This window comes from Phragmites australis, chromosome 7 (assembly GCF_958298935.1).
Source record: "Phragmites australis chromosome 7, lpPhrAust1.1, whole genome shotgun sequence".
Taxonomy (NCBI): domain Eukaryota; kingdom Viridiplantae; phylum Streptophyta; class Magnoliopsida; order Poales; family Poaceae; genus Phragmites; species Phragmites australis.
In genome coordinates, this window is record NC_084927.1 from 9,441,078 (window position 1) to 9,513,166 (window position 72,089).

Sequence of the window (72,089 nt, forward strand, 5' to 3'; positions counted from 1 at the left end):
CAAATCGCGACTAAACTACTGACCTGCAGGGCCACCACTATCAGACGCGCCTCCACTTCCTCCAAAAGACGTTGGACCAACAATCGCTCGATCTCTCCACTCTGGAGGAGAGGATGCTGCGACGAAGGCCATTGACGCCTCCGGGCGCAGCGCGAAGTCATCCAGAGACAAGACCCCAAGGCCAGGGCCCCCCTCAGCAGACGCGAAGGGAGCTTCGGCGGAGGGCACAGTGCCCCCAGCAGCAGCCGCCAGGGCCAAGTAACTAGCCGGCTCGAGGCTCTGAGGAGGCAAGGCCGCGTCCCCTGACGCAGCCTTTAGGGACACCTCGGGAGGAATCCCCGACCCCTGCGGGGCTCCGAAGCCTCTGGGGGAGGAGTCGAAGACGCATCCACCTCGATGGTCGCTGCAAAATACCAAGAAACACGAATCAAGATCCCGATGCACGACCAAAACAGGGTATAGCTGACGAAGCAACAACGCCTCACCAAGTCCCTCAAACCCTCTCATGGAAGGGCCCGTAACGTCGACGTCCGAACCGACGAACCCAAAATCATATTCCACGGAGGCCATGCCTCCTCTCCGGCTCTGGTCGTGGCCGGCAATATCCGGAGAGGCCAGGCCCTTCCCCCGATCACCACTACCGAGCTGACCCTCACCTCCGGACGGGTTGCCCGCACTCCCGACCCACCTTTGACGCTTCCTACGGACCAGCAGCTCCTCGGACGACTCGGCCGTTAAGCCGGTATGCGAACCTTCGGAGACAGGAGGCTGCCAAACTCGAAGTGGCTTCGCGCGGATCGCAGGAGCGGCACGCGCTCGTTTCCCAATGGACTTAGGCTCCGGCGGATTCCACCACACCGGAGCCCCCACTCCGAGGTGAAAGAAGATGCGGTTGTACCGCTCCCAGCTCTGTGTCAGAGCCGCCTGCAGCTCCCGCTCCGCGTGAGTAGGTGGGCCCAGGATCACCTCCGCGATCTCCGCCGCACGTTCTAGCGAAAGGCAGCTCTTTAAAAGAAAAAAGGCAGCTCACATCTACGGATCAAAAAACAGATAACAAAGAGGGCTCACCAGAGCTGATGGGAGGACCGGAGTACACCTTCGGCCACTCTTCTGCACCTTGCTCGAAGGCGCAGTCCAATCCCATCTGAAGGGGCCGAATGCGCAACATGGTGAACTCCTCCACGTGGTCACACATGCTCATCTTTTCAGCCATCCTCCGGAGAAGGGCCAGCCGCGAAGCAAACTGGTCGTTTGTGATCCCCATCTCCGGCTCCAAGATATACGAAATATCCCGGTTTGTGGAGCGAAGGGGGGATGCGAGGCCGACGTTGTAGTAAAACCATTGCTGCAACCAACCGGTATACCACCGGCCGTTAATAGCCTTCGCCGAGAAGGCATCACGGTACTACGGCCATATCTGAAAGTTAACACTGCCGAAGCTGAGGGGCCTCTTCGTCCCATCGCCCTTGATCATCTTCGGTTGACAGCTGGCAAAGTGGAGGGCCGCGAAGAAATTCGCCCTCCCTTCACAACCCTCCGCCCGCATGGCCCACTCAAAGGTGGCCAGGCGGGCGATGGCGTTGGCATGGAGCTGCGGAAGCTCCACATAGTAGTGGCGGAGCACCTCAAGCGGCGGCACCGATGGAAAGCCCAAGCCTGCTTCGAAGAAAGCCTCGAACACCATGACCTCGTGGGCTAGAGGCTCCGGGACCTCCTCGTCCAGCGGAGATCGAGCGACGGCTCTAGAGGGAATCTTCCCCTTCCTAACCATCCGGTCAAGCTCAGCGTCATCGATGGCAGACACCCCCAGCACGATAGTCTGCTGGGGATGGCTTCTGCTGGCACGACGAAGCTCCACCACTGGCGACGGCCCCATCAACAACGGAGGAACCGGTACCATCGGAGGGCCCCCGCCACGGCCGCACCGAGCGACGCTGCCTGAGTTCCAACTCCACCTAGGGCACTCGAGCTGGCTATACGGATCGCAAGAGGATGGCGAAAGGCGCTGGACGACAAGAAAGAAAGAAGAGCAGCAATCGATGGACGCACGCACAAAGTAAGAACAACTAAAGGCAAAGGGCAGAGGAGAACGAGGCGCAAGCGAGAAGGCTGCTCAGGGTAATCCCTCTCCTCGTAAAGATAAGGGAGAGATTACCTCCCCTAGAAAAACGGGCGCATGCCCTATCCCTTCGTCTGCCAGGCCACAATCATGGGGGAGCAGAACCGCCCCCTACGACCCCCCAACTACAAGACGCCACATGTCCCACGTCCACCTGACAAGGCGTGATCATGCCTTTTTCACAGGGCGCATTCAATGCCCCTTGTTACCAACATCATCGAACGAACAGTTCAGATCAAGTGGATCAAATCTTCCAAGGCAAGCCAAGCGATACTAGGGACCATGAGCCATCAAACAGCAAAGCTAGGGACCGCCGGAGACCTTGCTCCGAAAGAACCGCGGGCCCGACCGCTCCGCTCGCCGCCCTCGCGAGGGGCTACTGTTGGGGGTCATTGTTAAGGACCCCCGACGGGCCCTTGGCTCAGCTAGCCCATGCCCATGGACTCATGCCTCCCGAAGGCTGCTTTCGAACTTCCGAGCTTCGAAGTAACCATCTCCCGAAGCCTCCATCTCCCGGAGCCATACCTCCCGAAGCCTCCATCTCCCGGAGCCATACCTCCCGAAGCCTCCATCTCCCGGAGCCATACCTCCCGAAGCCTCCACCTCCACCTCCCGGAGCCATGCCCCCCGGAGCCCCCGTCTCCGGGGCTCAGGCAGACTTCCCAAAAGCTACGAGGTGAGTCATCAAGCCTCAAGAAAGATCTGCCAGAAGGGGAACGCCAGCCATCATTTGCCTGCAAGGAAGTGACCGGCATTAAGTACCTAGACTAGTGGACGCCGTCCTGACACCCCAGTACAATAGAGGTTATCCTGACACCCCTGGCAGCATGGCGTCGGACCGCAATTAGCGACCGGCTTACCCCTCAGAGTACAGGCACCACAATAGTTATCATGAGATATTTATCTTCTATGTAGGGTAAATAGTAGTTGACCATGATAAGGCTAGGTAACTCGACCGGATCCTGGATATTTTGCACATAGCGATAACTTGTACGCTAAGCTACGTACAACCCTATAAATAGGAGGTCATAGTCATCTGGGAGAGGGAGAGGGCAAGACACAGGATACAGAGGTGCACAAACAAAAAGTCATGCTGTGATACTCCTCCTAGACCGATCCATTTTTTCTACTATCAATACATTTGTGATGTTCCTTCCTCTAAAATTTCGTCTCTAAGCTTGAATCTCCTCCTTAAAAGAAACTCTCGTCGTACTTACTGGGCCAAAACGATCGCTTGCTCCAACACATGCATATCACAAAATGGCAAAAATAACAAGTGTGACAATGGGGACTATAGAGTTTGAAGCCCTCTAGATGATCAGAGTGACAGCCTTATGTCTTGCCTTCTCACTACTGGGGCTTACAGAGTGGGAGATTACAGGGACCCTAAATCTCCAAGAAAGATAGGCATAATGTAGCAATGCTTGTCAATTGTCCCTTGCTAAACTGCCAACCAGTTCTTATGAAGTGTCGAACGGGTGGCAGTTGCTGCTTTATAGAGGCATCTGGGAGTCGCTGATGTCTGGAGCACTTGGGGGCAATTACTGTCAGTGAGACACCCTTTTCTCCATGTGCCCAGACTCTGCAGGAAGTTTCTTGTCATAGACACTAAAGAATGCCAGAATATTCCCTAGCAGTTTTTCATTGGCACATATTGACATGTGCCAAATTAGTCGGCACCATAATGGGAATGTAGACCAGTACATCAGCAAGGATGTGAATCAATCATAGGCTGATGCAGCCCTCTGTTGGTCTTTCTGGTGAATATACTTGGGAACATTTAGAATGTCCTGAATCTTTGCCAGTTAAGGGCCGCAGAGCCCAAACCAATATCTGTAGCATTTAGCTGAGCTGATCACAATACTCTAGCCAAGCTTCAGAACGTATACTATACATGCAGAGTATAATCCTTGTCATTGTACTTCTAAGAGTTTATTTATGAAATACAAGTTTTGCTCTTTCAAAAACCAATTTAGAATCGACTTAGGTAACTAAATGGCAATTTTTTTCAGCCTGTATCATAATTCCAGACGCAATACAGCATTCTCAAAGTGTATTTACTATTTAGTGAAGTAGAAGCAAAGCATTGCATGACTTCAAAGTGTTGCTATGTTCCAAATCATTTACAGACTCAACGAGAAAATTCATCATTGATTCACTAGCAAAAATTATCTTGTGGATACATATAATTTGGAAGAACCGAAGAATAGGTGAGTGATTCATACACAGCATCCCTTTCTTTTATCGAGTGTTCTAGCAATTGATACCCTTACGCAAATAATTGAAATGCAATTATCTGGATCTTTAATTGTTGGAAACTTCTCAAGTTCTGCCCAGCCTTGATTAATGAACCAACAACTCAAAGTAAACAAAATTCCCTGCCCAAATAAAGGCATGACTTACCACACCTCATTTTCCCTGCTGCTGCCGATATATAGGCCCATGTTGTCAGCCCAACCCTATCATTATCTCTCTTGGATGCATCACCCCAAGCCATTCCAACTACCTTCCCCACATGGCCATGGCTCCTCTCTATCCTACCTAAATCCAACTACCTTCTCTGAGCCCTCTTTCACTGATCTGCTCACACCACGTCCCCTAGATCGAGCCCTGTTGTTGTCCCAACAGTGAACTACGATCCACAGCAGTCATAAATTTTTCTGTTGCAGATATTAATTTTTTTACGCTGAATGTTGTTTGAAATGATGCAATCATATGTTGATGCTTCGGTCCAAGTCAGAGGAGTAGGCTTGTAATGGATAGTCATTCGCACAGTTATGGAATTTTAAAGCCCCATTTTGCTGATCATGAGCACCAGTTACTAGTCTCTAGAAGCAAGTTTTGGAAGACAGATCTTGATCCCAAAACTGACAATGTTTGGCATAATCTTGGACCCAAGTATCAACATTTCCAATTTCTAGGCTTTAGAACCACCAGGCCTGCTAGCTAGCCAATAATGCACACTCCAGCACGTCATAAAGTAGAAACAGCACAGCTGTGCTATTGCACCCAAATAAATAAATTTACCAATCATAAAAGAATAGGCGATGTGTTCAATAATATACAATATGCATACATGAGATACTAACCTCTACCCCGATGAATCCTGAGTGCACTTCTTGTTCTGCCACAGATGATGTAGTTCTAACTCCAGAGGCCTCCAACTTCAAGGAGTCCTTTTGCTCATCCTTGTTCAGCATCCCAGGAATTTCCTTGGGGCACTTCTTATCCCCACTCTGTTCCAAGGATTCCGCCATTTTCTTCTTGGTATAAACAGCTTGTAAATCAGAACTGGCCATATTTGTTTTGGTGTAATGATCCTCATGCACAGCATCTGGCACGGCACGACCCTCTCTCTGCTGACACCCATCCTCCCAAGTATCAGGCTCTGCAGCACGTAGGGAACAGACCAACAGCTTGTATCTAAAAACAAGAATATTTTTTGCGCAGCAATTAAACAAGAAATTGTGCCCAAACTATTCACCTCTCTTCTTAGCCTCGGTCAGAGGAGGCAATGCGTGCTGACCACTGTCAACTTTCTTGCCACAGCCGCTTAGGCTCCGGACGTAATGCTTCTCCTTCGGTTCGGCACATACCAGGAGGGACCTGGTGTCCGCCGTCTCCCTGCACTTCTCTCTGGCCATCGCAAACAGAGCATCCGCGCCGTCCTTGTCGTCATCCCAGGAGGGGAACTCACAGTAGCGAAAGCCGAACCTCTTGGGAACATAGCCGGTGCAGCGCCACAGAGCGGCGGAGAAGGAAGGGGCGCTGCGGAACAGGGCGGAGTCGCCCCCGCCAGGGAGCCCGTGTACGTGGACACGGGCGAGGAGCGGGACCTCAGCCCAGCGGCAGTATAGAGGGGGTGGTGGGTGGGTGGGCAGCTCGGCGAGGAGCTCGGCGACCTCGGCCTCGTCGGCAGAAGAGGAGGGCGCGCGCTTGGACCTGCAGTTGTGGCACGAGAAGGAGGTGTGCACACCGCGGACGTAGCGCGCGCACCGCGTGTGCACCCACACGTTGCACTCGTCGCAGCTGACCATTTCCTCGCCGTCGTCGAACGTGACGCCGCAGGAGCAGTCCACCGTCCACGAGCCGTCCACCCAATCGTCGGTCGGCGCAGGGGCGGGGGCGGCCGCCGCGACGAGGTGGGCCTGCGGCTGCAGACGGTGCAGGCGGCCGCCCTTCATCGGCGGCGAGCGGGGGAAACCCTAGTCTAGGATCGATGCGGGATTGGGCGCTTTCGTGCTTTGGGCGGAATGGGGAGGCGACGCGGGCCCGTGGACGCGCAGATGATTAGGCGGAACAGGAGAAACGGATTTGGAGTCCGAGGGACGGAACAATTACTGTTGCGCCACGTTTGCATGTTGTAATTTGGGATTCAAGAAGCTGGAATTATATATTTATGTGTATATATATTAATATTAACAAGACTACTTTCAGAAAATGGCAGAAATGGAAAGTCGTCCGTTTAACGGGCAAGATCAAGCCTTATGAAGCGTGATGGTCAGAGCATATTAAATAGTTTTTCCTAAGGTTTCGTCAATATCTCGCTCGCTAAATGGGTGAGTTTTTCGTTGCTATGACGTCCGTGTGTCCACTAAAGGTCTCGTTTGAATAGCGGACGAAATCTTTTTGGTATATAATTCGATTGATGTGACCTTGCTGATGCCAGTGCCCCCATTTACTTTGAACTCGGCCGAGAGAGGGAGGAGATGAGAGGGGAGGGTAGGAGAAAATCTATGGTGAAACCATGTCGAAGTAAGGAGGTATGTTTGTTTTCTCTAGTTTTTTTATAAACCCAGTAGGATAGTTATTAATGTTAGATTTTGATATTGGTTAGAGGTTAGATATATGTGACTTTTTTATAAACCCAGTAGGATAGTCACTGGATATAGTTTAAAATTAGGGTTTGATATAGTTTAGCAATTAGATCCTATTTATACGCATATTTTAGTAATTAGATATATTATTTAGACATATGTTAGGTATTAGATGTAGAATTTAGATATAGTATAAGTATAATCGAGATAGTAGATGTATGATTTAGATGTGTTTGATGCAGTGACCCGGGAATATTTTGTTGCAATATAGATTACATGTTGGGCTATATATGTAATGAATTTTGTATTATTGTATATGTTGTTTTAAAAAAATTATGTTCTATCACAATAATATTAGGATTTTAATCGATGGGCCAGGTATGTCTGACCAGTGGCTGTTTAGAATTTTTTATAGAGACAGTAAAATATTATATGGTTTAGAATGGGTAGTATTGTCCATATTTCAATTAATGAACAAGGATATCTCTAGACCTGTGCATAAAAATATCGGATACTTGTACGTCTGGTTGATGCTGGGGTTTTGAAATAGACCATGAGGTTCAAGATATGACTATTAGTATTATGGGCAACTGTTTTAGATATGGTGTATATTGGTAGGTGTATCCCCTCAGGGAGGATGAATTGTGAAAGATGTACCTGCATGATGTTGTGCATAGTTGTTGGTCTCCTATGCTGCTTGTGCAATGAAAGAATAAGTAGGCAATTGGAGATATACATGATAGGGGTACGCAGAGGAGGACAGTGATAAGGATGTCGACCAGGATGGCATACATTTATCGGATTATCCGACTGAACTAATCGGTGAGGCAAACAAGGGGGAATGAATCCCTTCTCTAATTGAACAGATGGAGCGGGATGATCTTGAGACTAACGAATCTCCCAAGTATGACATCTCGAATGATGATGACGATGCTCATATTCCCGCGGACTAGAACAATTCCAATTTTAACAACTTTGTGGTCAATGAGGGCAATCAGTACCCTGGGAGTATACACAGAATAAGGTCACCGATGGTGTTAGATATCCTACCAGTCAGGTTATGAAGGATGTTGTGACTCAATAGACGATATTGCTTTGACGACAGTTTTATATTATGAAGTAAAAAAAAAGAAATATGATGTCAAATATGTGAAAGAGGGTTGCCCGTAGCAGGTGCACGACTTCAAGGGGAAGTGGGTTGAGTATCGGGATGTGTCAATTGTGGTCGATCACACTTGCACGATAGATGAACTTGAGCCCAGCCACAGGAATACGACATTAGCCTTTTGTCGCCAATACGATATATGCCTAGATTGTGAACAACCTGAACTACAAATCAGGGTCTATAATAAAGCAAATTGAGGAGGAGTACAAGTACAATAACAGCTATAACAATGCATTAAGGGTGAAAAGGAAGTTAATTGAAATGAGGTTCAGGACCTACGAAGCGTCATATGATAATCTACCATATTTGTTGCAAACCATTGCTCGAAGGAAACCTGGGGACGTATTACGACATTGACAAGTACACATTGTAGTCCAAACTTGGAAAGTATGTCCTAAAGCAATGTTTCTTCATATTATGAGCATGTATCAAAGCTTTCAATCATTATCGTCATATCGTGTGCATCAATGGTACTTTTCTTACCGGCATGTATAAGTGACAGATCCTGGCTACTGTAACACCCAAAAATTCAATATTTGTAATAATTTAAAATTTTGCTAGAAATTAATCAGGTGTTGCAACTTAGCTCAATAGGAAATTAATTTCTAAATTTAACTTGGCCTAGGATAATTGTTTGTGTGCATTCATGCCGTTGTAGATGCAATAAGGTTTTATTGGGTGGAAATTTTTTTTGCAAAATTTCGCTAGGATTCGCCGCTTTAATACCTCATTTGGAAATATGTTGAAATTCATTTGGAAAAGGTTTTGGAAATAAAGAAATTGCGCTTGGGCCGAATTCCTTTTTCCGGCCCAATTTCCCTTCCTCCCCTTCCCTTCTTTCCCCTCCCGCGTGGGCCGGCCTTTCTCTCAGCGTCATCCCAAGTCGGCCTGCCCCACCCGAGTCGACCTCTCCAGCCAGCTACCGCCCCCACTCTCGCCGCCCGATGGGCCCAGCTCTGAGCCAAGCCGAGCGCCCACCCGAGCTGCCCCTTCCTTTCCTCTCTCGCTGCCGCGTGGGTCCCGCCGAGCCGCCGCCCGATCGGCTCCTCTTCTCCCTCCTCCCGCCGCTGGACTCCCGAGCTCCCAAATCCTGTCGCCGCTTCAAATCACCACCTCCCTGCCCATTGATTCGGCAATCAAAGTACATGGCTGCGTTCCCCTCTTTCCTTTACCCCCAGTCCGACTGTTTCCCACTTGTTTCCCCTCTCACTTGCATGGAAATCGAAGCTTTGATTGCATTTGGAGCCGCCAGTCAATCTTCTCAAATCCGGCCGTTTTCCTCCCCCTCTCGGCTATTTAAGCCCTCCTTCGGCATCCTTGCTTCATTCCCCACCCGAACCACCCCTTTCCCCCTTGATTTACGCACGGATTTGAGCTCTCCGCCGAGACCGCCATTGTTGACGGTAAGAAGCTCGGCCGCCGCCCATTTTCTCCAAAGCCGAGCCTCAATTGACCATTTTCTTCGCTCAATCGGTGTCGCAGGGTTTCGGTCAACGTCCCTCGGTGCTTTTTGGAGTGTCTCTCGCAGCCGAACGTCGTTTCTGCCGTGACCGAAGCACCGCCGGCCTTCTTCACCGTTGTTGACCATCTCCGGAGCTCCTCTGCCGCCGTCGAGCCCGCGGTGAGGCCCCCCTTCCCCCCCCCCCCTTCTCTCTTGCACCGCTCTCCGTTGAGCTCCGTGGCCTGATGCGCCGTTTGGCACATCGCCGACGAGCTCGCCCCGCCCCTGCCACTGCCGACCGCCGCCCCCTCCGGTGAAGCCACCGACACCGCCCCTTTTAAAATCTCGACCGTCGAAACTCCGACCAATGGCCGGATTAGACCGGCCGATACTTTATCCCTTCGGTCCACCATGGACCGGTGGACCGATGCTTCTTCTGTGGTTCACAAGCCCCGTAGACCTTTTCCATGTCCTTTTCTTTTGAGAAATATATCCGGTTTCATTTTATGACATCATAAATCCAATTTTCAGTATAAAAACAATTCGGATTTTCTCTCATAATAAGTAAAATTTGCAGAAACACCCCTGGAACTTCAAACGCTCATAACTTTTTGCTCGTAGCTCCTATTTAGGCGATATTTGCGCTCATATTCTCGTAGCGACGTGTAGATTCTGTTTATAGGGTTTCCCCTAGTTTTAGGACTGTTTGGTGTACTGTTCTTATGTATGATTGTGTGCTCGTGTAGACGATTCAGTCCAGGAGTTCAGGAACTTTCAGGAAGAAGATTTTGAAGGACCTGTGCATCACTTCGACGAAGGCAAGTGTCTTGACCATGTTGTGAACCCAGTTTTTACATAAAGATAGTCTTTATCAAATATGCATGTTGTTTTACAAAATGGGTAGTATAGCAAACACTAGTGTTAGTTGTAGATGTTTTATCCTTAAAATAACATCATGTTTATGCTTAGCCATACTTTTAGATGAACATGTAGTATGTAGGTGATGAATCATGAGTTATGAACTAAAAGTTAATATAAGAAGTATGACATGAAAACTAATGTTGTTAAGGGAGTTAACAACAAGGATATTTGGGGTTTTGGGTAAGAAAGGGTTACTCTCGGCACGGTTGGTTGATTGAAAATGTTTGGTAATCTACCCTTATGGGATTATTGGCGGTCTTGCCCAGACCATTTTAAGGATCGGTTCGTGGAGCGACCATCCATGGCAAACAGAACAACCACGAGACCAATATGGTATGACTTGGCCTAGTAATTAGATATTCTCTCAGTGTTGTATGAGCCAATTGGATGTGTAGATAAGGAAGGGTTAGTTCCCGATTCTACCCCGCACAAGAGGGGCTTCTGGGGTAGAGGGTAACTCCACTTATGTACGGCGGTGAACCCTCAGTGGGCAAGTGCGTACTGGAAGACTCTTTGGAAAAGCCTCGTAGTGATCTCTTGGCGCACACCCCGGAAGTGTGTAAGTACCGGCAGGTACAGGCAACAGAGAAGATCATGACTCGTGGGTAAAGTGTACAAACTCTGCAGAGTGTCAAACTGAATATTTAGCCATGCTCACGGTTATGAGCAGCATGGACCCTCACATGATTAGTCGGGTGGATGTCTTTCATGGTTGAGAATTGGTTGAATTCTCGGAGGTTAAAGAAAATCTTTTGTGCATCTTTCCTTTTTAAAATAAAATTTTGCTTTTCCATAGTTCAGGGATAAAATCGGCTTTTAAGCAAATGAAACCCTAGAGAATAGGAAACTTTGGTTCAAGCCACCATATCAAATTTAATTTTCCCCCACTTGTTGAGTATTGAAAATACTCACGCTTGCTGTTTCAGAAGCTGAAACTTTTGAAGAATTCCCTGAGGATGATTTCCCTGAAAATGATGCCGAGTTCTAGGTCTGTGGAACTCCCGGTCGGCTGCTTGTTGGTGTGGAGCTGTGCTATTCTGTTCTGTTGTGGTGTATTTTTTTTAGACCCGTGTGTGGTCATTTTATAATAAATAGTGTTGTAATAAGAAGCACTGTGTCTGTTATACACTGATGAAGTCGCTATATGTATGAATAAATTGATCCTGACATACATATAGTTTACATCTGGTTTTGGTCTTAAAACCGGGTGTGACAGAAGTGGTATCAGAGCTATGTTGACCGTAGGTCGTAAGCCTAGCAAGAAATGGTCGCGTATTAAGGATTAATTTATAAAAACTATATTTGCAAAATTTTCGTTTACCCTTGAGCTTCATTTTATTGCTTTATTGAAAATGTTTTACTGATACTCTCTTGTTTCCAAACTGTAGATGACCCGCATCAAGAAGACTGCCCACAAGATCACCGGCGGCTATGTTCCTCCCCGTGCCCCTGCCACCTTTGCACCTAACGCCTCTGCTGGACCTAGCCATGGAGTCACTATTCCTAATAATAGAAGCAAAAGGTTGTACCATTCCAAGGGATTCGAAGCAAGGAAGGCACCAATGATACTGGTGGAAATGCTGCAGCGTCTGGGGTACACCAAGACGCCTGTCTACCACTGTCTTTGTCAGACTCATCCAGGACGTGAGGAGTGGACGGTAGAAATGTGCATCTACGGTTCTCCAAAAGGCAACGACAACTATGAGATCGTGGGCATCCACAAAGCAATGGCCGTCCATGCAAGCTTCGAAGCAGGGATCCGAGACACAGCAAGGCAGGCACTAGCTCGTGTCTGTGAGCGCCACAGGAGCACTCTGAGGGGGACTTCCTACGACTACTTTCCTCGTCAGGAGCGTGGAAGCTGGGACATCAAGGTGAAGGCAACCACGCACGAGCATAGTGGTGTGGCTCGAGAGCAGGTGCTGCTGGCTACAACACTGCATGAGGACCTGGATGAAGCTTTGGACGAGCTTCAGGACACCAGCAAGCGCCTTCATGATGTGGAAGCATAGATCAGGGAGCTGCAGAAGAGCCTCAATAGAATGTCCAGCTCTTCTGACTCAGAGGACAAGTCCGTTCACTCACCCTCTCCTAAGAGGCCGCGCCACAGTGATCCTTCTAGCGAGGAGTCTTCGGAGGACGATGACCAGTCAACTGCTAAACCATCTGCCGGATCGCATGCTTAGGAGACCACCTGGAGCCAGTTTAATAAGTCGTCTAGATCGTTTGTGTCGTCTGTTCTAGTTTTTGTGTGGTCGTGTCTGTTTTGTGATCAATGTTATGAGTTGGATATTTGCGTGACTGTTCATGTAAGGTGGATGCTCTTTCTCCACGTTGCATCAGTTATCTTATAATATAATAATTAGTTGGGAGTCTTTTGCTCTTGTTCTATCTGTTTCGGTCATATCTTGTCATCTTTGTTTTTTCCCTCTGTTCTCCACTCATACCTTAACAACCAGCAGATGGTGAACACTAGGAGAAACCCCCGCGCCGACAACAGCAATGTCAACAATAACCAGCAACTTCCGCATCCTCCTCCGCCACCTCAGTTCAACATGGAGCAAATGATGGCCATGCAAACGCAAATTCTTCAGGGACTAGCTCAGACTATGGCAAATATGCAGCAGGCCCCCGTGCACATTCAAGCTCCTCCTCCTCCTCCACTGCAGAATAGGTTGGGAGAGTTCATGAGAACCAAACCTCAAGTGTTCTCACAGGCTGTGGAACCAATGGATGCTGAAGACTGGTTGAAAGCCACGGAGAAGAAACTCCGGATAGCTCAGTGCAACGACAGGGAAAAGTCTTGTTTGCTTCACATCAACTTTTCGGACCAGCGGCAGATTGGTGGGACGCATATGTCAACGCGCATGAAGACGCACAAGCCATTATGTGGGCGGAGTTTAGGACCAGCTTTCTCATTCACCATATACCAGCTAGGGCAATGAAACTCAAAAAGAAGGAATTTCATGAGCTTAAACAAGTAACTATGTCTGTAAGTGAATATGCGGCCAAGTTCACGCAACTATCAAGGTATGCCCCCGAGGATGTCGATACGGATGAGAAAAAACAGGAGCACTTCCTAGAGGGCCTGAATGATGATATCCAATATGCATTGCTTCCCCAAGACTTTGCAAGCTTCCAGGCTATGGTGAATAAAGCCCTGGTGGTGGAACACAAACGCCGCCAGATGGATCATAAGAGGAAAATATCTTCTCAAGGCCAAGGCTCAAGCAGTCACTCTCGACCCCGCTATAACCCACCTCAACAAGGACTAATGTTCCGCCAACAGAAGCAGCATCAAAATCAGAACCAGCATCAGAACCAGAACAAGCTACAGATGCAAGCTCAGCGCTCAAACTTCCAAGCCCCTCGTCAGACCCAACCACTGGCACCTCAACAGAAGTTTGGCGATCAGGCACCTTCCACCGGAAAAGCATGTTTTGTCTATGGTGAAGTAGGGCATTATACCAATAAATGCCCGAGGAAGAAACCCAACAACCCTCCCATACAGTGTGGCAATGGGAATGCTCCAAAGCAAGGTCAACATCAAGCTCCAGGCCACAATGGAAACCCGGCACCAGCTCCAACCAACCGGGCTCAACAGAACTACGCACATGGGCGAGTCAACCATGTCACTGCTGAAGAAGTCCAAGAAGCGCAAGATGTGGTGCTTGGTATGTTCCTTGTCAACTCAAATCTAGCATCAGTTTTATTTGATTTAGGAGCATCGCATTCATTCATCACTACAAGATATGTTGCAAAGTATAATCTGCCAATTGTGCTTATAAAGCAGCAAATGATTATTAGCTCTCCTGGAGGAGAGATGAAGTATATATGCTCAAAGCTAAGCCTTTATATAAGGGGGTAGACTTCTTAGCCAACCTTGTAGTTCTGGATTCTAGTGGAATTGATGTTATTTTGGGTATGGACTGGCTGGCGAAATATAAGGGAATCATAGACTGCGCTAGAAGAGCAGTTCAACTGACCAACAGAGAAGGCACGCAGGTCGAGTTTGTTGCAACTATACCCTCGGCAGAGGAATGATCACTAAATCAAATGAAGGGTATTCCTATAGAAGAGATCAATGTGGTGAACGAGTTCCCGGACGTTTTTCCCGATGATCTTCCAGGTATGCCGCCAGATTGTGAAATAGAATTTGTTATTGAGTTAGTGCCAGGAACTGCACCTATATATAAGAGACCTTATAGAATGGATGGCAATCAGCTGGCAGAGCTCAAGGAGCAAATCCAAGAGCTGTTAGACAAAAGGTTTATCCGCCCTAGTTCTTCGCCCTGGGGAGCTCCAGTCATCTTTGTACCAAAGAAAGATGGAACGCAAAGGTTGTGCATAGACTATCGGGCTCTCAATGAAGTAACTATCAAGAACAAATACCCACTGCCTCACATTGATGGTCTGTTTGATCAGTTGAAAGGAGCGTGTATTTTCTCCAAGATTGATCTTCGGTCCGGATACCACCAGTTGAAGATTCGCGCTTCGGATATTCCAAAGACCGCGTTCATTACCCGATATGGCCTTTATGAGTTCACGGTAATGTCTTTTGGCTTGACAAATGCACCAGCATACTTCATGTACCTAATGAATAAAGTCTTCATGGAGTTTCTGGACAAGTTCGTCGTGATGTTTATTGATGATATCCTAGTCTTCTCCAAGGACGAGGAAGAACACGAGGAACACTTAAGGATGGTATTACAGAAACTCAGAGAGAACCAGCTATATGCCAAATTGAGTAAGTGTGAGTTCTGGTTGACAGAAGTACCTTTCCTTGGTCATATTATTTCATCAAGAGGTGTATCCGTGGATCCATCCAAAGTGAGGGATGTTCTAAACTGGAAAACCCCGCAGAACGTTTCGGAGATTCGTAGTTTCTTGGGTTTAGCAGGGTATTACCGTCGATTTATAGAAGGTTTTTCCAAGATAGCGAAATCAATGACAGAACTACTAAGAAAAGGAGCAGAATTCAAATGGATAGCCGATCGAGAAGCCAGTTTCAACGAGTTGAAGAAAAAGTTAACCACCGCACCGGTTCTTATTATGCCAGATACCCAGAAGCCGTTCTCTGTGTATTGTGATGCATCTCGACAAGGGTTGGGATGTGTGCTTATGCAAGAAGGTCATGTGGTAGCATATGCATCCAGACAGTTGAGGAAACATGAGGAAAATTATCCGACCCATGATTTGGAGTTAGCTGCAGTGGTTCATGCCCTAAAGATTTGGAGGCACTACCTCATTGGCAACCGTTGTGAAATATATACGGATCATAAAAGCCTAAAGTATATTTTCACCCAACCGGATCTTAATCTTTAGCAACGTAGATGGTTGGAATTAATCAAAGATTATGATGTGGGAATACATTACCACCCTGGGAAAGCGAATGTTATGGCAGATGCTCTGAGTACGAAGGGTTATTGCAATATGACTATGTTGCAAGGAAGTCAGCCGGAATTATGCAAGGAGTTTGAGAGGTTAAATTTACGTTTTGTTGCTGACATGGATGCAACGGTAATAGAAATGAAGTCACAATTGGAACAAGACATCCGAAAAGGACAATGGGAAGATGAGAAAATAAAGGAGATCAAAGAACTCATAAAAATCAATAAAGCACTGGGATTCTCGGAAGATAATCAAGGAACAGTGTGGTTTGGGAAAAGGATTTGTGTGCCCAACCAGGAAGTTTTGAAGGATTTGATTTTGCGAGAAGCACATGATTCTGCATATTCCATTCACCCCGGAAGCACTAAGATATATCAGGATCTGAAAGAGTATTATTGGTGGTATGGTATGAAGAGAGATGTTGCAGAATATGTAGCTTTGTGCGACATCTGTCAAAGAGTAAAGGCAGAACATCAAATGCCAGCAGGATTATTGCAACCCTTGAAAGTTCCAGAGTGGAAGTGGGAAGAAATCGGTATGGATTTCATCGTTGGGTTACCCCGTACTCAAGCAGGCTACGATTCTATCTGGGTAGTGGTGGATCGCTTAACGAAAGTTGCGTATTTTATCCCTGTCAAGACAACATATTCAAGTGCAAAACTTGCCGAGCTGTATATGTCAAGAATTGTGTGTCTACATGGTGTACCCAAAAAGATCGTTTCAGACAGAGGTACCAAATTTACCTCTCGCTTCTGGCAGAAGCTACATGAATCCTTGGACACTAAACTGAACTTCAGTTCTGCCCCCAAACCGATGGACAGACAGAGAGGACCAACCAAGTGTTGGAAGATATGTTAAGAGCCTGCACCTTGAAGTACAAGGAGAGTTGGGATAGAAGCTTACCATATGCAGAGTTTTCTTACAATAACAGCTACCAAGCCAGTCTCAAAATGTCTCCATTTGAAGCTTTGTACAGTAGAAAGTGCAGGACTCCACTGTATTGGAACGAAGCTGGAGAAAACCAAGTGTTTGGACCTGAAGTTCTTAGAAGAACAGAAGAGCAGGTTCAGACCATACGGGAAAACTTGAGGACTGCACAGTCCCGACAAAAGAGTTATGCGGATAATCGATGGAAAGAATTGACCTTTGAAGTGGGAGATATGGTGTATTTGAAAGTCTCACCTATCAGAGGTCTCCGCAGGTTTAAGGTTAAAGGGAAATTGGCACCCAGGTATATTGGACCATTCAAGATAGTCGCTAGACGTGGAGAGGTAGCATATCATCTGGAACTACCATCTGTACTGGCTGATGTGCATGATGTATTTCATATATCTCAACTAAAAAAATGTTTAAGAGTGCCAGAGGAACAGTTGCCCCTGGAAGAAGTGAACCCAATAGAAGACCTGACATATGCAGAATATCCTATCAAGATTCTGGACACTGCAGAGCAAACGACAAGAAGAAAGGCTATTAGAATGTGCAAGGTTCAATGGAGTCATCACTCAGAAGAAGAGGCAACCTAGGAGCGAGAAGATGATCTGAAGGCAGAATTTCCGCAACTGTTCGAAGATCAACTCGAATCTCGAGGGCGAGATTCATCCTAAGGGGGTAGGTTTGTAACACCCAAAAATTCAATATTTGCAATAATTTAAAATTTTGCTAGAAATTAATCAGGTGTTGCAACTTAGCTCAATAGGAAATTAATTTCTAAATTTAACTTGGCCTAGGATAATTGTTTGTATGCATTCATGCCGTTGTAAATGCAATAAGGTTTTATTGGGTGAAAATTTTTTTTGCAAAATTTCTCTAGGATTCGCTGCTTTAATACCTCATTTGGAAATATGTTGAAATTCATTTGGAAAAGGTTTTGGAAATAAAGAAATTGCGCTTGGGCCAAATTCCTTTTTCCGGCCCAGTTTCCCTTCCTCCCCCTCCCTTCTTTCCCCTCCCACGTGGGCCGGCCTTTCTCTCAGCGTCAGCCCAAGTCGGCCTGCCCCACTCGAGCCGACCTCTCCAGCCGGCTACCGCCCCCGCTCTCGCCGCCCGGTGGGCCCAGCTCCGAGCCGAGCCGAGCGCCCCTTCCTTTCCTCTCTCGCTACCGCGTGGGTCCCGCCGAGCCGCGAGCCGAGCAGCCGCCCGACCGGCTCCTCTTCTCCCTCCTCCCACCACCGGACTCCCGAGCTCCCAAATCCCGCCGCCGCTTCAAATCACCGCCTCCCCGTGCATTGATTCGGCAATCAAAGTACATGGTTGTGTTCCCCTCTTTCCTTTACCCACAGTCCGACTGTTTTCCCCTTGATTCCCCTCTCACTTGCATGGAAACCAAAGCTTTGATTGCATTTGGAGCCGCCACACAATCTTCTCAAATCCAGCCATCTTCCTCCCCCTCTCGGCTATTTAAGCCCTCCTTCGGCATCCTTGCTTCATTCCCCACCCGAACCACCCCTTTCCCCCTTGATTTGCGCACGGATTTGAGCTCTCCGCCAAGACCGCCATTGTTGACGGTAAGAAGCTCGGCCGCCGCCCATTTTCTCCAATGCCGAGCCTCAATTGACCATGTTCTTCGCTCAATCAGTGTCGCAGGGTCTCGGTCAACATCCATCGGTGCTTTTTGGAGTGTCTCTCGCAGCCGAACGCTATTTCCGCCGTGACCGAAGCACCGTCGGCCTTCTTCACCATTGTCGGCCGTCTCTGGAGCTCCTCTGCCGCTGTCGAGCCCGCGGTGAGACTCCCTTTTCCCCCCTTTCTCTCTTGCGCCGCTCTCTGTTGAGCTCCGTGCCCTGATGCGCCATTTGGCGCATCGTCGGCGAACTCGCCGCCGCCCCTGCCATTGCCGGCCGCCGCCCCCTCTGTTGAAGCCACTGGCACCGCCCCTTTTTAAATCTCGACCGTCGGATCTCCGACCAACGGCCGGATTAGACCGGTCGATACTTTATCCCTTCGATCCATGATGGACCGGTGGACCGATGCTTCTTCCGTGGTCCACAAGCCCCGTAGACCTTTTCCATATCTTTTTCTTTTTAGAAATAAATCTGGTTTCATTTTATGACATCATAAATCCAATTTCCAGTATAAAAACAATTTGGATTTTCTCTGATAATAAGTAAAATTTGCAGAAACACCCCTGGAACTTCAAACGCTCATAACTTTTTGCTCGTAGCTCCGATTTAGGCGATCTTTGCGCTCATATTCTCGTAGCGACGTGTAGATTCTGTTTATAGGATTTTCCCTAGTTCTAGGACTATTTGGTGCATTATTCTTATGTATGATTGTGTGCTCATGTAGATGATTCAGTCCAAGAGTTCGGGAACTTTGAGGAAGAAGATTTTGAAGGACCTGTGCATCACTTCGACGAAGGCAAGTGTCTTGACCATATTGTGAACCCAGTTTTTACATAAAGATAGTCTTTATCAAATATGCATGTTGTTTCACAAAATGGGTAGTATAGCAAACACTAGTGTTAGTTGTAGATGTTTTATCCTTAAAATAACATCATGTTTATGCTTAGCCATACTTTTAGATGAACATGTAGCATGTAGGTGATGAATCATGAGTTATGAACTAAAAGTTGATATAAGAAGTATGACATGAAAACTGATGTTGTTAAGGGAGTTAACAACAAGGATATTTGGGGTTTTGGGCAAAAAAGGGTTATTCTCGGCACTGTTGGTTGATTGAAAATGTTTGGTAATCTACCCTTATGGGATTATTGGCGATCTTGCCTAGACCATTTTAAGGACTGATTCGTGGAGCGACCATCCATGGCAAACAGAACAACCACGAGACCAATATGGTATGGCTTGGCCTAGTAATTAGATGTTCTCCCAGTGTTGTATGAGCCAATTGGATGTGTAGATAAGGAAGGGTTAGTTCCCGATTCTACCCGGCACAAGAGGGGGCTTCTGGGGTAGAGGGTTACTCCACTTATGTACGACGGTGAATCCTCAGTGGGTAAGTGCATACTGGGAGACTCTTAGCGCACACCCCGGAAGCGTGTAAGGTACCGGCAACAGAGATGATCACGACTCGTGGGTAAAGTGTACAAACTCTGCAGAGTGTGAAACTGAATATTCAGTCGTGCTCACGGTTACGAGCAGCATGGACTCTCATATGATTAGTCGAGTGGATGTCTTTCATGGTTGAGAATTGGTTGAATTTTTGGTGGTTAAAGAAAATCTTTTGTGCATCTTTTCCTTTTTAAAATAAAATTTTGCTTTTCCATAGTTCAGGGATAAAATCGGCTTTATGCAAAGGAAACCCTAGAGAATAGGAAACCTTGGTTCAAGCCACCATATCAAATTTAATTTTCCCCCACTTGTTGAGTATTGGAAATACTCACGCTTGCTGTTTCAAAAGGTGAAACTTTTGAAGAATTCTCTGAGGATGATTTCCCTGAAGATGATGCCGAGTTCTAGGCTTGTGGAACTCCCAGTCGGCTGCCTGTTGGTGTGGAGCTATGCTGTTCTGTTCCGCTGTGGTGTATTTTCTTTTAGACCCGTGTGTGGTCATTTTGTAATAAATAGCGTTGTAATAAGAAGCACTGTGTCTGTTATGCACTGATGAAGTCGCTATATGTATGAATAAACTGATCCTGGCATACATATAGTTTATATTTGATTTTGGTCTTAAAACCGGGTGTGACAAGTACTATTGGGATTGGTGGGAACAACAAAGTTCTACCATTGGCCTTTACATTTTGGAGAGAGAGAAGATCAATAGTTGATATTGATTCCTGTATCTTGTAAGGATGATAATTGTTGTTGCTCGGTCGAACGTGTGCCTTATACATAACCGGCGTGTTGGGATGCTCGCGACAATTCAAGATCTGCAAAATGGAACCGACGATGGCTTGATTAGACCTGTGTGGCTAGATTGGCAGAGTAGGTGGTGCATACTGTATTTGGGTGCAAACTTCTTCCGCCAATTCAAGAACAAGAACCCCTTGAACATATTCAAGAGGTTGTGCTATCAGAACCAGCAGCAAAAGTTTAATGCTCTTTAGAAGACACTGGATGAGGTGCCGAAGAAACAAACACAAGAGCGTGCAAGGAGACTCGTGAGGGGACTAGAGGATGAACCAATACCTCTTGAGTCCCTATCAACAGAAAATGAAGCTGGCATCACGCAGAGGAACGGGTCATCTAGCAAGTCATTTAACGAGTGGATTAAGAATAAGTCGAAGGAGAAGTGGACTCTTCTCTACAACACAAATAGAGCTAGTGTCACGCTCAGTTTTAACAGACAAAATCAAGTGCGGCTTATGTGTGCTCAGGAACTTTAACACACATAAGGACATCACAAGTGAAGATAACAGTATCAATACTTTAACTTACAACCGTTCAACTTTTACATCAAGACTTGAACTAAACAACATTATTGTCTAAACAACAGCAAACTAAACGATGACAGCAAAATGAAAGTATCGGCGATCAAGCAACTCCACATGCACCAACCGGAAGACACTCCTAGTACACCAGGTTGTCGTCTTGAAAATCTTCAAAGTTTTTCACTAAGCAGCATATGTATTGTGGGAGATAGCAAGGGTGAGCATATGGAGTACTCAGCAAGTATGGTAAAGTGATGACATGCTAGCTTTCAACAAGGATAGGCTAACACATGGTATGTTTGCGAAAATGCAAGTAAAGAAATAGTAATGTAACGAAAAAGCATTAAGCAGTTGTTAAATGAATGTAACCCAAACGACCCAACAACTAGTATCCGATGTTAACCACCTAGCATACCATAACCATCTAGTACCACTTGTACCATAACCCAAAACCATAACCATAACCAACTAGTCATAACCATAACCGACTAACTAATCATGTGAGGATCCAAGTCTTCCATAACTGTAGGCACGATTGTTATAACAGTTTTACACTCTGAAAAGGTTGTCCAGCTTTCCCCATGAGTTAGTGAATTCCATGTTACCATGTTGCGCAAACACTTAACACACTCCTATAGTGTGTCACCAGGAGATCACTGTATGACAATACCACTAACTAGAGCCTACTCCAGTGGGCATTTGCCAACTAAGTTTCACCACCAGGGTTTATGGAATACCCTTCCAACCCAGAAGTCAACTTTTGTGCTGAACCGATACACACTGGTTAAAACTCTAACTAGTATGACAAGTCTTACCTATATTAGCCTCGTGGTTGGTACGATACTTCTTAGGTTATCACTCCACAAACCGGTCCTTACTTAGGTTACTTCAACAAAAACTAAACTAACAGCATAACCATGACAAACCATAAACACTCCTTTGCTCAAAGGCTAAGGTTCCATGCTGCTACCTCAAGTTCACTTATGATAGTTGCATATGTTTATTAATCAAGTATATGACACTTTTCAACATCTTAACAGCATGGCTAAGCACTTCTACCCATAATAGACACCTAACCATAAACCACTTAGGCTTCAAGGAATAACAAGGGAATATCTAGGTTCCCTAACATAGGTGACTATGTTGACATTGCATGCAATTTTGTAAAACAAAATAGTTTAAAACATAGATTCAAGATGATTAAGAAGTACACTTGCCTTCTCCTTGCTGCTGCTTAATGTACTCTATCTCCTGGTCTTGACATTACTCAAACTGATCTGAGGTGATGATGTCTAATCTCGCAATTAACGGCAAAGTATACAAACAAACACACTAAGAAGAATATAAAAAATAAAATAACAACAAAATAAAACCTATCTAAAAAGATAGAGCACTGAAAAGTAAATCCAACGGCGCAAGAATCATCGAAAAATTAGCTAGAGCGGCAAAGTAACGCTAAAAAGAAGTTTAGGGACTAAGATGCAAAAAGATAGGGGCTTTTAGGTAAAAACAAAAGGTAGGGGCTTAAGTGCAAAATTACATTAGTTAGGAAATATCAAATTTATTTTTGTACTGGAAAATATTGAATTATTGCACAAGCGCTGATTGGGCTGCTGGCTAGGCGTGACTGGGCTGACATGTTAGCAAAACGGATGGCATGGAGCTGACAGAGCACGCTGATGTGGTAATGTCCTGACTGGGTTTATGGGGTGACACATGTTGGCTCAGGATTGGACACCGAAGGGGTATGGATCTAATCTAATCTGGACCACACGAACTAGATCGAATGGCTCAGAACTTAGGGTGGCTGATCGATGGCACAGAGAGGTGGCGACGGGCATGGTGCGGCGGTGATCTCACTAGAGACACGCCGGAATGGTGTTCCAGCTCACCGGTAGCGATAGTGAGAGGCAGAACAACTACGGAGGGCACGGGGAATCCGATTGATGGATTACCTTGGGCGATGCGGCTTAGGAAGGGCTCGGCAATGACGAAGGCACTGGAGGCACTCAGGTGCTTGACGAAAGGACAGCTCCGGCGGCTAGGAAGCGAGAACGACAGTGGCACATGCTTCAGCGAGTGGTGACAGAGCTATTGGATAGCTCGGACGGGTCGGTGTGGTACTGGGGTGGCACGGCGGCAAGCTAGACCGAGGCGGCGGCTATGGTGTTGGCGGTGGTTACGTTTCGGTGAGATGGCTCGGAACTCAACGAGTTTGGCTTGAAGGGAAAACACCGAGGGTGGTGGCTGGATATATAGGTAGGTGGAGAGTCTCTCGGGGTGAGTTAGGACTCTAGGGCGGCGGGGAACTCATGCTCGACTTGGAATCAGCTACGGCGGCGCAGGAGAAGGCGGAAAGCGACTCAGGCACGTTTGGGCGAGTGGCCTGCTAACGGGCGCGCTAGGCTAGAGTGGCAACGACGCGGGAATGGGCTAGGCACGACCCTGGCGGGAGACGGGTGGAGGGAGGGAGAGGGGGTTTGGGCCGAGTAGAATTAGGTTTTTCCTTTTTCTTTTATTCTTCTAATTTTCAAACTAAGGCAAAACAATTTCAAACAAAAGCAAAGAGACCAAATAAAATCCAACAACTCAATTAAAACCCTAAATGCCTATTTCAGCATGAATGCATCTCAAGAAAATACATCGTTGATGCTCCAAGCATTAACCCCGTAAAAGTAGGTCCTGTTGGCTCAGCTATAGATGGGATCCTCGTGGTCGTCAATCGTCGGCTTTATCGAGTTATATGTTGTAATTCGTGTTGTGATGGATATTCATGTGCACACCATTGTAGTTTACTGTTGTGGTACTGAGATTGTCAGTATGTTTGAGGTTATAACATGTTAAGTTGGTATTCATTAACATATTTATGTACGCTTTGAATAATCAATTATGTTATGTTATATGTTGGACGCTTACTTCTTACTCTGTGTTTGGTTCCTTATAAAACTGTAAATAACTTGCGCAGTAAGCAGATATGGCGTAACTAGAGCTGCTTGACCCTCAACTCAACCTTAGGCACCGTTCGTACCGCATCGTGGTGTAGGCTAAGGAGCTCCCGGTACCATGACCCCGTGTGCCGGAGGAGCTCATGAGGGTTGATGTGCGCTAGATCATGAGGTTTGTACAATTTCAATATAACGTTGTACACGGCTTATTTTCTGTATTCATCGCTAACTTTGTTATGTTTGCAGGTTGCATGTTTCTAGGCTACTTCCGCTATGTTGGCTAGTGGAGGTGGAGGCGTTGGTTGGGGGCTCGGAGGTGGCCACATGGTTCAGCTATGACCGGGCCCTACCCGTGACCCTTGTCGATAGGTGGCGTATTGAGATGCACATGTTTCACCTCCCGTGCGGTGAGATGATGTTCACGCACGATTGAAAGTGCATCTAGGTCCCCTAAGTGGGTTTTGGCTTATTGATGACAAAACGATTAAGGATCTAATATGTTTATCCAAGTCATGAATAGGTCCAAGTCTAAATTGAGAAGACATATGACGCTTGACGCCCGTCGAAAAGAAAGGAGAAGAAACTAGGAGTACTTAATAGGATTTAAATTCTTTTATTTTTGAAATTGAGTCTAGGATAGCCGCTCTATTAAGAGGGTTACATTTGATTGCTAGATTAGTGTCTCAATGCTCAAGATATCCTTTAGAACCAACAAGTTGAGAGACACACTCAACCACAGACATCGGGTTAGTTTTGCAAAGTCTACTGAGTCCAGAGTCTCCGGTGTTCACCGGATACTCCGGTACTCAGTATTTAGTCCGGAGTCTCCGAGGTAGACTCCGGCAGAGGGTGCTCGGTTCCGATTTATTTTTGTTGAAAAAGACCAGAGTCTCTAGTGTTTACCGGATACTCCAGTAGTTGGTGAGTTTTAAGGCCGGAGTCTCCGAGGGAGACTCCGCCAGAGGTCAATCGGTTAAGTCTTTATTTTTATTGAAAAATACCGGAGTCTCCGGTGTTCACCGGATACTCTGGTAGGAGAAAATATTTTAACCGGAGTCTCCGAGGGAGACTCCGGCAGGGGTGTCTCAGTTATCATTTATTCTTTTTGATAAAAAGACCGGAGTCTCCGGTTTTCACCGGATACTCCGGTACCTGGAGAGGCCGAAGGGTCCGGCAAGTCTCTGGACTTAGTATATTTAGATAGCCCTATTAGGACCGGAGACTCCGGTGTTCATTCATCCCGGCCAGCAAGTTCAGAAAAATATATAAAATAGCTTGATTTGAAGTTATTAATCTGGCTTGCTAAGATGGTATGTTTTCTTCTAAATGTGGAGAGAGCCGATCCATATTTTTTGATCGCAGGATAATGATGAAAAAAGTGTTATTGTCATCAGTTATGCTAAAGAAGTTACAAAAGATTATTTGGAGTGAGATGGCTTCTCTCGTTTAGATAAAAAAGAGTATTCAATGACATGATCACGAAAGGGACCATGGTAAGTCACGCGAGTGTGATAACTACAACGACTATTAAAGATGTTAAAAATGTCGAGGTTAACTTTTTATTAATAAATACTATTGAGAAAAATGCACTATTATCCCTTTCATGTTTCCACAATAAATACTAAATAGGAAGGCAACAAAGAAATACAGTATCACATCTACAGTAAGAAACATTTGAGGATTTTAATACTCAGAATTAAAGACGTCCAAATTGATCGTGCCTACTGGGCCGGCCCGAGGCACGGCACTGTAGGTACGGCCCAGGCACGGCACGAGGTCACGGGCCGTGCCTGGGTCGAGCGCGCGGCACGACGGGCCGTTCCGGCACGGCCCGGTCGAGACGGGCCGGTACGGGCACGGCCCAGCCCAAGCCGGCACGGCCCAGCACGCAAATGCCCGATTATTTTCTATTATATATATATTTATTTATTTATTTTTAGCTATTTTTTATATTTTATCTATTTTTTATATTTTTATCTATTTTCTATATATTTTTATTTTCTATATATATATTTTTATCTATTTCGGCCCGCCGGGCCGATCGGACCGTCGGACCGAAATCGTACCCGAGTCTGCCCGGCACGGCACAGTCACCGACGGGTCGTGCCGTGGGCCGAGGGGAGGCATGCGGGCCGGCACGGCACGGACCGCTACAGTAGATGGGCCATTCGGGCCGTACCGTAGCTGGGCCGTGCTGTGCCGGGCCCGTACCGGGCCAGCCCGAATGGCCCATTTGGCCATGTTTGCTCAGAATCATCAACGTCGTTGTGAATTAATGAATGTTGTAGGACCAGGGGAATTTATGATATGCATCTAAAAATGTGGGCATATTTTGACACAAATTTGGGAGGTCAAAGACTATCTACTTAGAACTCGTAATTAACCGATACACCAGATTAGGTGTGATCAGATCAGATACAGATCGATATCGCTGATGCTATATCTTGTTTCACTTTTTTTCATCAGAATCGGAGCTAGACACGGATGGTATCGGATACAGATACGATGCGAATTGCTTCGGTCATGAATACGAATCATCATGGATCGAATATGTGATGAGTCAGATATAGACAATATCGATCGCAAATATTTATTTGGATATTGAGTGAAAGCAATAACCATATATACCGTATACGTTGTGATTGTTCGATTATTTTACGTATCCAAAACTCAATTATATTAGAGAACAAATAAGCAAATTAGCAATATACTCCTATAAAAGGAGTTATGTTATAGCGAAATCGGATAGCGAAATCGAAGAAGTTACGAGTGTCCAATATGCTTGTTGAAGTTTCTATTAATTATTTGAACATATTAGTAACTTTAAATAAAAAAATATCAATTACAAACATGTAGATGTCGTTGGGAGCTTCAATTTCCATATAAAGATGTCTCCATCAATTTTGTATGAAAAAATTACAAGCTCTGCAAGATAGGCTCATATAGTTGTTGGAAAGTCTTCGAATATATCCGATATTATTCTCGGATATCCGATATCCGACATCCGACAGATATCTGACTTCCTACATCCGAATTCGATATCCGATACAACTATCTGAGATCTCATCCGATATCTAATATTTATTTTGGATATCCAATATCCGAGATCCAAATAGCATAAAAAACGGTTCGAACGAGCAGAAAAAATCCTGCCCGTTTTCACCCCTACACCGGATGAAAGGTAATGGGTTGGTCAGAAGGAAATCACGTGACACAGCTTAAAGATACAATGATTAGATCAACCTTCGGTTTAAGCATGGACAAGCGACTATGGATTAAATGATGGATTGCTGTCGTAATCATAAAGCTTGGGTACAGCTCTATTTAACTCTATTTCTTGTCCAATCCTTTAGAGAAAATATGGGCAATCGAGATGCAACTCCATGATGGCTTGGAGGCAAATGCAAAGATGAAAGATGGACCAAGGGAGGAGAAGAAGATCTACCAGAAGACTGTGCATACCATATAACAAGCAAATTCATCTGGTCAGACGGTTCTGTGTCACCATATAACAAGAACTAAACAGAACCAAAGCCTTTGACCCTGCCGCGACATCCTCTTCATCACGACATATTAATAATGCAATATGAACCATAAAATTATCTATCGCCCATCACGATATCCTTCTCTCAGTATCACACCCCCTCACAACCATCATCTCCCCTACTGCCACCAAGAACTAGGGCCATCTTGATCCTATATGTTCGGCTTTTAGGTGTGACCCCTCTGGTCGCAGGCTTATTCACCACTAGCTCTACCCTCTCCTCTTTCACATCTTCATCACCTATCCCTCTCCTCACTCTTGGTCAGTGGCGAAGCTAGTGCTCCAAAGATCATGACGCCGGTGGTGCACACGTTTGGGCCTAGGAGATGCACAAGAGGTGATGATTAGTTGTTAATCACTAAAATGTTGTTTTAACTCTGGTACCGGTGCACTTGGGTCGGTCTACATTGCAACCGTCAAGTACCATGGCCTCTTTTTGGCAACGGGTAGAACACTGATGGCCTCTTCGCGTCTGTTGACAACCTCTTCTCAAGTTCCTTAACAGTTGAGAAATTTTGACATGTATTACTTTACATCATGGTTCCTACCTTGCTTCATGACAAGGATATTGCTCTCTCGAATATATACAAGGTGAATTTATTCTTTATTCTTTATATTTTTTTTAAAAAATAAAATACTACTAATTTTTTATGTTGTTTTATTGTTTAGGAACTTAGGATAAACATCATAACCTCACCTGGACATCATCACTCGAAGTCTAAGTATACTCAGAGTTAAAGTGGAGTCCTAGTCAAACTCTAGCCCAGAATAACACGTCAGTAAAATGGACATAACTCTCGCATACGAAGTCTAATAGAGACGATCTTGGACTTGCTGGAAAGATTATGATGAGATCTTTCTGATGAATCTAGCCTAGATTAAATATTCCTTATAGTTTAGTTAGAGTCGAAGGAATAAGGTATTTCTCACTGTTTTGGACCTTCTTGAGTCATGTAATCGCATCAGGGTCGGAGTTCAGGTTGTATACGTCTCTCTCCATAGCTGCACAACCCTAAGTCAATTTCCTCATACCCCTATATATACACAGTAGTCATCGTAGTTTAAGCTTGTGTTTTACTCATATTATTTTGTTTTAGGCAGTTCCGCTGTATATTGTTTGTAAAACCTCAAATTCGAGCACTTCATTGGAAATCAGTAATATTCAGATTGTATCAACCTGTTTTTTGCTTGTGTCTTCAATTCGCTTGCAGGAAAAGCCTTATTGACGAGGTCAACCACGTCTTGGTACGATTGATAACTATGGATTAGTGGTGTAGTGGATGCGAGGATTCTCGATCTATTTTGGTCGGAGTCTTTGGATCATCAATATCGAAACTTCACCAATTGACATATCATATTACCTTCGAAAGATCGGGCAAACCCATATCAATTAGTATCAGAGCTTCAGTTGCCCGTTAGGTAATCTCAATTATCCTCTTTGTTTCGTCGTATTCCGTTACCTAGAGTCCAGAAAATTGCAAAAAAAAAAAAGATCTATCTTAGTTTGTTCGTTGTCCAAATTATTTTGTGCCCTTCGCAATTTTGTATTCAGTTTTTGCGTTGTTGAGTTTGGGTCCATCGTCGGTGTTTTTGTTGCTGGTCAAATCATCATGTTTTAGTTTCTAATGTCGAGTCTTTGTTGATTTAGTCATTGAGTATCCTAGCTTGGCCTTATTTGCTATAATCGAGATTATGTCTCTAGTCAAGTCGATCATCAACTCGTGTTCGACCACTAGTGGTTTCAATTATCTACTCAAGTTCGACCACTAGTCGTTTCGACCATCTATTCGGGTTCAATCACTAGTTGTTTCGACCACCTAGTCAGATTTGACTATCCACACGATTTCGGTCCATAACCTAGTCAGAGTCTATCTATTTCTGGGGCTCTCAGATACCCCCCTCCCCCACACTTCATATCGAGCATTGTCTGACAAAGTTCGAGTAACAGCTCCTTAGCCAAAATTGAGCAAGCCAAAGTTCAGAGAGAGAGAGAGTAGTCTTTTAATTACCTTTATACCCATGCTCTTTGGAAAAAGTTTATGACCCACCTCACTGGTCCTAAAAAAGGTAGTAGAGGAGTTTTAGTTTGTGTCATATTCGAAAAAAATCAGAAAAAAGAAAGAAAAAAAAGAAGAAAGCAAGAATCAAAGAGTGCAAAAAGAGAGAGTAAAAAAAGAGGAGAGAGAAAATTCAGGTTTGCATTATGAATTTTATTCTATTGCGCTTATGTCTATTATAGTCTTCAGTTTGCTTGAGAACGTGTTCGGGCCAACAACTATGACAAGTACCATGGACTTTTATTCAGCTTTAGCTTTACTAATCTGATTTCAATTATTGCTACTCCTTGCTACTAAATATTACCTATCTAAGTTCCACCTTCTCTCGATCAGAACAGTTCTTCCTTTGCAACCGCCTCACTCACACCCGATAAGGTATCATGAACAGGCACCCGTTATGCTACCTGTTGTGATTGGTAAGAACACTTGTAAGAGCATGGTAAAACGCTTGAAAGTGCATGATTTTACTTCAATTTCCATCACCTAGTAGTCGATAGGGATAACATTGTTGTCTCTTGTTTCCTACTAACCATAACAGGTGAAGCATCGGATAGGAAATAGTGTGTTTTGAGAGAAGAACTCATAATATTGTTGGATGATCATCAATAATCTATTAATGACGACATTGATAAGAAGCTTGTGGGAACAAATACTACATTGCAATGACTCAACTATAGTATTCAATGTTCAATACGTGCTTTGATTGGTTGGTCACTCAACCCCCAAACAACAGCATTATGGACCCTCATGGGGCAGCCTATGAACATGACGAGTTCGTCGCCGATGATGAAATTTTGAGGCAAGAACAAGATGTTTTTGATGCACGACAACAAGACCAATTAAACTTCAACCATTAAGTTATAAGAGGTAATAATTTTCAGCAACATAACCTATGTGTTAATGATTATATATTTTCTAAGGTTAAGTTAACTATACTATCTTTTGCGAGTGCTTATGATGCTGAAAAGTATTTAGATTAGGAGATGACGATCGAATAGAAGTTTAATGCTCATTTAGTTCCTGAAGTGCATAGAGTTAGGCAAGGTAATAGATCTATAGAAGAATATTGTCAGGAGCACAAGGACAACAAAACTATTGTTGTGAACAAGAGGAAAGAAGTGCTTGATATTTGTTTAAAACCGAGGACAACTTTGCTTCAAGGTGGGGGGGGGGGATGATATGACCATCAAGTCATCATTTACTTCTGCTCGCCCATCTGAAAATCAGCAAGGTTGTATTATGCTTGCTACTAAATCTGATCTTGATAAAATTTATGATAATGAGCTACCATGTTATGCTTTAAAATGTTAAAATGTCTTAATTTCAACTGAGAATATATTTAGCTCTTTATCTCCTATTGTTGCTAACCTTTTGCAGGATAAGAAAATCAACCAAGCAATGGATGAAGAGGAGAAGAAACTGCTTAAGAGTTACACCACCACTGCTACATCTCCTCTCACAAGTCATAATTCCCTCTCATCCTTTCATTCTTATGATGGATTTGGTGCTAATGAATACATTGATTGGGAAACAACAATAGATAAAAAATTGCACAATGTCGAATTTATGAAAATATGAAGATTAGAAATGTCACTAGTGTTTTAACTAAATGTGCATCAATTTGGTGGAAGAATTTGTGTGTATCTAATAAGGTTCCCCGAACTTGAAAAGAAATGAAAATTCTTATGAGAGGAAGATATATTCATCAATCTCATATGTCTATTTGTAAAGAAAGAGTACATCTTTCAGAGGAGTGGACCCTTGCTTCACCTCTACATGTGCCTAACATTTTGCAGAAAAATGAGAAGAAGAGCAAGGAGAAAGAGGAGCAAGTTGCTACCCCATGCATGCTTCAAAAATGTACAGATGATAACGCACCTATACGAGCTAAGATAGAGAACAAAAGTATTGAAAAAGGTGTTACACTCATACAAGGTAAGGATTATTTTGATGTGATGAAATTGCTAACTACTCAAGGTATTGTAGAGCAACCATTAGTAGACTATATTGCTAATTTACCTTTTGGCACAAGATGATTTGCTTATTGTTCTTTGTGATAAAGAAGAGTTATGTGGTAATGCTTCACTTATATCACAACTACAACTTGTGCATAAATATGTTAATTATGTTTTAAAATTGAACAATTGTTTTGAAATTAAACATGTTCAATGCATTGCTGGTGAGCAAGAAGAGCTAAAATTACTATATTCTCTAAATACATTAGGTTATATTGAATTTAAGGTTCTTTGTGATATTAATAGTTTAGAGGAGAAATTAGAACTTAAATCTAACTTGACATGCTTGTCACAAAATATTTTTCATGTTATTGGCAAATACAATGATAAATTAGAGTATATGGTGCATCGAGTTTATATTTGTTTAGATCTGAAATCTTTTATTATTGTGCCCCAAAGTAATCATTTAGAGAACTGCAGTAGCAATATTAATGTCATATCAAGTTTTTTAGTGCTATTTGTAGCTCACCGAATAGTTCACAAAAATGGGAGTGTTATTAGCTACTACCATACATCACAACTATTGTTTCAACTTTATTTGCACAGAAGATACAAAATTGATACCAGATTACGATGCAATATCACCTCTTTTAAAGAAGGGAGCAAAAAGTGACATGTGCATACATTATATCAATATTGTCTATTATGACAAATTATGATCAGGTACAATCGTTTTAAAGAGAATTACAATTGTTTATAAATAACTCATGATATTACCTAACGAGAGTTTCTTATGCATTTTGCTTTTATGTAGAAGTGTATGGACAAGACAATGCTATACATAAACCGATGACAGTTTGTTGTAAAGAAGGGGAGGATGATAAGGGCATGACTCTCTCGGATACACACAAGGTGAATTCATTCTTCATATTTTCTTCGTAAAGAATAGAATACTGATAAGTTTTTATGTTGTTTTGTTGCTTAGGAATCTGGGAGAAACACCATAATTTTACCTAGACGTCATCACTCGAAATCCAAGTCTACTTGGAGTCAAAGTTGAGTCCTACTCAAACTCCAAAGTTCACTCGGAGTCCCAGTACATCATATCGTAAACTAGGCATAACTCTCGCATACAAAGCAATTGAGACAATCTTAGACTTGCTGGAAAACTTATGATGATATCTTTCTAATGGATCTAGCCTCAACAAAATATTCCTTATAGTTTAATTAGAATCGAAGGAATAAGATGTTGTGTCACCGTTTTGGACCTTCTCGAGTCATGTAATTGTGTCAGGGTCGGAGTTCAGGTTATGTACGCCTCTCTCCACGCTGTACAACCCTAAGTCGACTTCCTCATGCCCTTATATATACACAGTAGTCGTTGTAGTTTAAGCTTGTGTTTTGCTTAGATTATTTTATTTTAGACAGTTTCGTCGTATATCCGTTTGTATAACCCCAAACTCGAGTACTTTATTGGCAATCAGCAATATTCAGATTACATCTACCAGTTCTTGCTTTGTGTTATCGATTCGCTTGAAAAAAAACCTTCTTGACTTGGTCAATTGCGTCTTAGCACAGTTGATAATCATAGAGTAATGGTGTAATAGTTGCGAGCATTTTCTATCTATTCTGGTCGTAGTCTTTGGATCATCAACGTTAAAACTCCACCAAATTAACTTATTATATTAACTTTGGAAGATCAGGCAAACCCACATCACCTCCTATACAAGCTGGAAATTTGGCTCTATATTGCATCCAAACAAAAAAAGCGAGTGACATTTGAATCCAATTCCTACCAATTCGAATTCAAATGAAAAATTAAAATAAATTCATTTCTTTCAATTATAGGGAGCCAAAGGAGGCCTTAAATGAGTTTGAACTGAAATTAAATATGACTAAGAGCACATTCGGTTGGCATATTCTTGACTAGGATGGCTAGCCCTAGTTTTGCCATATTTTTATTTTAAAAAAATGGCTATCTAACTTTTAGGCAAAATTAGGCAAAAAACTTTAGTCGACAAGTTGACCAATAAACTAAGGAGTTAGACATATTAAGATATAAAAGCAACCAAACACTAACTATTAAAATTGTAGTTACGTTAAACGTGTCAATTATAGGTTGCGATCAAACATATCCTAAATTTCTCCAAATTTCTGGCGTTATTTGTAGCAACAGACACAAACCCTCAGCAGAGGTGTTAAACCCTATCCGTTGGATGTAGCACCACAACTCGAGCACCTGTAACACCACAACTCGAGCACCTGTAACCGCACGCCATGACGCATGCCGCCGCCGCCGCCGCCGGCGGCGTGTCGCTGCGTCGCTCGTTCCTCCTCTCCCTCAAGCCGACCCGCTTCCTGTCCTCCTTCCCGGCCCCCTCGCCTGGCCTCAGCCACCCGCGCGCCCTCCGCCCGGCCGGTCCCTTGCGCTCCGATGCCGAAGAGGCCGACGACGCGGACGCTGCAGACGGCGCCGCCGTGACCTTCGAGAAGAGCCGTAACGAGCTGAAGCGGGAGGCGCGCCGCGCCGTGCAGTGGGGCATGGAACTCGCCAAGTTCTCCCCTCCCCAGATCAAGCGCATCCTCAGGTGCGCACCCAGCCCCCGCGATCCGCTTCGTGGCAGGATTTTTGTGGCAAGACGCCTACTGGGTGATCCTTGTTTTGCAGGGCCGCGTCGCTGGAGCGTGAGGTGTTCGACGCTCTCATGCTCGTGAAGGTACATCTGTTGTTTAGGTAACGAGCTTGTGGCGGATCACGAAATTGTGACGTTCATATATGCATCTTGGTTTGCAGAGATTTGGGCCCGATGTGCGGGAAGGAAGGAGGAGGCAGTTCAATTATATCGGTCTGACTATTTCCCTGATGCTATCTTTACAACCATCCATTTTCTTGCAGTCCATTGTTGTGTTATTATTCAAATGGATGGCAGATTTTATGGATTCCGTCAACTTGCAATTTCTGTAACGTCTTGGTAGTGTGGTTCTTTCCGTTCATTTAAATTTAAATTGCATTAAGGTTGCAACCTATGGCCATTGGTCAACTCCGTGATATGGCTGCAGCTCACTGCTTCGTTCCCTGAATTTGCTTCACAATTCAACTTCTTCTATGTACTGCTCGATTCTGTATTGAACTGTTGATTGTATTTCATGTTGGTTCCTTGAAATCAGTAGCTGCTCTGCAAGCTCATATTTTGATTACCATGTCCAAGTGAACAGGCAGCAAAGAGTGCAGCCAGAACTCCATCCGAATACATAACTGCATGGAAGAACTACATTAAACCCTTCATTTGATTTCTTTACGAAACTATGTTAGTTGACTTAAAAGAGAAGCAAAGCATGCAACCTTATTTCTAGATTGGCAGAAGTCATAGCAGTAGGTTTGCGTCAAATTTGTAAATTTAGTCTGATGTGATAATTTCAGGTATTGTTCAGTCAGGGTCTAATATATATATTGGGTATGGTAGCACATATACATATTTTCATAAATATGATGGATGCTACACATGTGGCCCACTTCACATTCAGGTTCATTTTGCAATACAATGCCGGAACCGAAATCAACCATTTATTTGGTCTGGTTTTCCAGTTCTACCCATTATATTATTGTTCTTAGTTAAGAAATTATAGTTTGTAGAAATAATACTTTGCATCCAACAATGCACATGCCATTAGCAATCCTTATCTTCTGTGACATGTTTTGTGCTAATGTTTGTGAGCATTGTTGACACAATACTGCTATATTCAGACAAATGCAGCAACGTGCAAGAAGGATTAACAAAAGTTTGAACTTGTCAGTTTAGATTATTGCATGGTGTTGTGGATTTACAGTGTATGGCTTTTTTTCAAGCTGTTTGAGTAAGGGATTTAGATGTGCATTATGGTGAGTAGTGTCCTCAAGTGTTAAGCAAAAAATTATCATTTGGTCGAGATCTGTATGACCTTAAGTTTTCAAGTTTGTTGATCTTTATATGGTTTTTGTATTTATAATTCTAAACTTGTGATGTATGAATGTAATTTACCTAGTATGTGTTGATCCATGGACAAAAAAATTTGCAAAAAAAACAAGCCTTTAAAAAGGGAAAACCAGTAAATAATGATCAAGCTATATCTTTTCATATATTAGCTATTTATTATATGTTAATATGTGATCAATTTTGACCAGGAAGCCTTCTGCGCAGTGCACAACCTGAATTGATGGATACTCTAATACAGGCTTCCAAGGATGGAGATAATAGCAAGTTACATGCCTTATTGAGTGAAGACACATTGTTGGTGGAAGAGGAGGAAGTGGAGGACCCACCTGATGAAGAAGAGGTAGCCTATATGGTTAATATTACTAGATTTTGTACCTAACAAATACTGAACTAACCATTCAGAATTTCTATAGGACGATGAAAAGTATATGGAAATTGCAGAGAGATGGTTTGAGGGACTCCTTTGCAAAGACATTTCAGTTAGTAATGAAGTTTATTCGGTCCATAATGTTGAATTTGATCGTCAGGTATTCTCTGCGCTTAAATTTGAAAGTTTATTTGGCAATTTGACCAGAAAGTTCGTTCATTGATTAACTCGACACGGAAGAGATTAATAATGGACAATTATATAAGATAATAAGGACATGTATATCATAGCGTAGAACTCTTCTATAAGCAATTTAAAAAGTTTTCTAGGCTACAATTTAATTGGTGTAGTGCCCTTCTTACTTTCTTGTAAGCTCTTGAAAAGCTTTGCTGGAAAGTAATAGGTTGGAGCCCGAGGCCATGGAAGCAATAGCTTAATAGTAAAGTCCACTGCAACTAAAATTATAAAACCTTTTCTGAACATGTTTCCTAGTTGTTCCTAGCACCACATTTCTATGCCGCTTACTGGTCCATACTTTCTGCTCTACTGAGGCAAGCAATAATTGCATTGTTTTCTTGAGACCTCAAAGAGTGAGGGTTCAGGTACGGGTAGCCTGTTTCGCATTTCTCACACGAATTGTGTTCAATGCTTCAGGCCCTCTGTTATATTGGTCTTCATCCTTTCATGCAAAGACCTGCCAAACTGTTATGGAAACCATGCGTAACATAAGTGAAAGAAGGAAGAAATTGGGATGGATGATTCTTTACATTGATGCTCTAGGCATATATATAATGTACAGGACATACAAATTTTTGTAGGTAATTACACCTAATTACAGCAGAATTAATCTAGCTAATAAATGGCACAATTAATGACATAATCAATCAATATGCCATAAACAGCCATGATAGCATATTAGCATGATGGTAGAAGTATCCTGCCATCTCACGTCATAATGGTCATATCACGAGGATATATTCCAACCCCCCCCCCGGCGCAGTGTCAACCGGGAGTGGAGCGGACGTTGAGACTGGACTGAAAGTCGGTGAAGATTGCTATAGGCATTCCCTTGGTGAATATATCCGCATATTGTAGGGAGGTTGAATGTGAAGATCACGAACGTCGCCGAGAGCAACACGCTCACAAACGAAGTGTAGATCTATCTCCACATGTTTGGTGCGTTGGTGTTGCACTGGATTTGTGGAGATATATGGCGTTGATGTAGCCGTAATAGACAATGGTGGCCTTCTTGAGAGGTTGATGGACTTCGGCGAGAAATTGTCGTATCCACATGCCTCGGCAACAACATTGGCCACTCCGCGGTACTTTACTTCTGCGCTGGAGCGAGCACCGTGTGCTATCATTTGGAGGACTATGAGATGAGGTTGTCGCCGAGGAAGGCACAAAATTCGGAGGTGGAGCAATGTGTGTTTGGGCAGCTAGTCTAGTTGGTGTTAGAGTAGACAATGAGGTCAATGGTTGAGCCACGTGATAGTTGAAGTCCAAATCCCAATGTGCCTTTGATGTACCTCAAGATTCTTTTGATGAGGGAGAAATGTTGTTCCCGAGGATCATGCATATGGAGGCATACCTGTTGCACCACATGAGTGATGTCAGAGTGAGTGAGGGTGAGATATTGTAAGGCACTAGCAAGGTTCCGACAAAGTGTGGGATTAGACACTGGATCGCTGACTGTAGATGACAACTTGGAGCGGACCTCAATGGGGGTGGCCCATGGATTGCATTGAGTCATCTTGGCGTGCTCCAGGATCAACGCAGCATACTTCTATTGAGAGAGGAAGATGCCACAGGGTGAGCGATGAGCAGTGATGTCGAGGAAGTAGTGAAGGGTGCCCAAATCGGTCATTGAGAATTCTTGCTGAAGAGATGCAATCACTCGGTGAAGAGCCGATGTGGAGGTTGTGAGGATGATGTCTTCGACCTACAATAGTAGGTAGGCGACCTCAGAGCCATTGTTGTAGATGGAGAGGGATGTGTCGCAATTGGAGTTGTGGAAGCCAATGGTGAGGATTAAGGCTTGGAAGCGACTGTACCAAGCGTGTGGCTCCTGTTTGAGCTCGTAGAGCGACTTGTTGAGGCCACACACATGGTTCGGGTGCATGGAGTCGATGAAGCTGGATGACTGCTGCTAGTACACGATCTTAGTGAGGGTGCCATGCAAGAATTCATTCTTGACGTCCAGTTGGTTGACAGGCTAATCATTGCAGATGTCAAGGGAGAGTACTATTCGAATGGTGGATAGCTTGACGAGGGGGCTGAATGTCTCGTCATAGTTGAGGCCATGTTGCTGTGAGAAGCCTCGCAGAACCCATCGCGCCTTGTAACGAGCCAAGGAGCCGTCGGAGTTGAGTTTGTGGAGGTAGACTCATTTGCAGGTGACAATGTTCGCGTTCGGAGGAGGGGGAACAAGATCCTAAGCCCGATTGGTGGTGAGAGCATTGAATTCTTCCACCATAGCCGCGTGCCAATGTGGATCAGCGAGGGCACCTCGGTAGGTCTTCAGCAGGGGAGAGATGGTGCTAGTTGTCAAAGCCTAGAGGATGAGGTAGTCCCTGGGCACTCATATGTTGTACTTGTTGTGGGTTTGCATCGGGTGCTCATTCACCGTTGGGGTTATGCGTTGCATCGGAAATGGAAGGGGGCCCAAGGGTGCGATGTTGTTGGTGATGGATGTCGAAGTTGTTGTGGGAATTGAGTTGGAAGCCGTAGTTACAAGCCAGAGCGGAGGGACCAGGTTGCGTTCGACGCGAGTAGACTTGGGTGATGAGGCGCACAAGGAAGCCAGCGGCTCTTACTCCTTCACGTGCCTCGTGGTTGCTGTTGGCCGCACCACCTTCATAAAGGGCACCGGATCCGGCTGCTGCAGAGGCGGGCGCGTGTCCTTCGGTCACTGCAGATCCGGTGCCGTTGATGAAGGTGGTGCGGCCAGCAGCGACCACGAGGCACCCTCCTTGCCGGAGGGGTGGGCACCGGAAGCTGGGCGATGGATTCGTTCATGCATGGCGAGGAGGGTGTCTGGTGCGACGTGTGTAGGCGCACGCTTGGCAAGGAGGGTGCGAGCAGCTCAATTGGATGCGCGTTCTTGGATGGGTTGCAATTGGATGCGCGTTCTTGGATGGGTTGCAATTGGATGCGCGTCTGGTGAAGCGTTGAGGGGTCTTGTCGGTGTTGCTGGTGCTGTGACAGGAGGTGCCATGCCGACAGGAAACAGCTGTGGGGTTGCAACAGAGTTGCTAGGGACAACGTTGCCTTTCGTGTTGTCAAGGAACTAGTATGAGGATCCCTACATAGACAAACTTGTGGCATAGGGGAATCAAGTTTCATCAAAAACATGCCTGGAGACAATGATGTGGTTTTGAGGATAGTTTGAGGCAATGGTAACCTTTGTGATTTGTGGGATAACAAAGAAATATGCAGTTAGTGGAACACGGTGCAAGTTTGTGGGTGGCTGTGGATGAGAGGTTGGGATAGCAACGACAGCCAAAAACACGGATGTGAGAGTAGTTTGGTTGGGTGCCAAATAGGGACTCGTATGGGGTTTTATTGTGGAGTACTTTGGTGGGAATTTGGTTGAGGATATGTGTGGCAGTGCGTAGTGCTTCTGCCCCAAATGATAGGGGAAGGCTGGCCTGGAAGAGCAGTCAGCTCTACCTTGTCATTTTGTTGCGAGGTGTGTGTGTGTGTGTGTGTGAGGGGGGGGGGGGGGCAGGAGAAGCGGAAGTGGGTGCTGCGGGCGAGGAAGAAATTGTGGGTGGCCGTGTCGTCGAATACCCTACTTTTGCCACATTGTATGAAAGAGATGGATGTTTGGAAGTGGGTGTGGATGTAGGCTTGAAAGTTTTGTAGAGCCTGTAAGGTGGTGGATTTGAGTGAGGGGGAAAGTCCACAAGTAGCGCGTGTTGTCATCCAAGCATACAAGGTAATACTTAATGCCAGAGATGCTAGTTATAGGAGACGTCCACAAATCATAGTGAATTATTTCAAATGACCATGTTGTCTGAGACAGGGATAAAAAGGGAGATGAACATGTTTCCCTAACTGACACGCATGACAAGTGGCGGTGTCAGGTTTATGATAGGAGATGGCACGCAAAGAAGCTAAGCTAGACAAAGTTGGGCGACCAGGGTGACTGAGGCGGCGATGCCATATGGTGGTAGTGTTGGGCGGCGGGGAGATGAAGGCGCGTAGTGAAGAGGGCAGTCGTAGTAGGTACAGGTCGCCAGAGCTATTGTAGTGAAGAATCTTGTGCTTGGTTCGGAGATCCTTGATAGAAAAACCAAAAGGGTCAAATTCCACGAAGCATAGATTGTCAGTGGTAAATTTGCGAACGGAAACTAAATTTGTAATGAGTTTGAGTGAGTTTGAGCGAGGTTAGGACGTGTTGTAGACACAGTGGGCGAGGTTGGGTGGTGAGAGTTTTGATGCCGGTGCCGGTGATGGGTAGACGAGTGGGGATATGTGAGACAAGTTACCAGAATTTGTGGTGAGGTGGGATGCAGCCCCAGAGTCCATGTACCAAGTGTTGTCGGATGGCTGCATGGACATCGCGTTCCGAGCCTGGATCAATGATGCCTGATCCCAAGATGCAAGGGATGGTGGCGTGTTGTGGAAAGCGACATGAGTGACGAAAGGCCGAGGAGTAGGGCCAAGGATGCCTGGACTGCCTGTTGGCCAGACTTGGAACTGTCTAGTCCATGGGTTGAATGAGAGTGTAAGAGGAGATAGGTTGGCGGATGTTAGCGAGGGCATCTGCGAAGGTCTTCAATCGCTAGGAGTAGGCAAGGATCAACATATCGACTTGCGCTTGATTGCACGCGAGGATCAACATGTCGCCTCCAGGGAGAGAGCATGCGAGGCCTTGTTGTCGAGAAGCAGGCCTTTGATGCTGCTCCAGATGGCACGAGCGGAGGCGTCGTGAGTGAGGGCGATGGAGAGGATCTCCAAGATCGAGGCGTAGAGGAGCGAGCGCGCCGCATAATCAGTGGCCTGCCACATAGGGTCGGCACCTTCGGATGCTGGTGTGCCATTAATGTGCTTGGAGGCACTGAACTTGCCGAGAAGGCATGTGAACAGCTCACGCCATGGGCTGAAATTTGGAGGGTACATCTTGAAGGAGAAAGGGATGTGCGAACGCACATTGATTGTGGATAATGTGAAAGCTGGGTTGACAAAGGTAGTGGCTGCAGCCGCAGCTGCTGCAGCATCTTCTCTGTTGTCGCCCATGGCAGAAGGGAGGGGTGGAAGGATCGGTTTAGGCAGATACCATGAAAGAAGGAAGGAATTGGAATGGATGATTCGTTCAAAATAATGTTCAGGATGTACAGAATTTGGTAGGTAATTACACCTAATTACAGCAGAATTAATCTAGCCAATAAATGGCACAATTAATGGCAGAATCAATATGCCATAAACAACCATGATAGCCATATCAGCATGATGGCAGAAATATCCTGCCATAGCTCCATAATGGCCATATCAGGAGGATATATTCCAACAATTAGGAATCAACATAGGATTAGATTCCTACTATCACAAGGAGGTTGTCTTCTAGTATTTGGCAAGTTATCTAGTTGATTAGCATTAGGCAAGTCTTCTAGTAATTGGAAAGTATTAGGAAGGTTTGCCAAAAAGACTATAAAGGCAGACCAGCGTCATACCAATCAATCAATCAATCAGTTAGATCAGAGCCTCACTTTGATGGGACAAGCCTGACGACTTGAGGATGATCTGCCCTTGGCATCGATTAGAGCTTCTTGTTGCACAGACGAAGCCAGGCGACTCGAGGGTGTTACCTGGACATGGACATAGTGTTGGAATCCGACTCAGATTCGGGTGTCCGATTTGGCAAAAAAAATTTGACACGCGAAATACAACTCGGAATCCGACACGGTGTCGGAATCCGATTCTGACTCGAATTTGGGATGTCCTATTTGGCAAAAAAATTTGGACACAGGTGTCTAGGTAACACTGCAATCTGCCTTATCCTCTGCGTACCATATTACAAACATTGATAGGTGAAATGCAACTGAAATATTACCAAACTAAATTAGCTATCCAAGATGTCTGAAATAAAAAAAAGTGATTTGAACTTTAGATTGGAGACTTAATTGTTTATTGCTTGCTTTAAGGAAGTATAATATAACCTTTATAGGGAGGACCCATCTTAACCGGCAAACATCTCAACCAACTAAGACTCTGATGCTTAATACTTCAGTCAGCAAACTATTCAATCTCTGAAGGACTGGACTTGTACTAATATTTGCTGATTATGAAGTTTGCTGTTATGTGTGAGCTGTCCTGGAACCTGGAATCCTCTTTTGGTACTGTTGTCCCCAATGGGGTTCCACAATAATAGGCCATTTTAAGTTTGCTTGGTTGCCTGACTAGTTATTTTTTCCTTATTAGCAGTAGGCTAGTAATTCACTACAGTGCCACCAAAATTTCAAACCTTGACAAGCAGTTGAGAAACTGGTGTTTACCTGCTGTTTTATGACTGTTCTTATCCTTGACCATAGTTGTCATGGCGGAGAATGGTGTCTCGCCACAAGGACACCACGGTTTTTAGGTGTTGTGGCGGGCGAAGGAGAGGGGTACTTGTATAATCGAGGCCGACTTCGTCTGGTGTTCGCCTCTCGTCTGGATAGCCGTTTGCCACCTGTGATCGGCGCAGATCTGGTGGGAGCAGACGGTGCCGGGAGGGAGCAGGCGGCGCGAGCGGTGCGTGGGAGGTTGGAAGCGGAGGGGCTAGGGTAAATAGAAGAGTGTGTGGGCTGGCTTACATGGGCTAAGTTAGTGGGGTGGACTGGTTTACATGGGCTAAATTTGTGTATTTTTTTTCTTTTTTTCCTTTCCTTTTTATATATACTTTGAGACATAATGTGTATTAGGAAAAAAATATTGAAATGTGTGTATTCGCTACACCGACACGTGTATGGTGTCGCCACGCCGATGTGTGTATGGTGTCATCATGCCACGCGCCATAGGCACTGTAAAGTTATGAAGGTAGTGGGTCGTCGCACCTCGCCACGCCGTCGTAACAACTATGTCCTTGACCTCACATATCAGTTCCTCATCAGTAGTATTTTTGTTGATCTCTCGAGTCTAGAAATTATGCTTATCATAGATTTTTTTACTATTATTGATACCATCAGGGTCTGCATTGATTGCATTATTGTAATGAGTAAAATCTGGCCTAAAGTTGGTAAATGTAAGTTTAATTTTTTTTTTCAGTTGATGTTGGCAATCATATGAGTAGACCTTTGTTCTTTTATAAATTCTATGTTATTGACCATTAATTTTTCTACGTATGATTTTTTAAAAAATGGATACATATGATTATTCAAATAGCTATCAATAACAACAAAACCTTTTTAATCCCAATCAAGTTGGGGCCGGCTAGAGATGATGAAACCTAACAAGAGCTGAGAATTTGAATTTGATTCCCATGTGCCAAGATGCATCATGCCAGATTGTCAGAACTTATACCCAAGAAACAATAAATCTTTTGCTGCTCCCCTTTGAATTTGCGGCATGAACAAGTATCCTATATGGGAACATGTAGTGGTGGTTGTTTATTAGAGTGAGGAGAGGAGGGGGATGACAACCATGGAGTTCGCTGACGGCTATGGTGGGCAGCGGCTAGGGTTTGGGCGTAGGGAGGTGGTGGCGTGAGAGAGAAGGTGAGGGTCGGCCAGGCGTCAGGCGCCTAGACGGTAAGAAGGGTTTTCCTTCTAATTCTTGCTTATCTCTTTATTGATGATTTGCCTCTTTTTATATAGAGGCTAACTTGGCCCCTAAGTAATTTATTACTATTTGGAAAGTTCTGGGAAACCTTAATCTACTTAACGGCCAAGAAACGTTGTGGATCCGGCCGCTACTACAGTACACGCGAGTGGGCTTTTGGGCCGGTCGCTCGTATTGAGCCATGGGCTAGATCTTGACCCATGACATCTCTCCCTCCATTCACTTGCGGCTCGTCTTCAAACTGCTAATTGGGGAAAGCTCCGCATGCTGCAAGGTGAGGGCTATGGTTGAAGCCCGAGGAAGCCCCATGTTAAAGAAAGAGTTCTGCTCCCATGCAGCTCCTTGGCATGACGAGGCAGGGCAGGAGATGGTTGATGAAGAACTTTCATTCGTCTTGTGATGATGATGACGTCGGTGGCCTAGAGTTGAAGGAGTATGTAGATGATTGCATCGCCATTGATGTAGGTGAAGGAGGTAGACTCGACGATGAGTGAGATGAAGACACGGATCATGACGACGTCATGTTTTGTGCTGGAGATGTCATTGAAATCCATGTACATCGTTGTTGTGCCTATTGTTGAATTCCTGCAAGACAGAGTTAATGTGTACCTTGTGGATGTTGATATTTGCCATGCACTGTAAGTCCATCAAATGCTAGGGGGAATTGGAGATCATACATGCAACACACGATCCTCCTGGTTCCCATGGAAACGAGGCAAGCAGGTAGGCGATGAGGATCATCCCATGAGTGGTGAAGGTCCTGAAAATGAAGGATGGTGTGTTGTTGACCATCTAGATGATTGAGGCCTGGAATTGTATGTTGTACCCCTTATGAAGGCGATCGTCATGGTCACCTGACATGTCACACAATGTGGGGTTGTTGTCGTTGGAGTTGCCGTTGACGAAGGTAAAGCCCATGCAATTCTGGTCTCCTGCTGCATCATGGTTGCTAATGGGGACGCCAGCTAACTTATCGGCTGTAGATGTGACAAACAGTCCTGTCGTGATATCGAGGCGTTGGTGACACCACTTGGATTTGTCCCTTGAAGATCCGCTACGCGCTCCTCCTGAGCACTATCATCGATCGTGACAAGGCCTCCTTCCCTGGGCACAACATCGAGGGCAGTAGGTGCAGCGTTGGAGCCTATTGTGAGGAAGCCGCTGATGGAGGATGTCACCTGGATGTTGATGGCTGGCATTGAGTGGGGTGTGTGGCCTTGTCGAGCGTGGAGAGTCGGTGTAGAACGCCCAAAGATTAAGTTGTCGAAAACAGGATGGGCGCGGTCATTGATCTTGGTCGACTATAGTAGAAGAGGACAATCGATCGACCCAACACGAAGGCCATATGTTGTCCTAGCCAAGGGAAAAGCACACCTGGAGGACACCCGGTGTTGTTGGGGTGGTGCTTGGTTGCTCCGCTATTGTTGAGGTATAAGCGGCGGTGTCGTGGAACATGGAGATAGTTGCAACCTTGGAGCCTTCTCTCACCATCGAAGGCAAGGTAGTCGGGGAGGGGTACCACGCGTAGCCGTTGTAGAAGGATGCGAATGGTGACGTACAGGATGGCAAACCTAAGGGTGTAGAGGACTCGTTGAGGGAGATGAGCGACGAGCGGAGGCGAGTGGTTGCTGTCGAGGAGGTGTAGGTGACGGCTCGAGAATTGACCTAGCCACTTGGTTGGAGGTTGGATCAAGCGGCAAATCCGCGTCACTGGGTACAGAAGCTGTCGTTGGATCAATGTTAGTATTGGGTCGTTTGGTGCTGAGCTCGAAGGTTTCCCACCGAATGACTTGCAGATCGGTGGTGGTCTAGTGGCATCAAATGCCCTGGGGCCTCCTGCCCTGAGCGTGAACTCCAGATCGTGTGGGTGGCGAACGAGAGTTCTCTATTGTTGAAGTGTCAGAAGCCTTGGTCCTAATGAAGGCATTGGAGACCGCCGCATCATTCGGTCCACTAGGATCAATCAGCCGTGCAATGGTTTGTTTGCCGGTGTATGCAGGAATGCGGTAGGCGGCAGGTGACAACGAAGTAATCCTCTCAACTTGAAGTGGATGTTGGAGTAGCGATGCCTGGCTTGGTGTTGACAAAGTCATGGTTGGTGGAGGAACTAGTAGCTCCCATCGTCATAACATTGTAGACTGTTGCGGCTGGACCTTGGAACACCATGCCATGGAGCGGGGCGTCATTGGCCTTGCCTGCAACAATATCACGACCTGCTGCTACTAGTGGTGCTGTGCAGTGTGGATCATCATTGATGAGGTCGACCTACCACGATGAAGAAAAGGTGTTTGCAATCATGACTGTCGCTAAACTTATCATCGCACCGAGGGCAAAGGTTGAGATACCACCTCTCCGTAATCTCCTTTCTAGTGAGGCGTTTGATCGGCAGCAGTCTTGTGGGGTCAGCATTTGGAGATACCCTAGGGCCTCCTGCCCTAGGCGTGATCTCCAAGTCGGCTGTAGGTGGCAAACTAGAGTCCATGGTTGCTGAAGTGCCATAAGCCTCGGTGAGGGACGTCGTGACCGTGGACACCATAAAATCCTGTGTAGCGGCTGTGTGTTCCTCCTGAACGCTAGGGCTTGCCATAATAATAGGTTTTTCGTTGTGCGTGATTTGACCATCCGCAGAGAAAATTTTGGGTCATGGGAGAGCAGATGGTACAATGGAACCTGCAGAAAGGAAGTATCTGGTCACATCTTCCACAGAATCTGGAGAAGCAAATGAGATGACATCGTGCATGTTAGAGAAAATGTCGTGGATGACAACGTTGATGTCGGTGGAGGAGTCGTCATCGGGCACACCTAGGGAGACATTGGTAGCACCGCCTGACGTCGAGATAGGGTGGAAGACCGGCGTAGAGGGAACGCTGATGTTCGACGTGTGGGCGATGTTGCAAGAGTGTTCATCTGCCGGTGATCGTCGAGAAGCTTTGTTCATGACCTCCGATGAAGCTGCTAATGACACGACGATGGCATCTGGTAGGACTACGGTTGTCGGCGGTGAAGCAACATGCTGCAGATTATCCTTGTCTGTATAGGCATTTGAGGCTTGCGGTCGTCGTGGTAGGGGGCACGGAATCTCAAGCGTCTCCTTTGAATTTCGTGAAGTGGCGAAGATGGTGAACAACTCATCTACACATTATCGGCATTCACGGTGAAATTCCTCAAGTTGCCTCCAAATATCCGTCCGTGAGGGTGCAGGATCGGATCCGAGTGGAGCATGAAGATTGGAGGAAATCGGAGCGCCATGGCTACTGGTCACGTGATGAACAGTACCGCATGCATTGTTCATGTGAGGACCAAGCCTGCTGTTGTCGTTGTCGAGGTCGATGCAGTCCATCCTGATCGCATCTACATATGTAGATCTTGAGTTGACTGCTAAATCGATCCCTTCGACAAAATACATGACCTCAGTGTGGTCTCTGATACTTGATGTAGTGGTGTTTGTTTATTGGAGGGAGAAGAGGAGGGTGGTGACTATGGAGTTCGCTGTCAGCTATGGTGGGCGGTGGCTAGGGTTTGGGCGCAGGGGGTGGCGGCGTGAGAGAGAGAAACGACGGTCGGCCAGGTGCCATGCGCCTGGACGGTAAGAAGGGTTTTTCTTTTAATTCTTGTTTATTTCTTTATTGATGATTTGCCTCTTTTTATAGAGAGGTTAACTTGGCCACTAAATTATCTATTACAATTTGAAATGTTCTGAAAACCCTAATCTATTTAACGGTCAAGGAATGTCGTGGACCCAGCCGCAGCTACAGTACCCGCGGTACTGTTCACACGCTTGAACTGTATCCACGAGTGGGCTTTTGGGCCGCCCGGTCTTAGGCCATGGGCTGGATCTTGACCCATGATAGAAGCATTGCATGTATACAGTAATAGTGTTCACATTGCAGCCTAAAACACATCATGAACCTCATTAAAGCAATATAACCTTGCTGGTTGGATGTTTCTTTGTGCTGTGGAAAGTGAGACCATAATACCATAGTCTTGCGTTCTTGAACCTTCTTATTGACTGTGCTTATAGTTTGTAAAAGCTGAACATTTCTAGTGCTAAGCCCAATGCATCCAACAGTTAAGGCTGGTGTTTACGTCAACTTCTAGAACTTTCACAGGAATACCAGTTTAAGCATCTGGGATGCGCCTGCACCACAGGAACTGTGGAAACTTATTACGGTTCAGTATTTGGGGTTAAAACAACTAATTCAACTGTTTTGGGCCCCCCTAGTTGCTCTAATGTTTTGCCAACAGGAACTGCGGAAACTTGTGAGGAGAGTCCACATGGTCCAAGCAAGCACGCAAAATAAAGACAGTTTGGAAGAATCTAACATGAAGGTTTCCAGGGCAAAGAAATCACTTCTGAGGTTTCTTCGCTCCCTTGCAAAGGAGGCATATGTTGAATAGGTGAGCCACTTGTCACCCTTGATAGCTTCTTGTATGTGTATGTAAATTGTAAAAATTACCGCTATATCGTTCCAAAAGTACTACTTCGGAAAAATACCACCTTAAATGTCTGCCAATAGCCAAGCAACCTTGCAAATTTCTGCCATTAACTTGTGTACTTATCTCGTTTTCATCTTTACACATGTCGTTGGTGTGCAAGACATCCACAATGTAAGGATGTATATATGCATCCACGTCCTGTAAGCAAGATATAATCTTCCCTACCTTACATTTTTTTTTTTGAAATCTATTCCAACCTCTGTTTAAATTGTTGAGCCAGAACCTGTTGCTTATTGGTTTGCTCTCCGGTTCAGTTTCAATAACTATGCTGCATGTTTTTTTATATAAATGAAGTTTTAAAGGTCCCTGCTACTTTAATCAAGCAGTAGTGAAGTGCATTCCTGTGTGGTTTACTAAAACGATAGTACAGGACCTAGTGTCATAAGCACTGCTATAGTTTTAAATCAAACCCCACGAATATGTTAGCAAATCATGTTAAAATGCCATGTGTTCAAAGCCTAAAAACCAGCCCGACCTTTCTACCAAGTGTATTAACATAGTTACAAAACTAATACATATTTGTTATTTAGGTGAAACCTACTGATACTTGGAAGGATCGACAGCGAGACAAGTTTCTATCTTTTTATCCCCATTCATCAGTGCAGCACGTGTGTGGGTAAATGGTATCCACACCAAGACTGCATAGCCAGCGAGAAATTGGATTCTTGGCCCAAATTGAGAAAGACCGATTCTGGTATATGAGCCAAACTACCATGGATGGAGTTCTCAGCTCATTCAGTTCAAGGATATGTCAACTTACTAGGGAAATCATGTTCTTCAGTGTTACTTATCTCATAGATATCTGCTATTTCCGTGTAAGAATAAATTATCCACACTGCATTATTTGAGGACAAAGTGAGCCCTTTGTCAAGTCAAATAATAAGCTTTGTCCTAGTGACCAGGGATTGTTTCTGAAATCGAGTGGCTTCATCTGTGCTGGCAATCTGTTTTTGCTGCATCTTTGGTCCAATGACTACATCTCAATACCCACAGGTTACAAATTTGCAATATCTTAATCTCGAAACAATTTTGGTTGATGATGTAAAGTTTATTCTTATCACCTTGGCTTGTCTTTAGAAAGATGCTGATGTAATGTAGCCATATAATTTAACGATGCTCTAGCATTTTTTTTAAATGGCACTGAAGCTTCTATTTTCGTAGTCATTTTGGAGGCAGGATGCAGCTAAGTAACAAGTTGGCTGTTATGATCAGTCTGCAACGATAGTCATAGATATGAAGCACTCAAACCAAGCACCAGACATAATACCCGTAAAGTTCAATTTTCATTCTTTTGCTTGGTTTCTAGAGTTTTCATTCTTTTGCTAGGACAAAAAGAAATTAAACATATATATACACATAAAAAAAAACAGGTTGAGGAAACCAACTAGGCCGGCTCATGGGCTGGCCTAGGCCTAGCCTCGCAATCACCCCTAACCCTAGACGGTCCCCTCTCTCCCACGCCTCCTCTTCCTTCAAACTGAGCACCTTGCCCTCTCATGTTCTCTCTCCCATGATGCCCTTGCCCTAGAACTCTCCCTGTAGCACCAAATCATAAAGAGAAGTAGAAAAGTGTGTTAAGGAAGAGAAGATGAACAAGGAGGTGTAGCACCAAATCATAAAGAGAAGTAGAAAAGCGTGTTGAGGAAGAGAAGATGAACAAGGAGGAGGTGGAGGGTTGGAGAAAGGAGTCCCCCCTCCCCAACTTGTCTACCCTAGGTGGGGAATCAAGGTGAGATGTTGACACTATGCTAGAACAACATATTAGTGACGGGTGATAACCATCATTAGTGACGGTTACCGCACCCGTCACTCTTATTACGTTACTAATGATAAAACATTAGTGATGGATTGAGACCCGTCATTAATAACAGTCACTAGTGATGGGTCATAATTGAGATCCGTCACTAAAACGCGTCTCCTATAGCCTAAGAAGGCCTGTAGCCTGTCACTGTGATTGTCATTAGTGACGGGTGTATGATACAACCTTCACTAATAATCGATCCCCAGTGACGGGTAGCTTTCCAACCCGTCTCTGGTACTCGGTAATTAGTGACGGGTTCTAACCATAACTCGTCACTGGTGACTGATTCATTAGTGACGGGTAAATTTTCAACCCGTCTCTAGGACTCTATCATTAGTGATGAGTGCTAACAATAACTCGTCACTAGTGACCGAGTCATTAGTGACGGGTATATTTACCACCCGTCAATAATTATCTAGAACCAATGACGGGTAGCTACAAACCGTCACTGGTCACCGATCATCAGCGACGGGGTGTTACCACCCGTCACTGGTTACGAGTCATTAGTGACGGGTGTATTTACCACCCGTCACTAACGACGGAGTCCCAGAGACAGGTTGGAAAGCTACTCGTCACTGGGACTCGGTCATCAGTGACGGGTGAATTTACTACCCATCACTAATGTTCTCATCCCCCGAAGGGATTTACCTGTTTCCTGGCTGCATCCTGAAGCAATATCATGATTTGGCAGCCGTCTTCTCTTGCAAATAAGACACGCCCAGATACGAATGTAATCACAAATTACATAATCACATTGTAGGGACATCCAAATACGATCCACATTGTAGGGACAAAGTCACGAGATATGCAACCACAAATTACATAATCAGAAGTCCTCGAAACGTACAACGGCGCAAGTCCACATCAAGATAGTTACAAATTACATAAGTCTAAAGTGTAACCATAAATTACATAAGTCAGAGCCCTGCCTCCCTATAATAGAACTTGCCTTTCGAAGAGACGACTTCGGTCATTAAGAACGAGGCGATCCATGCTCGAATGTTGGAGAGTGCAGACTCCTCGATGTTGCCGTCCAGTATGCTGAATTCCTGCTTAATGAAAGTAGTTATGGAAAAAGCATGCAATTAGCGTGAGCAGAATCATTTTATCATCAGATATTTGTAATGAATAAAAGCAGCAACGAAAAGACTATGCAGTTATCTTACATCTGCGGATTTCATATCCTTCGCTGCCATGAATAGCTGCATGTGACGTGCAACGTAGAATCCGCAGGAGTTGCCCGGTGGTTGTTGGTGGCACTGGAGAGGGAAAAACTGTCAGTTTGAAAGGAAAAAATGTAGTAGTAGAATATTTGCAAATATGTCTGCTGGCACTTACCGTGAAGGTGGTCTTATGTGTCAGTGTGCGGGGCTCCTTCGGATCGTACTTTGGATCACAACGCATATACATGTCAAAAGCCTTACATGCGAAGAGGGAACCAATAGTCAACATTTGGTATAAGTTTGAAAAGTTCAATATGTAACCTAAGTCATGAAGAGCTTACTCATCGAGGATTTGTTTGACGACAGTATAGTCATGTTGTCCTAGTTCGTCGTTAGGTCCCACCACTTGTCTTGATGAATCGAGGTACCAGACTAAGTTCCACTTAGGGGCAATGACCAGTAAGATCCAATGGTCACCCATGTTGTGGGTGGCCATCAGGTAGTCCCTCTTTGAAAAGTGGCTCATTGCCCTAGCCACATATTCCACAGCGAATTGCCTTTGTTGTTGCATCATAGAAATCAACATATTTTGGGGGTCAAGAAATCCGAAGGGCTCCTTCTTCCTTGTTTCTTGTATCAAGTGTCTACAGATAAGAAATTAGTTAGATTGGAGAATTTAGTGGTAATAATTAACGAACATCTAGTTTGAAAGGGCTTACAATGTAAAGCATTGCAATAACCCCACGTCCAGGCCATCGAGGTTGAAGAGGTCGTATAAGTCGTTGAAGCCCACAAGCAAGTAGCCGTCCCCAGTCAAGAAGTGATGATTTTGGTAATATAAGACAACGAAAATCTTCTTCTCTCTACAACCTTGTAGGTAGAAATTATGTAACTCAACACAAGGTTGTCCCTCCCGTTGAAGTGGATCTGCTAGCAACAAGGGCTTCCCAAGCTTGAATTTTGGGTTTGCCGTAGTCCAAGCTTCCCTTATCTGGCATTTCTCGGTAAATGAGTCCTTACCAGAGGACTTGGATTTCTTCGGCTGCTGCTTCTTGGACACTGGCCTAGAGTTCTTTTTCTTCTCTGGGCTGCCCTCAGGTTGCTTAACTGTAGATGGCGGATGGGCAAAGGCTTCTTCTTCTTCTCTAGGCTACCCTCAGGTTGCTTAACTGTAGATGGCGGAGTGACCAAAGGCGACACAACTAGCGCATCTCGAGGCTAAGGTTGGGGTAGGAAATTTAAAAGTCTAGGCGGATCGCTCCTATATGGTTCCGTGTGCACCACGATGTCCCCCCTATTCCATTGGATCCTTCGAAGACGAGCTTGACACAACTTTTGTATCTCATCATTGGGGGGGGGGGGGGGGGCGGGCAAAACTTTGTCCACAGCATTGGCATGTACAAAATGCACGAAGACCATGACATAACCAGGATGTATCGGGACCGTATGTAACAATTGGACATTTGGATGCACCTGGCCTTTTGCAACATCAATATAGTAGCCTCTAGGTCTTATAACCAGCGAGTACGGCGTGGGCCCATCGAGAAGGCCTATGGTATCAGGCTCCACAGATGGAGAGAAGGTAGGTTCTTCAACCTCCCTAGAGGCTTGACTACTCTTGTGTCTAGCAATGAGGCTACCACTCGCTCGTGCGATAGGAATTACGACTCCCTGTACCGCAAACCTTTACAGGACATCTTGATAAACGATCTCCCTGATTGACTGGGTCAATTCTTCCACATCTATTGGGATCGACCTCTTCCTCTTCTTATAAATCCCGACATGTTCGGGGAAGCCTAACTTCCAGCCCTGGGAACTGGACATGCCTCGAATGCGACCTGGGTGCTCAGGATTTCCCAGCATAGTGGAGAGCACGTCATGTTCGCTGACCCCGATGAATGAACCTTCGGAGGAGTGGGTAGCTATTTCTTTCACCTTTTGACCAACTGACTCGGTTTCGCTAGATTTGAAGGTGATTTCTTCACTATCTGACAGCGTACCCCTCACGCGCAAATATGATTGCGATCGTCCCGGGAATTGCAACCAAGGATTCTCGTGGCCTTCGTTGGCTAACTTTGCATCCTCTGCCTGCCATTTATCCCTTTTCCCCATGTACCCGCCTGTGCCCAGGTTGTGATTCTGCTTGTTCTTTGCCCGAAGCTGCTTCTTTGCTGAACTCTCATTTTGGAACATCTCAGAGCTCTTCAATGCCACAAAAGCTTCCAATCCTCTCTTTTAATATATGGGTACTTGTTGAAGGGCTCCAACTCTTTTGCCATATACTCGTTCACAAGCTTGCTCTTGTGGTTTCTCCGATGTTTGGCGATCATTTTCATAGCAGCCCTGCAAGCCTTCGCCTTCATGTTCTCCGGGAACTCCAGACACGTATTGACACCATCATTGAATAAGGCGTTCTTTTGATCCACAGTGAGGTCATCGAACTTCGGAAGGGTCAATACCCTTTCCTGAGCATTAAGGCCTGCGAGCTTCCGCAACATCTATAGGGCCTTCTTCTCCGTAGGCACGCCGTCATCATTGATTTTCGTGACAGTAATCTTTTTAGTCAGATCGAGCGCAAGAAAACCCGATTAGAGATGTAGCACACTGTGCTAATGGCCTCAGCCCAAAACTCCCTAGGTGTCCTATGCTCATCAAGCATCGTCCTAGCCATCTCCACCAAAATCCTATCTTTCTCTCAACCATGCCATTCTGCTGAGGAACGGGTGGGGTAGAAAATTGATGTTCAATGCCATGTTCAAAGGCAGAAAGCATCAAAGAGATAGTTCTTTAACTCGGTGCCATTATCACTGCGAATTGCTTTCAATGCACCAGGGAGTTCTGTGAACAATCTCAAAACTAAGCTCCGAAAGTGTCAAAACACTTCATCCTTGCTCACAAGAAAGAAGACCAAAGAGTAGCGAGAGAAATCATCAACAATGACAAGAACATACCACTTCCCACCCGCTGAACGAATCTGAGAAGGACCAACAGTGTCTATATGGAGAATTTCTCCCAGTAGTTCAGTCATCACTAGATTGACTGGTGGGTGAGGAGTGGCAACCATGCCATGCCGACAAGGCGCACACACAAGGTTCTTCTAAAACTTGAGCTTGGGCAATCCTCGGATCAAGCCTAGGGCACTCAAACGAGTAAGCAAATCAAAGCTCATATGCCGTAGTCTCCTATGCCACATCCAAAGATCAGAAGAAGGTTGAGCAAGTAAACACCAAAAAGAACTAGAAGACTCAGAAAAATCAGCTCCAAAAACTCTCCCAACTCGAGAAATCTTGCAAATCAAGGCGCCAGAAGAATCAAGAACTCGAGAAGTATTGTGTTTGAAACGCACTTCCATGTCCTCATCTAGCAACTAAGATATAGAGAGAAGATTGTATCCTAGATGCTCCACCAAAGCCACATCGTTGAGACTGAAACTCTCATTCACCCTTATCATACCTTTGGTTTTCACCCTTCCTTTTTGATCATCCTCGAATGTGATGTACTAGTGTCGCTTCACGGGGGTGAGGCTGGAGAACCATGATGAATCTTCGGTCATGTGGCGTGAACAATCGAAGTCGATGAGCCACTTGTTCTCCAGGCCTCCACCTGCCACCTACATATGAGAAAAATAGAAGGTGGATGGCTCAGTACTGGGGTTAGTCAAAAACCTCCTAGGAATCTAGTACTGGGTCATTCATCCTGAAGCAGAAATAGTAGGTAACTCAACACCAACACGCTGGGAGAGAGTACCACGATGAGGAAAACGTGGTCCGCCAAAGCGCTGGGACTCAAAGCCTCTTACGCGTGGACCAAAACCATACGAGTCATGGTAAAATCCACACCGGACACCACCTCTAGAAAGAGACTGAAAAGCACTAGGGACTCATGAGTGGAAGCTAGGAAAAGACTCATGTACACCAACAGAGGGGCGATAAATGTCTCAGGTGCTCCATTCCCACTCACGCCGCTCATCTCTCCTACGGCGAAAGCAAAACTCAACCAAGTGACCATCTCTCTGGCAGTTGGTGCAGTGGTAGCGTCTCTCGGGAACTCGACTGTCGGTCACTCGGGGCTCTCTTACAGGCTCTCTCATCTTAGGCTGTGGAGCTCTCTTGGGTTGTGGTGCGGGCTTCTTCTTTGTGGGTTGTGGAATTGGTTTCTTGATAGGTTGTGGTGTGGTATTAATTTTGAACTTCTCAGCTTCTAGGATAGTAGGTGTGGTGAACACAGTCTTACTCTCCCCATTGTAAGCCACTCTCTCAAAACCCAACCCAAGAGCCAAACCCGCCTTGTTAGCACACATCTTGGTCTTGGCCAAGATCAAATTCATTTTCCCTTTACCCTCTGAACACTTCTCCACCAGAGAAAGAAGATACTCATTCTCAGTCAGAAGCTTTTGAACTTGCCCTCTAACCCAGTTGAGTTTGTCTTGAAAGATAGTGCAGGTGTCAGTTCTCATAATAACTTCCATGGAAAACTTCATTATATAGAACTTCAATTCAATATATAAAACTTCAATGAATGCATATGCAATACAAATGACATGTCCACTGCCTTAATACCCAACAAAATATGAAGCTGCATCGTAGTACAACAATATACGATGTTGTACTGGTATGGTCGCAACCATAGGTTCACAACATAAATTTGAATGCAATGCAATGCGATCTGATGCTAATGATATACTTCAACTGTCAATTGATAAATGATATTCCATGATCATCAACACACATCCACATACAAAGCATACTTAAAGATAAATAACATAAGTCATGATTTTCCACATACAACAACATGTAAACCATACTTCAACTTGAGCTACAGACTACCCCATTATAAGATCTCATATGAATAGAATTGCTTCTATGCAAAGTATCACAAGTTAAGTACTCCACTTATGTTAACTCCTGATTCACCCTTTTTATGTTTTATTACAACAAGCATAGGACAACAAGACTACATTATCACTACTAATTATGGGCATATAAAATGGCTTGAGTTATGAACTTCACTTAGACACTTGCCCTCAAGGTATAAAGACATAAGTGCAACCTACATCTAGATATGAGTGAAACAATAGGTCCATTTTTATCTTCCATTTAGTATGTTTTACCAAACCTGCTTCACTACCCATCAAAGGTCATAGAATGTCCACTTCTATAACCTTCTACATAATCCCCCTTGCTATCTGTTGGGGGGAAAATAAACCAGCCTGAGGATAATGGTTAAACATTACCATCCAGGTCCTTCCGGAGCCTTGATCTCCGGACCCTCTGTTAAAAGCTCGATCTCCGATGTCATCAGATCCCTTCACGGTACCCCTTCGTACCCACGAAACCTTCCCTTGGCTCTGCCGGCCCGACCTCCCAAAGCCTCGGTCCTCTGAAGCTTCGGCCTCCCGAAGCCCAGCCCTTTGGGGTTCTACTTCCCAAAGCCTTCACCTCCCGGTTCCATGCGTCCCGAGGCCCCCGCCTCGGGCTGCTCAGGCCGCCTTCCCAAGGCAGCATGGTGAGTCAGCAGGCCTTAGGAAAGATCTGCCGGAAGGGGAGCACCGGTCATGCTTTGCCTGCAAGGAAGTGACCGGCATTAAAGGCCTAGGCTAATGGGCGCCGCTCTGACACCCCGACGTGATGGAGGTTATCTTGACACCCCTAACAGTGTGGTGCCGGGCCGCAATTGGCGACCGGCTTGCCCCTTTCAGGGGGCGGGCACAACAATAATTACCACGATGGATATTTATCTCCCCGATAGATATTTATCTCCCCGATAGGGTAGAAGGTAGTTATCCGGGATAAGACCTAGTAATTTGGTCAGATCCCGGACATTTGTACAATATGATAGCTTGTACACCAAGCTACGCATGACCCTATAAATAGGAGGCCATGGTCCTCTGGACAGAGGGAACAACGAGCAAGATAGCAAAAAAAAAAAAAGACACAAATGTGAAAACACACCAAGTCACGCTGTGATACTCCTCCCAGAGTGATCCATTTTTCTACCATCAATACATTTGTGGTGCTCCTTCCTTTTAAACTTCGTCTCCAAGCTTGAGTCTCCTCCTTAGAAGAAACTCTTGCCGCACTTGCTGGGGCAAGACGAACTCTTGCTCCAATAGCGCGCCGTCCGTGGGGACTCAAACATAGAAGTGCTAAGAGAGGTAGGAATCCACCAGGAAAACCACCAAAGGGTTAGATAAAACCGCCATACCCACCGTTGCAAGCATGCAACCATATGCATGGCTGTCTCAGCCATACACACCGTATGCATGCTCCAGCCCCGCTGCCATGTGGGACGGTGTTCCTCTGACCTTAGCCAACCCAGAACCCTGGGTCGGTACAGGAACTCTAGATGGCGCGGAGGCCTTCCAGCCTCTGCACGACGAAGACGACACCGCCTCTGGAGAGGATACGGCCGAAGCCACGGCCAAGCAGGCCGCCTTCCAATGGTTCTGGGCGGTCCAACCCAAGAGTACTCCCACCTGGACTTAGTTCCCAGTTATCCCCTTCGACCACACTTGGGATACCCCGAGCGAGCCAACATCTTCAAAAAGTCTGTCCACCAAGCGCCCTCCTCCTACCCCTCAGGCGAAAGAGGGTTCCAAGGAGACGGAGGGTTCCAGGGTGCGCGGATCTCGCCAGTGCCTCCGACATTGCCCTCGCAACGCCAACCGCACACGAGGAACCCCTAGCTCACCTTGTCCAGGGAGGCATGATCAGAACCACTTCGGCCCCAAAAGCCGGTGCATCGGGTAGCCTTGATGGTTTCCCAAGGGGGAAGCAGACCTGAGGGAAACCACAGGCTCCGGGACACACCGCCTTCAGCAACGACCCCAACAACAACTCCAAGCTCCAGTGCCCCTGGAAGCACACGGGTGCGTCCTGCACGGACCAGAGTGCGGCCACAGCACCAATGACTGCCGCACCCTCATGACCTTCTGGGAGGAATACCTCAGAAGGCAAGCAGAATACATGACCTAAAAAAGAGCAGGTGAAGGATGACGCAGGGTCCGGAGGCTTGGGGCCAACTCCTGTGCAAATCCCTAGCCCCTCAACCCTGCATTGTCGCTACCAACCCTACCAACGGTACCACAACCAGCAACAAGAACTAAGTCACGGACACGCCGTCACTAGGTTCCAGACGGAGTACCTCCAGAGTCGGGCATCGGCTTAGGGCTGAGGGGGTCGCGGCCACCTCTCCTGACTAACCTTCGACTACGCCTCCAACATGCCATCGCTAGGCCCCGGATGGATTACCTCTGGGGCCGGGCAATGGCTAAAGGCTGAGGGGATCAAGCACTGCCTCTCCCAACCTAGCCACATGCTTCGAGGCCACCAAACCTCGCAATAGAGGCCTTATTCCTACAAAGGTACGCCCGCTATTAACCACCAATTAGTTTACCTAGTGATCCATCTTTCATACAGCCAGGTTAGAGTCTGTTGGAGGCCTCCAACCTTACTGCTAGAAGTCTTCTTTCAATAGATAGCCACTAGATAGAAGTAGTAGAACTTAAGTTACAGTCTCACTTAGCATGAACAGTTATATAACCTAGCTATGTTATATGCTACAACTAGCTTCTTATTGCCAACAGTAGATTGCAAAACTTAGCTAGTATAACCATGCAAAATTCCTACACTCCCGCAGACGCATCGTGCCTAGGTCGCCTGGGGGGCGGGTGTGCCCAGGTTTTCTGGAAGGCATTGTGCGGCCTCGGAAGTGTAATTGCCACGTATCAAGGGATTTCCTTGATAGACCGTGTTGTGGCGCCACCCGTAGGACATCTTCGGGTGGCGTGACAAGCCCACGTACCGCGGACATAGCATGCCTAGGTCACCTGGAAAACAAGACTGCCTAGATTTCCTGGAAGGCATTACATAGTCTCGATAGATAGTGAGGCCCACACACCGTGGGCACCGCTTATGCCTAGGTCACCTGCAAGGCAGATTATGCCCAGGGTGCCCTGGAAGGCATTTGCATAGCCTCAAGTGTCGAAGCCACGCCCCGGGGGATGTCCCTGGTGGCGGAGTTGCGGTGCTCCGAGGAATACTGTCGCAAGGAATCCTTGTTGCACGATATGACTACACACCGCGAGCGTAGCATGCCTAGGTCACCTGGAAGGCGAGACCGCCTAGGTTTCCTGAAAGGTATTGTATAGCCTCGATAGTGTGTAGATGTCGATTATCAAGGGACTTCCTTGGTAATGTAGTTGCGGCGCTCCCGGCAGATTTCTCTGGAGGCATGACAAGCCCACGCACCAGTAAGCATCACTTGCCTAAACCCAAGGTCACCTGAAGAAATGAGTGGTTTTCAAATGAGGACCTACACAAGAAAAAGCATTCAAGTTGTTGAAAGAGAAACTTACCTATGCTCCTTTACTCCAACTCCCTGATTTTGGTAAGACATTTGAATTAGAATGTGATGCTAGTGGGATTGGAATTGGAGGTGTGCTAATTCAAGAAGGTAAACATGTTGCTTATTTCAGTGAGAAATTAAGTGGGCCAAGTTTGAATTATTTTACCTATGATAAAGAATTGTATGCTTTAGTTCGTATGCTTGAAACTTTGCAACATTATCTATGGCCCAATGAATTTGTTATACATTCTGATCATGAATCACTGAAACATATTAGGAGTCAAGCTAAATTGAATAAACGACATGCTAAATGTGTTGAATTTATTGAGTCCTTTTCATATGTCATAAAACATAAGAAAGGAAATGACAATGTGATTGCTGATGCACTTTCTAGGCATTATACAATGTTATCTCGACTTGATCATAAGATTTTTGGTTTAGAAACTATTATGGACTTGTATGCTGCTGATTTGGATTTTAAAGAAGTGCTTGAACATTGTAAGGAAGGGAAAACATGGAATAAATATGTGCTGAATGAAGGATTGCTCTATCGTACTAACAAGCTATGCATTCCAGCTAGCTCCGTTTGTCTTTTGTTGTTACAGGAGGCGCATGGAGGAGGATTGATGGCATATTTTGGAGCAAAGAAGATTGAAGATGTGCTGGCCGCCCACTTCTTTTGACCAAAAATGAGGTGATATATCGAACGCTACGTGTCCTAATGCACCACTTGCAATAAAGCTAAGTCTCGCTTGAATCCACATGGTCTTTACATGCCTCTTCCTGTGTCTAGTACACCATGAGAGGATATTTCTATGGATTTTGTTTTAGGACTGCCTAGGACAATGAGGAGGAGGGATAGCATATTTGTAGTTGTGGATAGATTTTCTGAAATAACATATTTTATACCTTATCACAAGAGCGATGATGCTACAAACATAGCTGATTTGTTTTTCAGTGAAATCGTTCGACTACATGGAGTGCCTAATACTATTGTCTCGGATCGTGACACAAAGTTTTTGAGTCACTTTTGGAGATCACTTTGGAATAAATTAGGGATGAAGTTGCTGTTTTCTACTATGTGTCATCCCTAGACCGACGGTCAAATAGAGGTTGTCAACCGTACATTATCGATCATGTTACAGGCTGTTCTAAAGAAAAATTTGAGGATGTGGGAAGAGTGTTTACCACATATTAAATTTTCTTACAATAGGTCGGTACACTCCACCACCAAGGTAAGTCCGTTCCAAGTAGTGTATGGATTTAATCACCGTGCTCCTATTGATTTACTACCTTTGCCTACTTTTGAAAGAATTAATTTAGATGCTAAGAAACGTGCTGAATTTATTCTTAAGTTGCATGAAACAACTAAAAAAAATATAGAGAGCATGACTGAAAAGTATAGGATTGCTGGAAGTAAATGTAGGAAGGAAATAAAATTTGAACCGGGTGATTTAGTTTGGTTGCATTTGAGGAAGGATAGGTTTCCAGAACTAAGAAAATCAAAATTGATGTCCTAGAGCTGATGGACCATTTAAGATAATTGAGATAATTAATGATAATGCATACAAATTGGACCTACCTGTAGATTTTGAGGTTAATCCTACATTTAACATTTTATATTTGAAGTCCTACTTGGGAGAAGAAGACGAGATTGAGTCGAGGATGACTCCAATTCAAGAGAGGGAGGATGATGAGCCCATGGCTCATTCAGATACGATGAATACCGTCAATAATCCTCAAATCATACAAGGTTCAAATACAAGAGCACATGCACAACAATTAGACCACCAGGTGAACTCGTTTCTCGTTGTTCATGTTTCCTTGGATGGATTACTACTAAATTATTGTGATATTTATTGCTTAGGAACATGAGAGAAGCACTACAACTTTACCCGGACGTCACCCCTCGAAGGCCAAGTCTACTCGGACTCAAGGATGAGCTTTGGTTGAAGTCGTGGTCATGGTCGAGTCCCAAGACAGAATGCCAGTAAAACAGGCATAACTCTCTCATACGAAGTCCGTTTTAGACAATCTTCGACATTCGGGAAAGCTTATGTCGAGCCATTTCCAATGGATCTATGCTCGACCAAATATTCCTTATAGTTTAGTCAGAATCGAAGGAATAAGGTGCTGTGTTACCGTTCTGGACTCTATCAGGTTTTCTAATCTAGTTGAGGTCGGAGTCCAGGTTGTGCACGCCTCTTTCCATGGCTGCACAACCCTAGGTTGACTCTCTCATGTCCCCCTATAAATATATGGTAGCCGTCATAGTTTAGACTTGGATTTAGCTTAGATTATTCTGTTTTAGACAGTTTCGTCGTTTATCAGTTTGTTGAACTCCAAACTCAAGTACTTCATTGGTAATTAGCAATATTCAAATTCCATCTACCTATTCTTGCTTGTATTCTTGATTCGCTTACAGGAAAAGCTTTCTTGGCGAGGTCAACTGCGTCTTAGCACGGTTGATAACCACAGAGTAGTGATATAGTGGTTGCGAGGGTTCTCGATCTGTTTAGTTCGGAGCCTTTAGATCATCAACGTCAAAGCTTCACCAATCGACTTATCATATTACCTTTTGGAAGATCGGGTAAACGCGCATCAATCTCTGATCTCACTTGTGGTGGAGAGGAAAATAACAGAGCTAGAAGGATTAAATAGAGAAAATAGGAGAGAAAAGGACGTGCACAGTTAACAAGAAAATGGTGTGCGAGGAAGGCAGAGAGGCAAATGCGGAAATCAAAATGACCCAAGTGTTTGAAGCCTTCAACCATCCCAAATTACGCCATAAATTAGGGACACATCAACAATAGCCACCGCCGGTAAAATATTTTAATAGGTTTTTGTTTGGAACCGGTTCTATTAGTCCAATTATTACAGGTAATTTGTGATATGAACCAACAATAACATATTTCAATAGGTTCATATTCATAACAGACTGTACTAGTCTAATTGCTGCAGTCAAGTGACATAAATTGATCGTAAGATATTACATTCCATTCTTACAATCAACCTATTACAATAAGTTATTATTATAGTCGGTTCTTAGCTAGGCAGCTAGCTTCAATCAGTTTGAGCTACCGAACCAATTGTACTACCTGTATTGCCGTCGGTTTAAAAAACCCAACTATAATTCGCCTCCTGACAAAAATTATTTCTGTAGTAGTGTATTATTGTAAGAGAGGCTTCAACGCTTCTTTTTTAGTTCTTACCATAGGCTCATAATGGATAGAATACTCAATTGCAGGCTCAAGTTCGTTCAGTTATAAAGATATTAACTATATACCTACTTTGTCAGTATGTCAATAAAAATAGGTTCAGATATGTTAAGAAATCTATCTGCGTTATCCATCTTTATTCAATTCACCTCCTAAACCATGGGTGCCATGCTGGGATAAAATAACCCTACAGACTATAGTGCTCTCGAGGTGTCAGCAGTCCATGCTCTCCATTTCTAGCTAGCTTTTCAAAAGTATAGCCGCTAACCACACATAACCGGATAACCCACGTCTCCATCTTTGACATGGCTGATATAGTGCGCGCGAGTGCCCGCATGTACATGGCACCGAAAGTGTTGGGTTGCCACGCATTTACCATCTTGCTCACTTCTCGATCTCAATGTATATATATAGCCTCACACGCTCACAGGGCACACACCTACGTCTTTGTTGGCCAACGTTTTTTTCACTGTCAACATCTTCCTTTACTTTATCTGCATATTGCGGTTAATCCAACCGGGAGCTAGTTAGCCATCCTGGTAGGAGTCTAACATGCATGTCATGGTTATGCCACTAAACTAGCTAGTAACTTTCAAATTGTAAAATTAACTAGCCATGAGCAGTCAATTTTCACTATCTAGGATGTGTTTGGTCTAAGTATACCTTCCATCATGTTCAGCAGCCACGGATCGGACCTGATACGGAAACCGAATACACCGCATAAGTTTACAAATTGTGGTACAATGTAGAATCCAGTAGACAACAGAGATAAGTGTAGAGAAATTCATGAAATTATAATGTTTTTATAGGCTTTCCTTAGTTGGACCGGCTGGCCCTTTTGACCTTTGTTTAGCACGGGCCCAGTTGACTGGGAGTACAAGGGCAGGGGTGTCGGTGCAGATAGGGTTGAGCAGATAAAAAAAAAAGAAAAAGAGCAAAGGGGAGAGGGCAGTGTTTAGGTGGCAGTGGCGTAAGCGCCCTCCAACCCTTCCAGGGGCTCAGGTAGTGCTAGAGGGGGCTGCTACCACTATATGGAGGCCGGGGGGGATTATTCAAAAAATCCAAAATGAGGTTTCCTTCTCCCTGTTCACTGATTGAAAATCCTGTCGGTGTTCTTGCTCTCACACCTTTATATCTTTCGGTTTTTAGGGGTTCACCTCCTGGGCCAGATCCGAGTGGAGCTCGTGCTTTGGCTCGGTCATTCGGTGCTAAAAGTGATTGGGTGGAGGAGCACGGTTGTTGTGGCTCTTTAGTACTGTGGTTGCCGAGGCTCGCCCACACACGCCGACGGGGTGCGGTGAAGTTTTGTATCTTCGTCTTCCTTGCCAATGGAAATGATGGCGAATAGGATCTCTGGGACAGCAGCAGGTGTGTCGTGCCTTTCCTCGCTTCTCTGTGCATTTGAGCAAATCACTTTGTGAGTATTTTGCCATTTTTATGTTCTGGACAGCAGGTTCATACTTTTGTATGCTCAAAGATGATTCATTGTTCTGAGATCGGGATTGTTTACTGAGTACACTAGCTTAGTGTGTGATTTCTCATGTCATCTGGCTGAAATTGGTAGTTCTAGAGGCTCTGTGGTGTGTGAATCGGCTCTGTTCTTGTTCACAGTGATACACTTGTTGATTTGAGTCATCCATATACTACCTGCTATTCTTATCATTGGACTAGTGTTGTAGTGAGTTCTAAGTCCTCTTTAGATGTTTGTTTCTAGTTGGATTGCTAGTGCAAGTTGTTGTCTCTATTCTATGTAACTTGCTGCACAATCTCATATATGGCTCAACAGTGATTTGTTTCTACTATTTTGTTTATGAGCACTCTGATATTGAACTGCAACACTATCCTTGATGAGCCTTTAGAACTTGAGAATTAAATTCAGATTATTTTGCTAGCTGAGATCTTAGAAACATTCCCCAATCGATGACTTTCTTTCTAGGACAATTAGGGAGCAAGACATTGAAAGTCATGGGGCCAATTGTTATGTTTTTACTGAGAGAACTTTTACACATCATATGTATATGCTATCCAGCTTTTGAGATGTACATGAATATGGAATATGATAGTTCTGCTTTCCTGCAATTACATTCAAAGGTCATGTATACTTGGTTCATATTGTTAAGTTCTTGTTTTTATACATATGGAATAATATCAATGCTCATATTATCATATTATATACAACAGTCCAAAAATCCTATTGCTTCTGAGATGGCTAGTTCTAGCTCCTCTGTCTTACCGTCGTCATCCTCAAACGCAATTAAGCCTCGTTGGGAGAACGTGTCTCGGCCAGTGGGCCAGTTGGGAGAAGGCAAATGCCTTAGCCTTAACACGTCTCTTGATTGTCCTATCGAACAGGCTGTTCGATGTTTACGTGGGGTTCGGGGAAGCACGAAAGATGTGGGCAGAGCTGAATGACAAGTATTATGAAAGCGACAATGGCAACGAGTCTGTCATGGTGGCAAGCTACCTGAATTTTTGTATGGGAGATGGCGGATCAGTTATGGAACAAATCAATGAGTTGCAGCTGATCATGCGAGACTTAGGCCAGTACGGTTATGTCCTCCCTGAGAGTTTTTAGGTTAATGCCATTCTGACCAAGCTGCCTACTTCTTGGTGTGACTTTGTCACTGCATGTTGGCACTTAAAGCAGTGATTGACTCTTAATGAGCTCATTGCTGCTATAAATATTGAGGAGAAGTCTAGGGCAGGCTATGGTGGGGGGAAGGCGCCCACTCAAGCTAACCTTGTCGAGCACAAGAACCAGCATGGGAGGAATATCAATAAAGAGAAGACTAAACCTAGCTTTTCAGGACTGAAGGCTAATGCTATGAGAAGAAGAAGAAGCCCCAGATTGTCTGCTATGTCTGCGGAGGGTTGGATCACAAAGCCAACAGATGACGTGACCATAAGGGCAAGGGACCAACGCTTGAGCAGCAGAAGGCAGCCAAAGCCCAAGTGCATGTGCTAGTTGCAATGGCCAATTATACTGGCAAAGGCGACTCCACCATTGGGTATGTACCTGAGGCCTTTATGGCAAATTCACTAGTAACTTGGTGGGTTGATACAGGTGCTACAAGACATATTTGTGCTCATCACACTTGTTTTACTTCTCTATAGGGTGAAGATGGTGGAACGGGGTCTCGGCAGTAGTACGCGGAGTAGGACAAGTGAGCCTGAAGCTTACATCCGGCAAGACTATTGTCCTGAAGGACGTGCTGTTTGTGCCTGCTATGACCCGTAATCTACTCAGCGCATCGATGTTGTGCTGGTAAGGAATAAAGTTAGTCTTCGAGTCAAATAAAGTAGTAATGACTAGGTGTGGGTCGTTTGTAAAAAAAGGCTATGATTGCGGAGGCATGTTTCGCAATTCTATTCTTAATAGTTCTGCAAACATTTTCTACTCTTCATATTCTAATAAGAACATTGATATTTGGCATTCTCATCTTTTTCATGTTAATAATAAAGCAATAGTATGTTTGAGTAAGATGGATCTTATTCCCTCATATAATTATGATAAGAGCCATAAGTGTGAGGTGTGTGTGCAAGCAAAGTAGCCTCGCAAACCATTTCACTCGGTCGAGGGGAGAAGCACCTCGCCACTTGAGCTAATCCATTCTGATCTGTGTAAGATGAATGGAATTTTAACTAAGGGTAGCAAAAGATACTTCTTTTCTCTTATAGATGATGCTACTAGGTTCTGTTATATCTATTTGCTTAGAAAAAAAGAAGAAGCTTTAGAATACTTTAAGATCTATAAGGCCACGGTGGAAAACCAGCTGGAGAAAAAATAAAGAGACTAAGGTTTGACAAAGGTGGGGAATATATTCCGAGGGGTTTCTCCGAGTTCTAGGAAGAAAGTGGCATAATCCATGAATTTACACCACCATACTCACCACAGGCCAACGGAGTAGCTAAAAGAAAGAACAGGCCAACGAAGTAGCCAAGAGAAAGAACCTAACAATTTGTGACTTGGTTAATGCCTTGTTACAAAGTTCTGGTATGGCTAACTCATGATAGGGTGAGGCTATTCTCACAGTTAACTATGTCCTGAACAGGTTTGCTCCTCAAAATCATGAGGTTTCCCCTTATGAAGAATGGAAGGGGAGGAAATAGAATCTGTCCTTTCTTTGCACTTGGGGCTGTTTAGCTAAAGTACATGTTCCCTTGCCAAAGAAAAGAAAATTAGGAACAAGGACTGTCAATTGTGTCTTCCTAGGGTACGCACACCAGAGTAGCCTATAGATTCCTAGTTGTTCATTCTGAAGTCTCAGACATTGCAATCAATTCGATAATGGAGTCTCAGGATGCGACATTTTTTTAGCACATCTTTCCTATGCAAGCGAAGGAAGCTGATATCCCGGATCTTTTAGTTGATGACCCTACTACTCAGAGTGTCATGAGCACAGTTCCTGAATTGGAACTTAGGAGAAGAAAGAGGCAAAGAACTGAAAAATCATTGGGAGATGACTTTGTCACCTATGTCGTGGATGATGAACCACGAAACCTTTTAGAGGCATACGCTTCTCCAGAAGCAGAGTATTGGAAGGAAGCAGTCTGTAGTGAGATAGATTCAATTATCACTAATGGAACCTGGGAGTTAGTAGACCTCCTGTTGGCTGCAAGCCGATCGACTGTAAATGGATTTTCAAGAGAAAGAGCAGACCCGATGGTACTATCAAAAAGTATAAGGCCCGATTAGTGCTAAGGATTTTATGCAAAAGGAAGGCGATGACTACTTTGATACATATTCTCCTATTGCCAGATTACCCACTATCCACGTGCTCTTAGCACTGGCAGCTTCGTATAATCTCCTTGTGCATCAGATGGATATCAAGACTGCTCTTAGAGAGTTGGATGAGGAGATTTACATGCAATAGCCAAATGGATTCGTGGTAACAGGACAGGAGAGTAAAGGATGCAGGTTAATCAAATCCATGTATGGTTTCAAACAGGCCCCTAGGTAGTGGCATGAAAAGTTCGATACTACACTGATCTCGGTCGGCTTTTGTGTTAATGAAGCTGATAAGTGTGTGTATTATCAATATGGTGGGGGATGAGGTGTCGTTCTATGTCCATATGTGGATGACATATTGCTGTTTGGGATAGACCAGGAAATTATCAACCAGACCAAGTCTTTTTTATCTCAGAACTTTGATATGAAGGACCTGGGAGAAGCTGATGTAATTTTAAACATCAAGCTGCTAAAGGGAAAGAATGGGATAACATTAAGTCAATCCCATTATGTGGATAAGGTGCTTACATATTTTGGAATGACAGACTGTAAGCCTGTAGCCACACCTTATGATCCAAATGCTAAGCTAAAGAAAAATATAGGCCATGAAAAAGACCAGTTAAAATATTCACAGGTGATAGGTTCCCTAATGTATTTGGCTAGTGCAACTAGGCTTGACATTTTGTATGCAGTATGTAGGTTGAGTCGTTATACGTCCAACCTAGGAGATGATCATTGGATAGCACTGGAGCGGATACTTAAGTATCTGAAGGGGATAAAGAACCTAGGGATTAATTATTCTGGCCATCCTGCAGTCATAGAGGGATTCAGTGATTCTAACTGGGTCAGTGACTCAAATGACATGAAGGCTACGAGTGGATATGTTTTCACTCTAGTAGGTGGAGCTGTATCCTGAAGGTCATCTAAATAGACCATCCTTACTTGCTCCATGATGGAGGCTGAGCTAGTAGCGCTAGACTCAGTAGCCATAGAGGTAGAATGGATCTGAGAGCTCCTTTCTGACCTGCCGATATTGGATAAGCCAATTCCGACCGTTCTCACCTACTGCGATAACCAAACCGTTTTGGTTAAGGTGAAGAGTAGGAAGGACAATATGAAGACTTCGAATCATATAAAATGACAACTCAAGTCGCTGAGGCATGCAGTAGAGACGTGTATAATCACTATGGATTATATTTAGTCTGCAAGGAATTTCGCAGATCCTTCCGCAAAAGGAATGGCTAGAAAAGTCATTCAGTAGCGTCAAGAGGAATGGGATTATTACCCACTGATAAGGTTCACAGCGGTAGTAACCTATCATAGAAGATTGGAGATCCCATGAACTAGGCTCTAGGAAAACAAACTGTGTGGATATAAGAGCAAATCGATCCCACTTGCTCCTTTGCTCTTCCGTAGGAGAGGGTGAGCCATTGGCTCTTAATGAATTCAGTGTCGTATGGCAATAGATGTCGTCCTATAGGACATCAAGAAAAATTCACCTATGTGAGTGTGATTGTGTGGTTGCAATCATAGAGAAGCTGGGTACTTCTCTAAGTGGCACTCAAGAATTAAGATACACGTACATGACTGTAACGTCCAACCTGAGAGCTATGGAAAAAGCAGCCTTGTACAGGGTGTTGTGTATGAGGAGGCTCTCACATCAAGGCTGAGGATCAAGGTTCTGTCCTCCTCATCCTGTGTGAGCCAATTTATATTCAACTGGGTAACTTGTTCAAACCTAAAAGGTATTCGTTACTCAAATCCTATATATCAAACCAATAAGTCCGACATTAAAATTTTGGTGGGGATTGTTGAGAAATTCATGAAATTATAATATTTTTATGGGCTTTCCTCAGTTGGACCGGCTAACCCTTTTGGCCTTTGTTTGGCCTAGGCCCATTCAACTGGGAGTACAAGGGCAGAAGCATTGGTGTAGCTAGGGTTGAGCGAATAAAAAACAAAAAGAGCAGAGGGGAGCGGGTGGTGTTCAGGCGGTGATGGTGTAACCGCCCTCTAACCCTTCCAGGGGCTCGGGTGGTGCTAGAGGGCACTGCTGTCGCTATATGGAGGCCGGTTTCCTTCTCCCTATTCACCGATTGAAAATCCTCTCTATGTTCTTGCTCTCACACCTTTATCTCTTTCGGTTTGGGGGGGGGGGGTTACCTCCTGGGCTGGATCCGAGTGAGGCTCGTGCTTTGGCTCAGTGATTTAGTGCTGAAAGTGATTAGGTGGAGGAGCTCAGTTGTTGGGGCTCTTTGGTGCTATGGTTGCTGAGGCTCATCTGCACGCGCCGATGCAGCGTAGGCTCTGTATCTCCATCTTCCTCACCGACAGAAACGACGGTGAATAGGATTTCTAGGACAACGACAGGTGTGTCGTGCCTTGCCTCGCTTCTCTGTGCATTTGACCAAATCACTTTGTGAGTATTTTACCCTTTCTATGTTCTGGATAGTAGGTTCATACTTCTGTATGCTCAAAGATGATTCATTGTTCTAAGATTGGGATTGTTTATTGTCCTTGATGATCCTTTAGAACTTATGAATTAAATTCATGTTATTTTGCTAGCTGAGATCTTAGAAACATTCCCCAATCATGACTTTCTTTCTAGGACAATTAGGGAGCAGGACATTGAAAGTCCTGGGACCAATTGTTATGTTTTTACTAAGAGCACTTTTATACATCATATGTATCTGCTATCCAGCTTTTGAGATATACATATATATGGAATCTGATAGTTCTGCTTTCCTGCAATTACATTCAAATGTCATGTATACTTGGTTCATGTTGTTAAGTTCTTATTTTTGTACATATGGAATAATATCAATGCTCATATTATCGCATTATATAAAACAATAACAATTATGAAATAACCACTACAAGTGGACATAATTCGGTGAAACAATGAAAAAGTGCTCTCCAGTCATTATCGGGAAGCTAGGAAGGGTGATATTCGTATGAAGGGCCGACGGCGGCTGACTCTTGCACCTTCCCTCTGGCAAGCTTTGAGACCTACATCCTCATCGGAGAGGGAATCGAAGGAAGTGGACAATGGGGAGCGGAATTTTTTCCTGGGTGTGGAGGCTCGCATCATGCAAATGATTAAAGGAATTATATGGGGTTTTGGATCCTGAGTGATCTCCAGTGGGACTCTTCTCTTCACCAGTTGAGGGTGGATCGGATCCACTGTCTGATCGTAGAAGTGCCAGTAAGTTTTGGAGACCTAATTTAGACGATGATGCTGAAGAGGCCATAATGGAGATATCAACAACGAATTTTGTCAATGCGGCTCTAGCAACAGGCTTTTCTCTACACGATCTATGAACTGCAGAAGACTCGTTGGAATCTCTAGATGATAAGGTACGCTCAGTTGTTCATGATGCAGGTACGTCTCGCTGGTCGTCGCTCCCTCGACGAATCATTGATGCGATCCAAGGTCATCAGAAAAAATAGCCAGAGTGTGGAATATGGCAGGGGTCACTACCGAGTCATCGAGTTTCGCCACCAAGAACTCTTGGGGACATCGTTGTGTCTAACGATCTATGAAGTCCTCCGATGACCAGTGTTTCTAACTCTAACGATAGGGACTCCGGGGAAAACTTGCAACAGCCATCAATGGGGTCCATTCAAAATTCAAAAACAACGGTAGTTTCGAATCGAGATGTTGTGCGGGATCCAAACACTCAGAGGCCCAAAGGGCCGAGTGATGAGGACCTAGTAGTCATCATCCAAAACGGGCCATACAAATCCAGCTTTAGAACCTGCATCGGCTTGGCAAGTCTCTTCGCTCGTGCTAGCAGACCAAACCCTATTTGCACGGCTTCGTCAATTAGCCTTGTGCCTGTGCATGCAACCGCCATAGCTCTGTCCTTTGATCCTTGAGAGATCAAACCTGGCAGCAGCATGTCGAGGCATGGAGGTGGGTCAGGGAGGTCGGAACGCCTGTGGTAGGGGCTCAGGCCGTGGTGGCAGCGGCATGCAGAGTTTTGGCGCCAATGGAGGTTGGGGTGGAGTTGGCAGTGGTGGTTTTCCTGGACCCAATCAAGACTCTGATATCGGTGGAAATGGCAGCAGCTTTAGAAACAATGGTTTCGGTGTTCCATGTTTTGGCAACACTGGCTTCGAAAACGCTATGATCGGCATTGTGGGTTTTGGCATGCAGGGCTTCAGGTTTGGTGTAGAACCTGGCAGTAGGAAGCAGGGCTTCAATCTAGGCTATGGTACGATCTTTGGCACTGGACGTGGTAATCATGGCAAAAACAACATGGGTCGTGGTCATGGATGCGCTCCGTGCCGCGGCTTCAGATGTTCTCATCCACTTTCAGGTGAACGAGGCTGTGATGGTTCTGGTGCTACCATTCAAGGCAAAAGAGGCCAATTTCCTTGTCATTCAAGTGCAACTGAGAGTGCTAAGGTGGAGAAAACATCCAGAGGCACCAAGGTGTTTACAGAAGATGCTTTGGCAGTGACAACTGAACTAGTTGATGACAGTGTAAACAAAAAGGACGCTGATGAAGGGTTTGACATTGCAAGAAAACCAAATTCAAAGACT

At 44.9% G+C, this 72,089-nt stretch overlaps 2 protein-coding genes across 3 annotated transcripts in view; one reads left to right on the plus strand and one right to left on the minus strand.

Moving 5' to 3' along the window:
• LOC133923962 (uncharacterized) overlaps positions 1-6,444 on the minus strand; it is a 13,669-nt gene extending 7,225 nt beyond the window's left edge. Inside the window, exons 1-2 of one of the 2 annotated variants that reach the window (XM_062369290.1) lie at positions 5,604-6,440; positions 5,209-5,507 (exon numbers count right to left, since the gene is read on the minus strand). In XM_062369290.1, the coding sequence (XP_062225274.1) occupies positions 5,209-5,507; positions 5,604-6,303 (999 nt within the window). In that variant the 5' untranslated portion in view covers positions 6,304-6,440. Of the gene's footprint in view, positions 1-5,208; positions 5,508-5,603 lie in introns of both variants that reach the window. The other variant, XM_062369291.1, reaches the window with a different exon arrangement.
• A 27,427-nt stretch (positions 6,445-33,871) lies between these two features.
• Positions 33,872-49,418, plus strand: LOC133923963 (uncharacterized). Its single transcript, XM_062369292.1, has 7 exons — positions 33,872-34,269; positions 34,350-34,398; positions 34,476-34,527; positions 35,844-35,995; positions 36,069-36,182; positions 48,032-48,184; positions 48,814-49,418. The coding sequence occupies exons 1-6, from the start codon at positions 33,959-33,961 to the stop codon at positions 48,182-48,184; spliced, it is 831 nt and encodes a 276-aa protein (XP_062225276.1). The 5' UTR covers positions 33,872-33,958; the 3' UTR covers positions 48,814-49,418.
• Positions 49,419-72,089: the final 22,671 nt, after the last annotated feature.

Bases quoted from the DNA above. Each gene is read 5' to 3' on its own strand.
- LOC133923963 (XM_062369292.1), top strand. From the start codon at position 33,959: ATGACGCATGCCGCCGCCGCCGCCGCCGGCGGCGTGTCGCTGCGTCGC. The intron at 34,399-34,475 runs GTACATCTGTTG...CTTGGTTTGCAG, and splicing joins ACGCTCTCATGCTCGTGAAG to AGATTTGGGCCCGATGTGCG. The intron at 34,528-35,843 runs GTCTGACTATTT...AATTTTGACCAG, and splicing joins GAGGCAGTTCAATTATATCG to GAAGCCTTCTGCGCAGTGCA.